This window comes from Crocodylus porosus, unplaced genomic scaffold, assembly GCF_001723895.1.
Source record: "Crocodylus porosus isolate Cpor-Errol unplaced genomic scaffold, CroPor_comp1, whole genome shotgun sequence".
Taxonomy (NCBI): Eukaryota; Metazoa; Chordata; order Crocodylia; family Crocodylidae; genus Crocodylus; species Crocodylus porosus.
The window spans coordinates 659,250-731,147 of record NW_017728920.1 but is presented as its reverse complement, the minus strand read 5'-3'; the positions used below and the strand labels follow the sequence as shown (position 1 = coordinate 731,147).

Genomic DNA, 71,898 nt, shown 5'->3' with positions numbered 1-71,898 from the left:
CAAGAAGGTTTCTCAAAAATTGTAAGGGATATTAGGCATCAGAAAAGTTTGGAATATGAAGTCTTGGCCCCACTTAAGTAAATGTGAGGTTTGTTGTTGACTTCATTGGGGCCAAGATTTCATCTCACATGTGGAATGTATTTCATACTTTAATTGAAATAAGCACATCCTTCCAATGTAATTGTTATTAGTCTGTTAATGTTTCCTTAATTTTTTTAAGCCTGTTTTAGTGTCTGGTATACACAAGAAAATGAACATCAGCTTGTGGAAGGCAGAATCAATTAGCCTAGATTTTGGAGACCAGCAGGCTGATATCCTGAACTGCAAAGACAGCATTATTTCGAATGCCAATGTCAAGGAATTCTGGGATGGTTTTGAAGAAGTTGCAAGTATGTTATTTAAGTACAATTAGTGGAATAATGCAAACATAGCAGCTACATAGCCAAAAACTGCCAACTTCATGGCTTTTGAGGTTTCAAAAATAATAAAATTTAAACAAGGCTCAGGCCAATTTATATAAGGAGACTAGTGAAGTGTTGCATTTTATGCATTTTCTGGATGCCAGATATGTAGATCTATATTAGTTTTGGTATTGTTATGTGAAATGTAAACTCAATTAAGCATTCATTTTTATATCTGCTGCCAAAGTGCATGTACATTGCATTGTATTTTCCAAAATTAGTTGTTAGCAAATGCACTCATTTTATAAAATATGGAACAGAATATCAGGTATCAAGATAAAGAAGTCAGTGTTCCCATTGTATCTTCATTTGAGTTCAGATAAAACATCTATAGCATATATAGTTTTTCATAATTTGTATATTGTTTGCAGAACGGCAGAAAATAAAAAATGGAGAAACAGTTGTACTAAAATTGAAAGACTGGCCCTCTGGTGAAGACTTCAAGGCTATGATGCCAGGAAGGTACTTATTTAAAATCTGACATTATTCACAAATGATGGGTGTGTTGGTTTCTCAGAAATGGTGCACCCCTCGTAACATTCTTTCTTTTGTTCTCCAGGTATGAAGACTTATTAAAAAGTTTGCCATTGCCAGAGTATTGTAGCCCAGAAGGAAAATTAAACCTGGCTTCCCACTTGCCGGGATTTTTTGTACGTCCAGATTTGGGACCCAGATTATGTAGTGGATATGGTAAGTACTCATCAGTACTGTAGAAGTATAGGAATTAACGTACTTGAAAAGGTCAGGGGTTTGTGTATTCCAGGATCCTGTTTCTGACTATGTGCAATAGGTAAAGCTTCAGGGGAAAGTACAGTTATTGTTTAAATGGCAGTTGTAAATAGACCAGGAGGGAAATTCTTTCTTAACCCATCAGTCAGAGGTTAGCACATATTCTGGATCATAACTTACATCACTTATGCATTTTATTTTTTTAATCCTGCCTAATGTAGCTGTGGCTATTTTCATTGGATATTAAATGTCTGGTTGGGTTTTTGTTGTTGTTTTGTTCATTTGTTTTTTTACTCTAACCAAGCTGTTAGCTTCTGTTCTAATCTGCCTTAAAAATCTGTGGGATAGTTTTACTTTTATCTATTTCAATTTTAATTTTTTTCCTTTTACTATTTCTGTCTGAATTAATTGTTTTGTGAAGCTCAAAAGGCTGTTTAGAACAAACTTTGCTTCCCACAGTCTTTTTTTTCCCCTTCTGCTCTCCCTTTTGCAAATATATTTTTGTGGTCTGTTTTACAAATACTCTTAAAAGAAGTGAATTATAGATTACTGAATTATGAATTACTGCACAGAGGTTGAAGGCTTAGAAGGATTTTGAGTCCTCTTTGTTGAAACATACATATTAAAGATAGCAATTAAAGATGTATTGGAGAAAGGACAGGTGAAACGCTAGTGACCCCATATTTAAGGTTATTAATACTTTTAAAATACTGTTTTTAGAGAGAGACTCTTTTTTTAAACCTTCTGCACTAGGAAAATGTCCCTGTCTTTTAGTTTCAGTAAGGAGGATTCAAGCCATGTTATGGGCAGGAAAGAAAGATGATCTAAGGGATATTTGCCAGGACTAAGTTGTTTTTTGTTTGGTTGGTTTTTTAATCCTTCTTTTTCCCAGTGTATAGACGATCCATTCTGAATTCATAAAACAGAATATCTTAAAAGTAAATCATAGTATCTCTATGCACAAATTAGTTTGGTCTAACCTGTAATTGAACAAATAATAGTAATAATAATTCTACTTACCTCTTACATACTGTTTTTCTTCTGTAGATCCATATGTGCATCTGAAAGACAAATTAGCATTATTGTTCGCCTGTGTAAAAATGAGAAAAGGAGAGATCATGACTTACATAAGATCTCAGTCAATAGGGCTGGGAACAAAGCCAGCATCATTTTGTTTCCACTTCTGTATCTTGTCCCGAGCTTGTCCCAGACAAGACAGTTCAATAACTCTAAATACCATCTGAAATTCTGTGTCTTGTAAAATAGGTGTTGCTGCTACTAAAGATCATGATGTAGGAACTACAAATCTCCATATTGAAGTTTCTGATGTAGTAAACATCCTTGTTTATGTTGGTATAGCAAAAGGAAATGGAGCACACTCCAAATCAGGTAAAGAAAAATGATTTGTATTGGACAAATGAGATTGCAATGCCAACTAAAACTTTTAAATGTTATGCAATGTGCAGTTTTAAAATTGACCCTTTTTGAAATGCGCAAGTGAAATGAAACAAATGTATAACTAAAGCATGACTTCAGATACATGCTAGTAGCTGAAAGTAGTGCTTTGGTTTGGATAAGTTTTTTATACAGTGACTTATTTAATGTAAAATATGTTGCAGCTCAGAAATAGTCACATACTGCTCTCACCTTTTCATCTTTTTCCTGCAATTACCTACTTAAAGTACCTAAGCAGTGCTGATGATGACAGAAGAAGTGAACAGTGGGATGAAGGATTTTCTCTTAAAGTTCTTCTAGTCCATCCTGATATAATTTCCAAACCCATTAGGATAACTTTTGAATCTACCTGATGCAATATTTTCTGTGTTAAGTTTTGTATGAAAGAAATAGATTCTAGACCAGAGAACCTGAAGTGGTGAATGCTAGTGCTGGGTATAATGTTTACTACTTATCCTGTAGTGCATAATACACTTAACAGGGTTTTTTTTCCCTGTCCATTATTCTTTCCTGCATCTCAGTTGGATCTAAGCAAACATTGATGTATTCATCATGCTTAACAGATGTAGACTGAACCTGACTATCTCTAGAGAGAGGTAGTTAGGCAGAAGGCAGGGCAGGCTGGCACCTTTACAGATAAATTTATGCCACCTGACAAAGTTGACTGTAGTCAACCCTCATGTCTCTCTGAATGAGTTAGTCCAGTGGTGCTCAACATTTTGGTCCCATGGGCCAAATGAGTGGTGTGGGACTGGTTCACAAACTAGGGCCTGTGCTGCCCTAGCTTCTGCACCCAGATTGGGCCCTTGGCCCAGCCCCATGCTTCTAGATTGGGCCCTGTGCTGCCACAGCTGTGCACACCTGATCCAGTATGCAAGTTAGGGGCTCCCCACAGGTCTGGAAATTTGGCAGCAGGGGAGCAGCAGGTAAGGGTGATATTCAGACTCTGCGGAGCCTGGCAGGCTGGACAACATAGCTCTGCAGGCTGGATCTGGGTTGGGGGTTGAGCACCTGTGAGTTGGTCTGTAAGGTGTCACCCTGCCCTGTCTTATGCATGAGTATCTTTAGTTTCCTTTTTTTTTAGTCGTAATTACTATTAATATAAATATAGCTCTAGTAATACATAGTTGGTTCTTGACTGGGTGCTGTAGAATTAATACAAAATTACTTCTTTTGGTTTCACAAAAATGTCTTCCCACTCTAAATTGCCTGATTCAGCAACATATTTATTTCTAGTCAGAGAAACACTTTCTATCAGATTTTAACAAATGTCAGACTGCTTCAAAATGTGGACATAAATTATCTTAGAATCTTATATAATTTTTACCCTTAACTTCCTAATTTTGAAAGCTGTGAGAACAAAAACTTGCATTTTTAAAGTCTTTGTGAATTAGCCACAGGAAATTTTTTAAAAAAAGAGTAATGTTTCAGTCTTTCTGCTACCTGTATTTAATATACTTGTCAATTCTTAGGCATATTAAAGAAATTTGAAGAGGAGGATTTGGATGACCTTTTAAAGAAAAGATTGAAAGATTCAAGTGAATTGCCTGGTGCTTTGTGGCACATTTATGCTGGCAAAGATGTGGACAAAATAAGGGAGTTTCTGCAAAAGGTTAGACTTATAATAAATAGATATTTTCTTTGCATAACTTAACTCCTCAAAATTGTTAGTTATATTGAAAAAAAATGTAGTTCTGAAAATTCCTACTGTGTTTGAAGTGGCTATTTCCAAGCTTCTGTTGCTGGGCTGTAGGGTATTCTTAGTGAAATAACAACTTCTTGATGTTTTCTACCAGTCAAAATGGTTAGGTTACAATATTTCCCAACCAGCTAATAGAGTCATAACCATAAGACTTTTAATTATGGCACACCTCCAAACCACAGGTTCTAGCCATATCAGTCTTTAGTTCTGGACAGTCTCCATCCCAGCCTAGTGTTTACAGAGCCTAGTCTCCAACAGCCTAGTGTTTCTGTCTGAAGTGTAAGAATAGGTTTGTTTGGAAAGGGGCTTTCAGGGAGTTTGGATGTAATAGGAAGTTTCATAAAGGAACCCACTTTGCTCACAAGATTTGGTCCCATTAGAGTAACGGAGATCCACAGCTACATGGATGCCCTTGCCTCCAAGACAACAGCTTGAAGAAAAAAAGAAGAGGCAGAGGTCAGGCGCAGTAAATCTGTCTGGACTCTAATCTCATGAGAAGGCTTATCGCAGAATACTTGAAGAGTACTTGTTCTTAGCAAGAATAGCATAAACTCTGGAGCCTAACCTATTGCTCTCCTCTTACAGAGTTCTGCAACAGCTGTCTGTCTGCATCCTTTTTGGAAAAAAATCAATTTGCAGTTCACAATGCCTAGACCCACATTTTGAGGAGAGCCATGTATTGGGTTTCTGAATTAAAGTGATTCAAAATCCATGTCATTATCTTGAGACTTTGCCCAATAGCCTACTATGGTTAGAGCACTTGCCGAGGAAGTGGAAAACCTGAGGAGATTTGAACCCACATCTTCCCACTTTCCCAGACAGAGCCCTAACCACTAGAATACAGTAGATTAGGTGCTTTTCTTGTTGTAGCTGAGGAGAACAACAAGCAAGAGGGAGTCTGCTTTTATAGCTTAGCAGTCGGGGCACTTTTGCAAAGGGAGAGAAGTCCTGGTTTCATGTCTCCCCTGCCAGCTTTATTTCTGTTTTCCAGCCAGTTTCTGTGGCACCTAAAACATAAACAATGCTGGGAGGAAGCAAGAGGGATTCCTAGCGGCTCCTTCTGGCCCCTGACCCTCAGAACTGTTTAGGTATCTTTACATCTTTGGTTGGAAAACAGAAATAATCCAGACAGTAGTGACCCTCTCTGCTTGCCTGCTTAGGAGATTAGCATCAGGAAAACTGGTGATTGTTTTGCTTAAAATCTGTTGATGTCTCAGGGAAATATTTTAAGACAATTAATTTCTTTGCTTTATATGAACTTGTGCTGTTTTTCCCGGTTTGAGATTATAATGTCACATTTGACAGTATCGACACTGGATAGTTTGGACTGTAAGTATAGGCCTTCTGCCAAGCGATGGATGGCAGTAATAAAACCTGACTTCTTCTAATTCAGAGGTTTAACACCAGCTTTTCAAAACTAGCTTCAGCCCCCATGCAGAAATCTGGGAAAACAAACTGCAGCTGGCTGTTCTAAAGTGAGCCATCTTCCCTCACGTTCAGCTGGAAAAGAGAACAAGTACACAACCTTAAATAACACCTTAACTGCTAAACATTAACTGAAACCCAAAACAGTTAACAGTCTCAATCCCTGGCAAACCAAGTACTCACTAAATTGGGAATTGAAATTAACCCAGGACAGCTTTACCTACCTGTGCCAGCCAGCAGTGGCAGATGCTGGGTAGAGAGGCCCAACCCAGAGGGTTTGCTACTCTGCTCTGTGGGTTCAACCAGCTATGCCAGCCATAGTAGCAAGTGGGAAGCACTCACCAAACAGAGTTGCTGCCACTCTGCTGCTGGGGACTGCTGCTAGGGATCAGTGCTGGGGATTGCTACCTTGGGTTGCCACTGCTACTTCTCCATGCTGCTAGAGGCCGTGATCACTGCTTCACACTACTGCTCTTCTTCTGGTGGCCTGTGCAACCCCAGGTCTTTTTAGACCCTACCCTGTTTCAACAGCAGGTTCAGGGATTTTCAGCTTTCTTAGCTATAGCGAGTATCAGGCTTCTCTCTGAACCCACTGTAGGGACTTGTACTCACAAGTATATTTTCCCTTAAGGAGTTCATGAGCCCCAAGGCTATCCAGGCAGGGACTTCTGCCTGGAGTCTCTTCTGCTCCTAACACTAACTCTGTGCTGAAACTGAGGGCTACTCTACTGCAGATCTCTGCACAGCTCCCAGTAAGTGCTGAACTTGCAGCAACCCTTACGTTAGCAGTATTTCACCCTTTTAAAACTTCACCTTTTTAACAGGGAAGGCCAATGGACACAATTACAATTGCACCACTTGACTCCAAACAGTAAAACCAAGGCCCACAAACAGTAAAAACAGGTGTGAGTAGCACCCAGACCTCCAAGTATACATACTGAGTATGGTATGCAGAGAGAGAACACAAAATTACCATTCCAGAACATACCTGTAGTCAAACATGCATAGCATAAGTAGGGTTACATAGGAAATCTGGAGGAGAGGAACTTCTATGAAATCAAGATTACTGTTTTCTTGCAAGTAAGCATCCTTCCCCTCCATCATTTTTATAAGTCAAAATTGCTTATACATGAAGTTTTACGAGATTTTTCAAAATACCTACTGTTATTTATGTGTGGCACTCCTTAGTCTCCCATCCTGTAATAACATTTGGGTGCCACATTCCCTAGAGATTTTTTTTTTTTTTTAAATCCTAACCAAAGTTCTTGTGCACCTACTGTGATAAGTTACTGTTTTTTAACATGTCCGTTTTTCCAGTTGGTTTTTTTGTTTTATTGGGTTTTTTTACATTAATCCTGTATCTCACCTGTATCACAGATTGCAAAGGAACAGGGCCTGGAAGTTTTACCAGAGCATGATCCTATACGTGACCAGAGTTGGTATGTGAACAAAAAACTTCGCCAAAGACTTCTTGAAGAATATGGAGTAAAAACCTGCACTGTTATTCAGTTCCTTGGTGATGCTATTATCTTGCCAGCAGGAGCACTTCATCAGGTAAAATCCTTCTGTTCAAAGACAGCAGTGTGTAGGAAGTATGCTTGAATTGGATTTTATTTCTTTAGCAGTGATTCTTATAAGCAGGGTTCCTGGTTTTCTTTGTTTTAAAAATAGCAAATTCTCTGATTAAAAACCCCCAAAATCCATACTTTTATGCAATTAAAATGAAACGTGTGTGTGTGTGTGTGTGTGTAGACAGAGATATAGCTAGAGATGGGGGGGGAAGTGTGTGTGTGTTTATATGTACGTGTGTATATATAGTTATCAGTTGAAAACAATGTTTTATTGATATATTTAGAATGTTAAAGTAGTTGAGGAAGCCTACCAGGGCCTTAGTCATGATAATGAAATACATTCTAAATATCTATAAATTTTGGCATTTGATTTTGGGTTCTTTATCATGGAAAATCAGAGCTCCCCCTGCCCCCTTCACTTACAAAGACATGGGTCCAGCTCCAACTGTCTTCCCTGTTGCTTAGTGGTGCTGAGCAGCCCTGATATGCTGGTTCATGCCATTGCCCCTCACTCCTGACACAGCCGCCCAGCCCTGCCAGTGGGGGGGCCCCCAGCTTCCAGGGCTGTGGGACCAGAGACCCAGGTCCATAGCCCCTTGCCCCCAGCAGCACCACGCAAGCCTTGGCTGCTGCATGTAGGAGGTGCTGGCTGCTACAGTGGAGCGGAGCATGGAGCCTGGCTTGCCCTCCCTCATGGGTGGTGCTCCCAGAGCAGAGCCCATGTGTGGGAGGGGTCAGGGGGGAGGCAGGCTGCCTGTGGCAGGCTCAGGCTCTGCAGCCCAGTGGGAAGGACCTGGTGGGGTAGGGAAGCTTGATGCTGCACCATGAGTCCCACACTGCTATAGCAAGGTTCCTCCTGCCTGCCCGGCAGCAGTGGCGGGGTGGTGCAGAGTTGTGCCCCTTGCTGGACTTGCAGCAGTAGCACTGAGCTTCCTGGCTCTGCTCTGGCCTGCCATGCTGGGTCCGACCCTCTGGGCTGCAGAGGCTCTGGGAGGGCATCGGGGCAGGGAGCCCAAGCCCTCAGCAAGCAGCCTGCCTCTGCCCCATGCATGAATCTGGGGGGCATATCTCTACCTTCCACCCCCCCGGAATGTGCACAACAGCAGGGAGCCAGTGTGCACACGCACATGGCACCACTTGCATGACCGCCCTCCTTCTGCTCCCCCTAACACCTTGCAGGATGGAACTCTGCAGCCTGCAAGGGGAAACCCGCCATTTCTCTTGTTTTTTCCTCCTAAAATGAGAGAATACAGGTTTTGCCACTTTTTTTCCATTGCAAATAGAAAACCTGGATCCCTGCTTATGAGTTAACTACCTTTGACTAGTAAATTACGGAACCCTCATGGTAGTTCCTACATTAAGTAACATTTGTACCTTCCCATTATAAACCTACTGTTCTTCCACCTTTTTAATCTTCTTCTCTGAAAGAAAAATAATTTAGACTTTTTCGTGTTCAGTCTTAGACCATGGTAGAATATTTGGGAAAGTTTTGGTTTAGTCAACGAGACATATCTGTGTGGTGACACTCTGGGAAATCCTTCCTCCATCTGAAGCAATGGGTCTCTCAAATTCGTTTTTACTTAGAAAATGCATCTCCATGCCAGAAAAACAAGTGTTAGCTGTAGATTGCACTGTCAGAAGCCTTCCTTTACATCACAAACTGTGGTGTTCTTTCCTACATATGAGCAGCTTTATTCGCAACTTTGTAAAGAAAAATATGGTAGTTGGCTCTTAAGAGAGTGCTTATTAGCAATGTGCTGGTTGCGCAGTAGACTTACTGTCATTCTAACATGGCTTTTCTTTCTTCTCAAACCACAGTAGCCCCCCTCTGATGCAGAAAAGGGAGTCCCACTTTATTCTGGGAATCCCAGAATAAACCTAAATGTTCAGCAAAAAAGTTTGGCCAGGGCTGGACTCTGAGGACTTCCAAGTATATTGACATAGAATAGGCAGCCTAGTGTGGCTGCATTACATGTCCTGTTGCATGGCCATCAAGATGATTGGTACTGATGGGTCAGAGAGCATTTTCACACTGGGTAAGAGGGATTGCAGATCATCTGTTAACTGTCCTCCTGGGCTTTTGTGCTACTTGTACTAAGAGTCTGGTCCTTTCCTAGGAAGAATAATCTGATCAAGTGTCTGCTAAAAACAACTTCCAAACATCTCTTTCCCCCTGGGTCAGACACTGTGCACTGGCAAGGTGTTTACCAGTTGGAGCATGCAAAATGGGGTGTATTTGATTCAGATTTGGCTCGAATCGGAGACAGTGATTTGATTCGTTGATTCAGATCACTGTCTTTGATTCAGTTCAGCCAAATCTGACGAGGTGATGCTCCATTCACAGAATCAGCGATTGAGCCATAAACACAGCTTTAAATGTTTTTTCTACATACTTCAAGGTACCAGTCATGGCTCGTGAATGCTGTGATGCTGGGGTGGATGGAGAGTCCCACAGGAGTTTCACGTATTACATGTTATCTGAGGCAGCTCTTCCCCTCAAGGACAGCCCTAAATGTATTTGACTTACTACCAACCTGTGTTACTGACTGGGAACCATTATTTTGCTTTCAAATAACTAGAGATGTCCAACTAAAGCCTTTCCCAGTAGACATGTCCATAAAACCTGCCTCCCACTCTAGAAGGAAATTATTTCTTGGGCTCCAGCAGTCCTATGCAGATAGTGCTCTGGCTGCTTCTCTTTCTGTTTTGGCTTCTAGAAATCCGACTTCTGCAGTGAACCATTATTCAGCTGTCCTGTCAGTCGTCTGCTTCAGGCCATTCCTCTGTGAAACAGATCTCTAGTCAAAGCCAAAAGATTGTCCTGTCCTCTTTTCGTAGTACAAAAGAAGGAAACTGACTCTTTGACCTCTAGCACTAATGTTGTTCTTTTTTGACTATGCTTCTAGCAGTAGGAACTGCAGATGTGAGTTGACACTGTAGAAGGATCTTTCTCTCTTGGTATTTCCATAGCAGGTGCCAGTAACATTGGCTTAATACAGATGTTCATTTCTGCCAGAAGAAATTTCTGGTAGAACAATAGCCTGGGAGCTGGGCTATGCAGACATTCTTGTAGCCCTATGGCTGGAGAGCTTCACAGGGTTGCTGCTCCCTGGGCCACCCCTGCCCTCAAGAGGGCTCATAACTTGACAGGCTGCCCTCTTCCCTGCCTGGGAAGGTGGCAGTCTGTTACATGGCAGATGGCACCTGCTGAAAAGCAGCAGCTGCCACAGACAGAGGGGAGGGTTCCAGCCCTGAGAGAATGTACCCTGCCCCTATCAGTCAGCTCATTTTCCTGTAGTGGGAGTTCTTTTGGGTGTCCCCTGCAGGAAAATATCCCTGCTTTTTGCACTCCTTCCAGCTAACCCAGAGGAGTGCTGGGATGGGGCAGCACTCAGCTGCCATGACAAGCCTCCATGAACCTTGTGGCAGCAGCACAGCAGACTGCCTTTACTCCATGCTGTAGGCTGAGGTGAGGTTGGGTGCATGTCACCATTGTGGCAAGGGTCATGAGCCTTGCAGGGGGGGATTATAAGATTGTCTTGGCATGCTCTGCTCTGGGCTGACCTTCTCCAGGTCATCTGGGCTGTGCAGATGGCAAGCAGAGGCTTGGAGGGCTGGGAGCCAGGCTGAGGACACTTTCTCCAGGCTGGACTCCTGGCCTCACTGGCTTTTAAACTGCTGTCTGCTACCCAAGTGAGCAGCAGGGGGAGGTGAGGGAAAGCCACTGTGGCCAAGAGTCAGGTTTGCAAATGCACCTCCTGCCTACCTGCTTCTCCTTGCCTCCCTCTGCTGCTCAACTAGATGGCAAGGACAGTGATTTAAAAGCCAGAGGGGCCAGCTTAGGAAGGCTTCCACGCACCTGCTTTCTTATGCCGCCCAGCTGATCTGGAACAGTGTGGCACAAGGCATGCTGCTGTGCTGCAGCTGCAAAGGTTGGGAGCCTTGCTACAATGGTAAAATGCCCCTTTCTCCCCTCCGCCCCCCCTGGAGCTCTGGAGTGAGAAGCAGGCAGAGAGCAGCTGGTGGTTGCTCCTCCTCTCCCCTGTTCTGTGGGATGGGGAGAGCATATGCCCCCTCTTCCCCCCCATGCCCTCTCCAGCCTTTTCCTAGGCTCTGCTACTCCTGGCCCCAGGGGGAAGTTTAAACTGGACATCCAGTCTCCTGGTACAGTTTAATCTTGATTGTTCCTGGATTAAATTTCTCCTGGAGCAGTCATTTTTGCTCTGGGATAGAAAGCTTGAAGGTCCACATGCTTTGGGTTTTGACTGGGAGAATGGCAATTCTCCCAGTAGAAACTGAATATCTCTATGTGGCCATTGGTGATATAAGCCCATGTGCTGACTGAGTCCAGTATTCTATCGATACAGGAGTCTTTAGCACTTAAATTTATGGTGCTTGGAAATTAGCTGTATCAGCCCCTTCTGAATCTGATTTATTTGCAACCTCTGTGAAACTACTGAAGATAGTACCACAGCTTGCCTGTACCAGTGCAGCTTCTTCTCCCTGATGCTCTCAGGATCCTTCAAGTTCTGATCCTTCTATTCAAATGGAATATTTTTTCTCCTCTTCTGTTTCTGATTCAAACAAAGAAGATTTTCTTCCTAATCAGTGAGAGTGCGGTTTGACCCAGATCTGTCTCTGAGATGCAGCACTGATGTTTGTCTGTTATAAGAGTTTTGTGGTGGTTACTTAGGTAAGATGAACTATCAAACTCCTAAAGCAGCCTGAAGATGAGGGGAGCCTAAATGATTTGATCTTCTTGGAAGATGGAGAACAGCTCAGAAAAGTAATCTCCACGCTCAGCTTACATTTTATGATTATGCCACACAGTACATTTTGTCAGAGTTTATTTTTTCTTTAAATAAATTGCCTCAAGACTCTTAAGGGACTCACATTTTTGTTTGCTGAAAAATCGAAGGGGCAACCAGCATAAGCCCTAAAGTTTATTTAAAGGATTCTTAGGTTGCATCAGTGTTTTAAACTGATAAATTTGGACATGTTGAAGTAAGCTTCGTAAGGGTACAGGCAGAATCAGCAGCTGCTCTTAGAAATGTCCCTGTAGTTGGCAGTTGCTTGGAGTCCAGCTGTAAGCACAGAAAACAGGAACCCTCAAGATTCCCTGGGTAGCATTGGGCAAAATAGTTTATAAGGTATAAGGCACACACTAGCCTTCCTGCAGTGCATAACATGAATGCACTGGCACCATAATGCTGTCCTAAAATGGAGATGTGTTTTCACCTTTAACCCCTTGACATCATTTCTAGCCTCTTTTGAGGTGGGATAGGTAGTCAGGAGTTAATAGCACAGTTTTGTTGAAATTCCTGATGAGTGAAATATGCTCTGTAGTGACAGGTTCCTGAAAATAGAACAAAGGGAAATGCTGAGGTCCCTGAGATATGTGGGCAATATGTCAATCTGTAAATATTTTTATAGTTGTGCCACGAATCCTTCATGTGCCACAAAACATATTTAGCAGCTGCAACAAGCAGGGGTGGCATGTTGGGATCTCACATTTTTAAGGCTTGTATTATTTTTACATGCATAATGTAATAGTCTCAGAGTTCAGCCTACAGCTGATCAAAATTATCTTTGTTTTTCTTGTTTCACTTGTTTTGTCACTAGATGCTCATCTGAACTAGAAGCAGGAACTGAAAGGGGCCTCCTGGGTCATTGGTCCCAGCCCCTTGCCCTGTAGGGAGTCATGCTATATGCTTACTGCTAGCTCTTTCAGCATTTCACTCTGATAACTAGAAATATTTTTCCAGTTTCCAGACTAAATTCATTGGAGGTGTTTGTCCATGTGCCAGTGTTTAACTTAAGTAACTCTTCCCTCCCTGGTGTTTACCCTCCCCCCTTTGCCTCCAACTATGTGTTTATAGAGAGCACTCATTTTGTCAGGCTAACTAGGCGAAGTTTTTTTTTAGTCTCCTTCTTTTGAGAGAGGCTCTCCATTTAATTGGACATTGAGTGACTAGAAATGTTCCAGATGAGGTCTCACCAGTCTGTTGTACAACAGCATTAATACTTCCATGTCTCTACTGGGAAAATACAGATGCATCCTAGGATTTCACTTCCCTTTTCAATAGGGAAAATGCCATGGCATTATTTTGGCTGGTTGAGCCATCCTGTGATCAAAAAATACCCCTAGGTCCTTCAGCTCATTTGTCAGTTACTTATGCTTATCTCATAAATTATTTTAAGTGTGAGACATTACTTCTGGTCCTATAAAAATTTTGTTCCACTTCTTTCTCCAGTTGTCAGAGTATCAAAGTAAGGTGTGGTGATACTCTGTATTAATGTGCCACCAGTAGATTTCATGCTGCTGACTGTCATAACTGCATTTTGCAAATCCCACTATTTAAGAAATGTTAGGTTCTCAGAGGCTTTCTCCTGTGTTATGGTCACTGCTTTTGCTCTTTTCTGTACTGAAATCTAAGACAAATAAAGGTATAGTAAAATTGTAGATATCAAACATTTTTAGTTTGCTAATTAAGCCTTCTGAATTTTTAAAAACCTAATTAAAGCTATCATTAAAAGATAAGAGGGAAGTACTTGAGTTACTGATTGAAGTATGTCATTTGAAACTAAATGCAGTACTTGAATTACCTGCTTGTAGCAGGACAAGTAATTATGTTGTGTGGGTTTTTTTTTTACAAGTTCATTAGATTATATTATGTTGGCTTACCAACATAATGACATAGTATAATGCAACATGCTATATAGATATTGGGCTGTCCCTGAGATGATTTGATGAATATACATGATAAAGGAATTTCTTTACATTTATGACCCAACACAGTTAAATGCTAGAGTCTGTGCTCTGGCTCCACCGGGGCTGAGAAGTGCGTTGCTGGCAAGGGTAGTGTGCTTTCTGTGACAGGAGTTGCGGAGCTGCTGGTGCAGGGAGCTCATTTTGAATAGGCCCTCTTTCACACACTACTTGTCTGGTATCTGAAGGCTTCTCCATGTTCCACGTACCTTGGGGCATTGTGTGCAGGCTGTGAAGAGGAAGACGCGTGTTCTCTGTTTACCAGGGATTTGCACTCTATTAAGGAACAATGAATCTCTTTTCTCAGTACAGAAATCTCAGGTTCGTACCAGCTTGTCCATCGGAGGACCTAGGCTTTTAGAGAAGCTCTCTCTGGATTAACATGGAGACAGGAAGCCCTAAGGTTCCAGACTCTTGGGCAAGATGGAGAATTAGGCAGCCGTGGAGCCTAGCTACTCAGTAGTGCCTTAAGGAAACTACCAAAGACCTGGGGCGTCCAGGCTCCATGGTGTTACTGGCTGCCTGATTGTTACTGTCACCAGTTTCACCACTTCTAGACAGGCCTCTTCTATGCATTACAGATACTGTACAGTTACCTGGTTAATTGTGCAATTACCTGGAGATCAGCTACATGTGCAAAGTAGCTATTGCACAATAAAAAGCTCCAACCAGCTGTAAAGTTAGACCTCGAAAATGTGTACTAACTTCATTGCTGGTTTCTGTTGAGCTTTAATTTGCACATGTAGCAGGGTCTCCCCTTTTGGCTGGGAGCCCCATCAGCTCCCACAGTCCCTAGGGATCCAGGGTGCTGGGAACCCCTGGAGCCAGAGGATTGTGTTGATTCTCTGGCCCCAGGAATTTCCTACTCCCAGGGTGGGGAGATCACCTCTGCAGCGATCCTCTGGCCCTGGGGATGCATGGGACACCCTCGCAGCTGGGGGCACCTCACCTGGGGTGCGTGGGGCTCCCTGCTGCAGGAGCCTGCTGGTGTAAGGGGACAGTCACACCTCCTGCCATGCCTGTGTGGCACAGCAGGAGGCAAGACTGTGTGAATTACACATTAGATCCTATTATGCTGTAGCCTCGTGTGTGGCAGGGAACGGACAGAAATTAGTTAATTTACTCCCTTTCAGAGTTCTAGGAACCTGTCTCTGCTTAAGACTGCCAGGCAGCTGGGGAGCCAGGAGCACATATTTAATTTCAGAAACACCACATCCGAATGTTTCTAAAACAAATACTGCAACATCTAGGTTCTGCAAAATCTAGGGTTGGGACTTTGTCCCAGTTCACAGAAACATGTTTCTGAATTGCTGGAAAAATATATGAGGTTAAAACTTGGCTCCCTGGCTTTTGACTTGTGTCCTTCAGGACATTTCAGCTTGAGAGCCTGTCAGGATTTTAAGAACTGGTACACATTAGCCTTGCAGCAACTGACTGCTCCTGCACATCTGATACAAGCCCTGTGTCACCAGGTTGCAGATATTAGGATGTTTTAAGAATATCAGCCCTAGCGTAGGGCTAAGTGTCAGAAACGAATACTAATTGGCATTATTCAGGTTACACCTCCTAAGTTAGCTCACTTAGTTCACTTCATTACTGCTCATAAAAAAAGTAGAAAAATGGTATTTGTTCCAGTAATCACATCATTTGAAAGCTCTGGAGCCTATTACTCAGTCCTCTTTTTCCAAGAAAAAACTTACCTGTTTTAATTTTCTGTCCCCCCCCCCCCGAACAGGTACAAAATTTTCACAGCTGCATTCAAGTAACTGAAGACTTTGTGTCTCCAGAACATCTTGTACAGTCTTTTCACCTAACACAGGAACTGAGGCTGTCAAAGGAAGAAATCAATTATGATGACAAACTGCAGGTAAGGGATGAATTCTCATCTAGAACCTGTTCTGAAAGCATTGCATGCTCAGATACTCATTGAAATGTGGAACACTGGGGTAACTTCCCAGTTCCCATTCACACAGAATAACAATGAACACCAGTAATGTAATTCACCTTCAGTTGAGTCGCTTTTTTTAATTTCAGTTTTAATGTCCTTTTGGACAAATATTTTTGTATCAGGTTTTTTTCTTGTTGGCTGAGTCTAAATCTGAATCTTAAACATAGTTATTGCCCATCCTTTAACAGTAAATAGTTTTATTATGTGGATCTCACTGATGTGTCTTCAATGTTTTTGCAGGTCAAAAATATCTTGTATCATGCAGTTAAAGAAATGGTAAAAGCGTTGAAAATTCATGAAGGTGAAATGGAAGATGCAGAAGAAAATTAAGTACTCTCTGCCTTTTTTTTTGTTAGAATATCAAATGGAGGTTATTTTTTCTAATATATGATGAACAGTATGCACACTAATTTAAGCTTCACAAACCATCAGTGCCAAGAAAATAATAGTCATCATATTTACTTGTTACTGACACTGCAGCTGTCTAGCTTCATATATCACAGTTACTGTGATTACATTAGAAATATTGAAATGAAAAAATTAAGCAGCATTCTGTTGTCTTGTATTATAATGTACATGACGTTTGTGAAATGTCAAAGATTTAAAATGATGTATTTATTTTTGGAAAAAAAGGCCCACAAAATTCTCTGCTATATTGTTGATCAAATGTAAATGTGACTTGTACAGTTTGCTAAAATAACTCAGATATTTTTCACTACATTGAGACAGTTACTGTGAGAGTAGGACACAAACACCAGCTATTGCCTGCATTTGGGATCTTGCTGAGTCCGCACAGCAGTCATGTCATAATCTGAAAATTACTGCCAAATAATTGTAAACTTTGTAAAATATAAAGTATATAAAGTAGATATGAAATACAGACACTTCAGTATTTTATTGAAGCTATTCAGTGTACAATTAAATGTTTTCAAAGGTGTAATTTATTTAAAAAAAGTCTCATTTTGGTAAAATTTATGTGAACTTTTAAAGCTAAATATTAAACTTAATATGCTATGTAAATATATACATATATACATTCAATGATGTATTTTTTTAAAACATTGGCTTGCTTTAATTTGTTAAAAGTGCAAGTGTTACACATGCTTTGTACATTGAAGTTGAAAGGGGTTTTACATTTTCCATTAAAATGACTTTATCAAATGTTGTCTCACTGTGTTTGTTTTTCATGTTTGTGGCACGTTTGTGACAGATGCTCTTGTCTGAGTCATTAATTCATTCACAGTGATTGCAAATGTCTCTATTGTAATGCTGCTTTCTGTAAAAGTTTGGGATGCTGTGTGTTAATTAGCATGCACCATTCTGCCCTCTCCAGGTTGAATACGGAAATCAGAACAGATGTGCTGGAGCACAGTTCAAGTGGCAGAGCCACAGAGAGCTCTCTCCTTCAGAATAGAATTCAGCTTTATGTTCTGTCTTCAATAACAAAATGTTTCCTTTGTTCTGAGGAATAAAAGTTGAACTTCTTGATTCCTTGTAATTCAAATAACCCAGTAAAATGTTTCTTTACCAAAGAAGAGTGTATTTGTCTAATTTACCTAGTAACCTGATAAAAGAAAAACCAATAAGACAAGGTCAGTTGTGAGGAACTGTCCTATTCATTATAAAATATTATTCTACATAGTGTTTTCAACTTTATTTTTCTCACTTTTAGATTTTGGTAATTGTTACCTACCTTATGATTCAGCCAACAATATTGTAACTATAAATGTCACACTGCCAACTGAAATAAAGGTAGGTAACAAAGTATGTCAGCATTTTTTTGATCTGAAGAAGGGTGGCATTTAACTTGTACTACTAAGATGGGTGAAATACAAAGGTAATTTCAGGGGGGTTTTGGTGAAAAGTAAAACTTTTATTATTAAACTGGTAAGAAAAATTGGAAGGGACTTTACTGGAATGCTTTGTTTATGCATTGTCACTTGTGCCCTACATTCCTGTCCACTTAACACTTTTACTTGAATACAACATATACCCTTTTTCCCTGAACTGGCTGCTGGAAATTGGGGTAGGGGGCAGGTCTTAAGGAGCAGAGAGATCTACCTCAAGCTACCTGGCCCCTGTTCTCTAGATGGATAGGCAAGTTATGCCTGCGTAATCAGCTGAGGGCCCACTTAACTCGAGAAGAGTTCAGTTCCAGTAGGATGATGTAGCAAGCGCTGTTGGCTGAGCTGAACTATTTGACCCCTCTTCCCTTCTTGAGTTGAGCCAGATAGGCAGGCAGTGGCACTTGCCAAGTCAGCTCAGGGCCTGATCCTGATGGAGGTGAACTGCTCAACTCCCCAAGCTATATGGGCTCTCAGCTGAGCCCACAGGCATGGCTGGCTAGGATCTTTTCTTGAAAAAGTGGACGTGGCAGATGCTGCTTTTCAGTTTAAGAAGAGGGCAGCTTGGCTCAACCAGCAGTGCCTTGCAGTTTAGTGGGTTTATAATATAGCATCCATGATATTTTGCTTCCCTCCCCCCTGCAGTTGCCTGTGTTTTCTTTGAAAAATTACTGTATTTACCAGGATTGTCAAAGAAAGATATATTTTTTTTCATTCTGCCTGCCTTTCAAAAACAAAGTGCATGTCTTTTTCAGGGGGCATGTAGTACATGACAAAATATGGTATTTCTACTTCCTTGATTCTGCACGTAGAGCATTTAAGATCTAACCTGTCAGCTGGAGAATGCAGCAAGCGGAAAATACATACAATGCATTTTCAGAAATAGAATCTGATTACAAATAAAGTATAATGGTTGTTAATATTTAGGCTTAGGATACTTGATACTAATTAATTTTTACTCTTATCCCTACAAAGATTGTTTCTTGTGGTAGTGGTTTATTTTTTGCTGAGGAACTTTGGGTAGATTTTGAAGCCTCTCAAATTTATAATGTTGCTGCCTACCTGATCTAAAGTAAATAAGAAAAATAATATTAAAAATTGTTTACCACAGTCACCTAGAAACATGATATGCATGTCATTTTCTCAAAATCCTACACAGAGCACACGGTCATTTTTACTAGTATTTAAGGCATAGAACTGCTAGTGTAGTCTCCTATCTTGTTATCTTCATTGCAATTCCAACTGATGCTGGTTCTTAGGCTCCAACACATAACATTTAAGACTTGAGTAACCAGACATGGTCTTAAGTTGTTACCTGGCCACATGTTAATGCAATTAATTGTGATAAAACAAGGAATAATCCACAAAGTTATTACATAAAATTGTGTGGTAGCTTTGTGGCTGGTTCCTATCACACCATTAACTGAATGTGTGGTTTGCATGGGATCTTGCTACTTGCTGGAACTGGGATCGTGATTTCAGACTCCCCCTGCACCAGCAATATGGTGTGATGGGATCTGAAGCTGGATCCCACAATCGCACCTCTTGCCATGCATGTATGGCATGGCAGGAAGCATGATTGTGGGGACATTGTGCTTTTGTTTGCACTTCTGCCCAGAGGCCTACAATAGAAATACTTAGATACATGTGCTGTTTCATGTCCATCTACAACAGCTTGAACTTTTCTTTTTCCTTCAGGTATTACCTGTAAGGATCCTTTTTGCCAGAGATAACAAAAGGAACCAAATGTGGTAGTGTAGAGAGAAGGCAAAATGTATGGTAAGCATGTGATGCTGTTTGAAGCCTCAGGCAGGACGGTATGAAGGGAGGTTGTCATGTGAACAGTTTTGGTGCCCAAGATTTTCTGGGTTGCTTAGGACAGTCCAAGTGACCATAAAGGACAGAAATAGTTTTAGTGGCAAGTCTTTCCACGTTAAACAGATTCTAAGGCCATTTTGAGACTACTGTGTATTTACATAGTCTGCCAGGAAACATATCTGCATTTGGATGAAGATTTCTGTAAACATCTGCCCCAAGATTTTTAAGATGCACTGTAGTTGAAGACATTCCAGAAGTAGACCCCTATTCATTTTAAGCTGCCTCAGTATTTGTATTATTGGTATGTACTGCTGCACATAGACTGCAGTACTGGAGAACTGCAGTATATACAATGAGCGACGTGGCAGTGTTTAAAAAATTCCTTTCACAAATGAAAATCCTATATTGTATGTAGGCAGCCTATGTCTCTCATCCTGTAATGTTTTCAGTGACACCTTCCTGAGTGATATGAACGATATCTGCTTGAAGCTGATCTTCCACATAGAAGATAAAGAAATTGGTTGTTTGATTTTGCAGTTGAGAACTCTAATACTCTTTTAAATTTCTAGTCCGTTTTGTTTGTCTATAATTCATTGCATCTTGGCAGGTTGAAGCTGTAATATAACTTATTTTCCTTTTCATGATTTCTGTGAGAAGCCCTTGCTTTTCTGCTATGGCATTATATTACTGTGCGGATTGAAGAATGATCCATTGCCCAGGCTATGCAGCAAAAAGAGCTGACTGTCCTCTCAGATGGTAACTAAAATTGGGGTGATAAAAATTGTCTTAAAAAGCCACCAGAGTTGATTCAGTTCACCTTCTATTTCATCTGTGACATTCAGAAAACTTCTACTCCATCTGGCCTTGTCTACATACCTCCCAGGATCAGGCATTGAAATTCCTGGATGAAATCCAATGGTGATGCAATTTGTTTGTGTTGGCTCTGTGCTCCTTTGTACTCATGATTGCTGCAAGATGAACTTACAATCATGATGCCATGTGATCTGATGATTATGAAATTAAACCGTCTTAGAAGCTCTTTTACAAAAAGTGTCTCTGATTACTTAAGAACTGCTCCATATTCCATCCAGAGTTGGTAATTAGGATGACTGTGTCATTACCTCCAGAGTCTAAAAGCTTGTCTATTTGGGATAATTATCCAGAATAGCTGTTCCACAACAGTTCCTTGTGTGGATGCAATCATTCTAGAATAAGAATGCCTTTCTATTTTTACTTTAATCTGAAAGTGGCTGAAGCCAGAGCTGGTAAAAACTTTGTGTGAGAACCTGCTGTAGATTAAGTTTTATGCTTTGAATTTACTCTGCATTTAATACAGAGTAACTTTCAGTTCTACAACAGCTGTTGTTTTCTTGTTTGAGCAGCTTGGCTCATGCTACCTGCTACCTTCCTAGGGGAAATGAATCAGTTTCCTATTAACCCCTTTGATGTAGAATGTTCAAACATGAATGCTTTTTCCTCTTGCATCAAGAGAAAAACTGACTGTGAAATGATTTAGTAGGAAAGATGCCCTCATATTTACCTTCCTCATCTACAGTATAAGCATGTGGTTGCAAGGTCACTTTTATTAATAGTTGCATTTTGTTATTTGTACCAGCTAGCCCATGAGACAACATATTCTGGAAAGTTATCAACTATATCTACCCTCAAGGTTATCTTTGTCAAATCATTTCAGCATGTTGAGAAAGGTCTTGGAATATGCTGCTGCTTTGAGAGAGAATTTGTAAACAGTGCCCTAGAAGTAATTACGAACTGAACTGTTAGGAGCAAACTGAGGCATTATGGGGCAGCAGTTTAAATAGAAGCCACTCCCATTCTAATTTGATATATGAACATCTGACAAACAGCTGTACCTAATAGATCATTTACAGATACAATGTAAGGGAAGGCTAAAGAGAGTAGATGTCTTGGAGCATTATCAATAAAATACAGGTTGGAGCTTTTTGCCCTGACCACTTGTTTTAGCATCAATTAAAAGTTACTGCCATCTGGCAGCTGGTCAAGTATGAAAAAAGTTGACTTCTGCAATCTCAGGAGCTTAATTTTAAATAGGCAGGAGCCAAGAGACTCCTTCCCAGCCTTTTAAAAATGGTTCCTCTCAGTCCAGCCTAAGACAGAGCAGCAGGAATGAACATACTTGTATGCTGCATGTTTTCTGGGGGTGGAGAGCTTTAGTTTCCAGTGCTGTAAGTCTAGCAGTTTTTAGGGGGCACTAAATTTACTTTTAAACAATGTGGACTGTGTTAGTAGGACACAGGACTGCCAACTGATCCAAGTTCCCTTTCTTTCTGGCTCAGGATTCCTTAGCTGAAATCACTTATTCCTTTATAATTAGCCAACAAGGAGTGTCACTCTTAGCTAGACCCTTAAGCCAATTAATTTCCTGACAGATGTTTAGGTGCCTACTTCTCATTGAAATCAGTACAGGTAAGGTACTTTTGATTGTAAAGTGCCTAAGTACCTCTGAATATCTGAGCCTTAGTTTGCTCCTTTTCTGGCCCATTTACTCAGAATTGTGACTACCAGAACTTTGTTTCACAGGGCAGCTGTATTGGGCCATAGTCCTAGTGTACGTGTCTGCTGGACATAAAAAAATTAAGCCTTTTACCTCAGTGCCTGGTGACGGAATCCTTCAAGTTAACTTTTTATTTCCAGAGATCAGCACTAAACTTTTTTGTTTCTTGTTTCTCTTTCATCATGTTCCACAATTCTCTGCTGTGGAACTGTGACAAAAATACAGACCTGAGTGGTATTGAGGGAGTATTAGAGCTAGCATGTCAAAGGAAAAGGCTGAGATACTGATAATCTTTCAGGAAAACAACTCCCTTCTGCGAACGCAAAATGGAGAGGATGGAAAAATATGTTGAGTAAGTGTTGGAGTAAGTACTTTTTCTATGCTGTCTCAGTACAATGTCAAACTGGTTAGATAAAACAATCAGCTCAGAAATATGGCAAATGGGTATATGGATGACTATATGGTATGTAATAGTGAATTTCACTGAATAGAAAATTGACTTGGTATGTTCAATATGTATACAGTATGCTGTGTTTATACAATAGTTGCAATGAGTATAAAGCTCTTAAAAATATTTGTGTTAAATGGTTTATAACATCTGGTTAAAAAAATACTGCGTTTTACATGCTATTATGAACATTGTCTTTAAATTGCACTTGTGAATGTCACTCCACACTCTGCCTGGAACAGTAACATTTCTTCCCCTTTTAGTTACTAATGTACTACAGATGGGGGAGAATGACTAAAAGGCCAAAAACAAATTAAAGGGGTAAAGTGGCACAAAAGGTATATGATAAGACAGAGCTATGAATCTTTTATTGCCATAAACTTGACTGCATTACTCACAAATGGAGCATCGAGTGCATGTTTTCCTTGACAAGGAAGTTATTAAAGTGAATGTTGCTAGTAGACAGCCAATTATAAAGATAGAAACATAAAGGCCAAAATTCCTGCTCTGTGCAATACCAAAACATCATACCAGGCTTGCTTTATTGGTTCTCTGAAATCACTGCCTTGCACCTTTTCATGCTTACTGAACCCACTGATCATAATAGTAAAGGACGGGAGTTGAGATTACCGGTATGCCGACTACAACGTAGGTAACACTTGCATGAGTTCAATTGCCCCTCGCCACCAACTCTCTTGAAAGGCACCAGCTAATCTACACCTAAAGCATCTTGAATTTTGCTCATGTCTTCATCTGAGATGACTTGTATCATCCCAGCTCAATGGGGCCAAAACAGTCTTTACTACCAACACCTCTCCTGTCCTAGTTCTCTGTAAGTGGCAATGCTACTTCCTGCCCTGCAGGCCTATGGCTGGGAGGTACTTTTCAGTATTCTCTCCACCATCACTACGTGTCTCCCAGTTAGGATCAGATCTAGCATGTCTGTGATCAGTAAGGGGCATTTCAAAACCCCCGGTTTCCCCATCATGGAACATCTTGCCTCAACCCCTACTAAATAGGTGTGCCCTCCCTGCCAGTCAGGACACTGGGAATAAACCTTTCCCCCTTGTTTGGTCCCGGAAGTTCTGTCTTTGGTGAAACAAGTTCAGCAGTTCTGTTTTCAGTCCTTTTATTTACTTTTTTGGTGTGGTTGCAAGCTGTTTTTTTAACTCTCTATCCTCCCCTCTTTCTGTCTCAGCAGGGCAGCCTTGGAAACTGTCCAAAGCCAGATGATGCTCAGCTTGTGAGGTAACTTAAACACAAAAGAAAATTAATCTGCCAGCAAGAAAAGTTGTCTCCTCTCAGAGCAAATCAGAAACAGATGCTTTACCCAACATGGCTTATGTGAACAGCTGCATTTTTAAATCTTTTCAGGATTAAGTGTCAGGCAAGTTTTCATTGTAATATTCTGAAGTGAGCATCACTGGGATATTCTAACCACATAAATACAGTTAGTGTCCTCCCTTTTCCTGTCATCCCCTGCATGATCTGCTCATCTTGCAAGTGCTGCTTCTCCCAGTTCAGGAACTGACTGCTACTCCACCTAGCATTTATCATAATTTTGTGTAAGACTATTTCCCTAGCAGATCTGACAGCTATACTTTAGTAGATCTGAGGTATGAAATTCTGTATTTTTGCAGCCCCAAGGATAGGTCAGCATTATGGCGTTAGAACAAACTCCTACCTGAAGTAGGGTAGACAGCCAGCGTTCTGAGGTTAAGAAAGTAAATCCATCACCTTGTCTCCAGGAAAAACTCTTCCTGCCTCTTCCAATCCACGGGAAGTGGAAGCCCAAAGTCACATTATTTGGTGGCCATCCAGGCTTATTAGTTCATTGGTCAACATCAAAAAAATTCTCATCACTTTTGAACAGTAAATTCCAGAGAGATTCATCAGCCAGGTCCTGGGCTGTCTCCCAGAGCTCAATTTTTTTCTAATTCCCACAAAGGGAAGGGTTACTTCTTACCTGAGTAGCAAGAGAGCATAAAAACCACAATGAAAAATTGGTTCTCTTAAATGTCTCCAAGTTAGGGGAGAAGATTCTTTGGGAAAATCCAGTATCTTTTATTAGACCAACCTGAGTCCACTTCAGTGAGAAATTTCACCTGCGAACTAGCATGGAGCTCTGCTGGCCTGTTTAATACTTTTAACCAGCCTTCACTGCTTCAAATAAATAGGTTTGTCTCCTTCATTTCACCAGCCCTACTGTGCCCTTTTAGAATGGGAGGGTAAGCATGAAAAAGTCATGAGTGTAAACATGGATAGGACTTGAATGCCCAGCTGACCTCAGAGACACCATTTTTGGTACTTTTGAAAAATATTACTGTTCCTTCTATATGGTACAGAATCTGTTAAAATAAATCCAGCATTTCACAGCAGAGGAGATTTCATATAAAAACTAAAAAGTTCATTAAAAAGAGAGAGCATCTCACTGGCCATGAAACAAGTTTGAAACAGATGCGATGTTCCTGGTAGTGTTGGAGTGATGTTGCAGCTACAATGGTATGGAAAATATGTCAATCAAGGATTGTTGGGGGTGATGTTTTATCTGACCAACTGCATGGTTGAGAGAGGCTTTGATTCCATGTCACTTCCCAGCTGATTTCTATTTATTTTTCTCTCTGTGGGGATGTATTTGTAGACTGTATTTAGAATTTCTTTTCACAAAGCATATGCTGGCTATATTCATCAAGGATAACGTATCTAGTTTCCAAAGAAAACAGTGGTTTCTGTGGTGAAGTAAGCTCTAGGAATAGAAGTCAATGTCTGGACTCATGTTTAAATTTGGTTCTTGGTGAGACGCTCTGAAATTATGGACCATGGAGTTTTACAGATATGCTGAGTACAATGCCTTTTTGGATCTGATTTCAAACCCCATCAGTTTCTACATTAGGCTTTGGATCAGGCCCAACTAACAGGTCTGTCTGATCATGTTGAAACTATAGCAGCAAAAATCACAGATTCTACTGATATCAACTGCTTATACAGCATGTAATGTTTCTCTCTCTAACAGAACAATATTGATGACTAAGAGTGGACATTTTAAAAGAAAATGATATGCTATTTAAGAAAATTAAAACAAATAGCCCTTATGACGCACAATATTTTGCGTGTCCACCAGATGGCAGTGTCTGTCAATGAAAAGGAAGCAAGGTTTGACCTGGGTGTCACTAGCTCAGTTCAAATGGAATGAAGGCATTGGTAACGGTCAAAAAGCAAATAGTGTTATATGAAAATAGAGAACTGAAAGAATTATCATTCTACAAATCAGCAGTGCGCCTCACCTGCCCTGCTGGGTTCAGTTCTGAAACATCCTTTTCACAAAGGAGGTGGTAAAAACAAAAAAATCTAGAGACAGCATGGAAAGAAAAACCAGGCCACAGCGAGGAAGAAAAATGTGGGACTTCTTAAAGGATGGATATGACAACAGTAATCTGGAGTTAGCTGTAGCAGAGGAAGTAATGTGGGCACACCACTACTTGCTCTCTCTTAATACAGAAACAGGGAAACAAACCAACAGGTAGTGCATCCAAAATTGCTAACAGCAAAACCCTCTCACTTTTAGCCTGTATAATTCACTGAAGATATGGGCTTAGCCAAGTTCGCAAAAGGATGAGATGTTTGTGGAGAAAGTGTATCCACAAACATTACGGCAGGGGTCAGCAACCTACAAGCCAAAGGGCTTCTGCTGTGTTTTGGTGGCAGCAGCACTGTGCGAGTGCTGGAGGAAGGGGGGAGTGACTCAGGCTTCAAATGAAGCAGTGAGGGCATGGGCTAGGTTGCAAGTGCAACAGGTGACAAAATGTTGCAAAATATTGTCAACCCTATATTAGTGTAAGCTAACCACCAACCCTATATTAGTGTAAGCTAACCACAGACGGGCCTTAAGAAAGGATTCAGTAGAAACACTTAGCTACAGGGTTATCCACTGAGAAATCTGGCACCCTGCATAACAATTAGTGTGTGGCAGCTTTTTAATGGGCCACATGCTTTTTTCAAGCTGAATACAGATTTTAGCTGGAAAACAGCAGGAGTTCTCGTATAAGTAATAAATTAGCCTGGAAATGTTCATATTCAGCGCTTTGCTTTTCCTTCAGGATTTCCAAGTACTGTGTGTGTTAATGTTGTTGCTGTTACAGAGGTGAGAAGAGGTTCACATAAGTAATCTACTTCCCCAACATGCAGGATGAGTGGGACCAATATGGAGCCAGCTCTGCATTCTCACTTTGTGCCACGCTGCCTTCAGTGCAGAGTTCATCGAGGTATAAACAGACTCGGACCATCATATTAAGCCAATGAAGCTTCCAGGTGTTCTGGTTAATTGCTGTAGAGGTTTGTGGAGAGAAAAAGTAGAAATGTGTGTTTTGGACTACTTACTGTGGGCACACTACAGAGCTTGACATGTGCTGAAGGACTTCCTTGGAGGTGAGGAAGTTTCCTCCAAGGGCCAGGGAGATACTTGTTTGAATATTCATCTTTATTATGAACAGAATGGATAAAGCTGAAGGCTTGCTACTGCCTTCTTCCTTTCTCCTGCTTCTTCAGTGGTCCTCAAACTGTGGTGAATAGGCAACATGCTGAAAGAAATTCTTCTAGATACAGTTTTCAGGTTAACAGGGAGAGCAAGGTTACAATGCCTGCAGCGCACAAGCTCTTCAGCAGTCTTGCTCCTGAGTCAGTGACGTATTGTTGCAGAGCTTCAAGAGAATGCCTTGCAACAGCTCTGGATGGTACAGGAGCACAGACAGCCATGCTACTTGCCCTCAGGCAGTTCAAATTACTTAAGCAGCTACCTGTGGAGCATACTTTGGTGGGGGGGGGGGGGTTTCCCATTCATTTTATAAGCTAACATAATTACTGTTTTGTTCAAAAGGCTTTCAAATCTCCCTTTTCTATCTCCCAAGAAGTCTGTTCAGGAAGTAGAAAATGTGTCTTGTTTGCTTATGACTGCAGCACAACTGAATCAAGAATGGGTTTCCTTAGGCAAGTCCTGGCTGTTTTTCTATGGTTTTTCCTTAGCGCTCCTTCAGCAGCAGAAAGTACAAGCAGGCAACAGAGTAAGAAACTTTGCACAGATGAGATAAATGTAGAAGCATGGTGGTATTCACCCTTTTTCAGCAAAAGGCTGCTACTCAAGCTATAGGAGCCTGCAATTCTGGAAAGAAGAGGTGTTTAAAAGAAAAAAACAAATATGTTTAGCTAGTCACTAAACCAAGACATGTTAGCTTGGAACAGTTTATGTAATACAGCAGTCAGCAGCCTTTTTCCCATGACTGGCTGGAATGACTTGGCCCAGCACAGACAAAATTCCCTCCCTCTAGGCTATAGTGTCATGCAGGCAAAGTCCCCACGGTCCACAGACTGCTGACCGCTGTTGTAGTATGAACAGTATTCAGTTGAAAACATTATAGTAGCACCATTAAAAACTTAAATCCTGCACATTCCTAAGCTCCTGTAGAGAGACAGTCTGCTCAGTTCAAGACAAATTTGGGGTGAAGTACATCCTGCAGTCTCTGCTCCTTTGCTAGGCACCTGATCTACGTCATAAGAACCAGACTGAGTTGAGTCATTTCACATACTACCAAGAATTCCTCACCTTACACTAACACTGCTTTACTCATTGACAGTGGAGGGAGAGGCTACAGAAGTTCAGTCACTGTTTCTCTATGTATGTAAGTGGCAGCATGAAGCTTTGTTTCTTTGATGACTCTGCAACAGTTGAAAAGACTATTATCGTTATCGCAGTGTTTAGCGTAGCATAGAACATCTTAGTCTCATCCTCCTCCTAGCTAATGTAGATGTAAACAAACCATTTTATTTTTTTCAATCAATTACTGTCAGCTAAGTATTACTTCCATTCATGCACCTCAGAAAACAAGATTTCCTTGAGTATATATTTTCTTAGACAATGTAATTTTTTTTTTTTACAGAAATCAAAGTAGATTTGATGCACCCTGATTAGTTATGTAAACAGAGAATTAAAAAAAATCCTCACAGAACTAAAAACTTGGTTCCTTCATAAAGTGGAAAATTAACTCTCTCCTGACTGATCTGAGGTTAACAGTACCAGGAACACAGAGCATGTGGCACGTAGATCCATCTGGAGGTGTCTGAGTTGCACCAGCACTAAATTAGCAAACTTGTGCATAAGTGTGTATATGAAAATACATATACACGAGAGAGAGAGAGAGCCATTTTCAATATGAAGTGGCAACAGTTCTGTTCATGGCATTCTAGATATAGCTATTACATATAGTGTACTTAAAAACCTGAAGGATTGTGCTGTTTGAAGTGTTCTCCAATGCCACTCATTTGGTTTGAAATGTCAGGAGGACTGAAGAACTTGCTTTTTCCCCCTCCTTTTTAAGCCAGTTACAGTACCCTTCAGCTCTGTGAAACAGATTATCTAGAACCTGTCTTTCACAGTGGAAAAGTTGCTACCGTGCCTTTTCTCCCATCATAGGGCTATTGCTACCCTTGGATCACCACTGTCCCAGGGTTCTTCCCTTTTCTCATCTTCCTTAACTGCACTAACCATTTCTCACGGCCTTTAACTATCCATGAGTCCTTTTAGTATATCCTCTGAGAGCTCCAACAGAGGGAGCTCGGGCGACGGAATGTCCAAAGGAGGGAGATTAGGTATTGGAATGTCTTTAGCCTTCCCAGCATTGGCTGCAAACTTCTGCCAAGTTGAGGCTGATGTAGCAGTAGTTTCTGAATGCTGCTGAAGACCCCATAACTCAGATTTCTCCACAAAGTCAGCATCTACATCCAGCTCTTTCTCCACTGGAGATTTGATGAGTCTTGCCCGTTCTGCTTTCAGCTGCTTGTTCTCTCTCCTCAATTGTTCATTTTCAGCTACAAGGAATTCCACGTGCCGTTTCAAATCTGCAATTTTGGTTGCCTGCTCTTCTATTATTGTTTTGTCATCTTTTGGAGCTTTGCTTCCAGTACACATTTCTAATGGCTCCTTTTTTTTCTGAAGGAGAAACAAGAGTGTATCTGGGTCCCTGTCAAAGACTCCCTGAATTTCCTGTAGATGCTTCTCTGAGGAAGGGCTGTATTTCTGAGTAGTAGTAACCAATACATTTTGGTCATCAGACTCTTGAGATGATGGCTTATAGGAAGTCTGAAGATGGGCAGCTATATCCTTGTCTACATTCTGTTGGACTTTTAGCCTTTCTTCCCTCTTTGCTCTTTTCCACCTCTCCTGGATGAGCAGTATCTGTTTCATGTGACTATCCCTTTGTAATTCCAGTGATAGTTGAGCCTGTGCAAGAACAAGATTGGCTGAATTAACAGTTAAGCTCATATAACTTTATCTGCTTGAATATTTTAGCAGACCTGCCTGAAGGGAAACTTTGGGCATTCACTGGTGTATTACCTATATAACATGCAATGTTCCCAAGCACAGTAGAATTAGATGACATACCACTGAATTCTACAGAGCTACAGTTTATTAGTGGAATGGTATCATTAAGTGTGACCAAAAGAAGTCCAAAAACTGAATCAGTCTAAGAACACATAAGAGGAACAACTATGAATCTAATTATCTACTACTTATCTAAAAATAGAAAAGTGTTAGCTGAAATGTGTTTATTAATTCAGTGGACAAGTAATTGAAAAATGTGAAGTTTTTTTAGAATAAGAATCCTATTGTTGTAGTGCATGGCTCAGGTGCTAGGTTAGGTGGTGGCAGTTAATGCTAGGGTAACCAACTAACCAGTCTGACCACAAATTGGTCAGAACTTCCTAAGCCACTGAACCGCTGGTCCAGATTAGATCTCTGCCTGAAGACACTTGCCACTCAATCCCAAGGACAAGAGGATGAGGGGGAAGTTGCCTTCTCCCTTATCATGATAATGTAACTTTGTACCTTGCAGTGAAAATGGCCATTTGCTATAGAAATGGTCCTTGCTGAAGGGGGAAAAAAAAAAAAAAAAAATCAAGATGTCCAGTGACATTTGTTCTGATATTGCATTCAACTTTTTCCCTGGCCTAGCTCCAACAGATGTTGACCACAGTTGTTGCTTCTTTAGAAGTAAAAGATGACAGCCAGGAAGACCGCTTACCCAACTACCTTTTAGGCAATTCAGCTTCTATATTGCCTCTGTTCTATCGAACCCAACTGTTTTCAAGGAAGGGGAGGAATTACATTGTTCCTGTCCCTGGCTACTCTACCAGTTCTTTGGGCCTTGGAAATCTAAGTCGAAGTTAGGATCCACTGTACAGTAATTGAGGGGTCTGATGACACTGGAACACGGGATTGCACATGTCCATGGGACGGAGTTATGGGTGCACAGTTGTGCCCTGGCCATCTCCCAGCAGCCGTAGTTAGAATTGAAGCTAAATGGAATCTCACCTGCTCTGACTGTGTCAGCTTCATGGCTTCGGTAAGGTATGCTGCACAAAAAACAGACAAGTTGGGAAAGACTTTAGGCAGAGTTGTGAAAGCTAGAATGCTCTCTAAAGCTAAAAGGTAAAGCTTTTCTTAGCACATGATGATCCGCTGGCTGAAGCACGCAAGCGTAGTGCTAAGAAGGTGCTTGGTGATTTTCTCATGCGTCTACACAGAGCTCAAAGTCTTACAGGTGATGGTGTGTAAGGAATGACCTATAAGTGACATCCCTGCTTGTGCAGATCTGCTACTTGTCTGCATTCTTCTCCAACTTCTATTTTTCCCCAACTGCTCAGCTTGTCAGAGAAAGCTCAGCAACAAAACAGCCAGACTCCAATAGGACTTAACCCCTCAAGCACAAAAACAATGTTGTCTGTGTGACATTTCTCCACAGGGATGGTGGGGAAGAGGGAGTTAACTGGCACTACTAGCAGGTTGCAGAGTGGTCAGGTCACTGCCTAGGACACTTGCAGGGTGGAAAGAGTAGAAGAGTGGTTAAGTAATGGCCCAGGTAAATATTTTGTTTGTTTCACTAATCTCACTTTCACAGATTTTGTTAACCCCCTCCCTCACCCCATATAGTGACGATTCTTAGGGACTGGCCTCTAAGGCTTTGTGAAGTTTCGGTCCAGATTCAATTCTGTGGAGATTCGACCCGATTTGGTGGCCAAATGGAATCAGAAGACCCTTTAATCTCTCTGAAGTGGATTGGAACTCTCCGAATCGATTCAGAGAGATCCGAAGATTCAGCCATAGACACAGCTTTAAACTTTTTTCTATTTACCTCAAGCAGGTGGCTCATGATGCTAGGGTAGATGGAGTGTCCCACAGGAGCATGGGGGGCTCCTCAGCATACTTGGCAGCAGGCCCAGAAGTGGAACAGAAGTACTTTTGGATCGGCCAGGGAGCACACGGGGGGGGGGCCCACACTCCTGTGGGATGCTCCATCTACCCCAGCATCACAGCATGCATGAGCTGCCTGCTACTTTGAGCTATATAGAAAAAACATTTAAAGCTGTGTCTTTGATTCTTTCTTAAAGCTGATTCTTTGAACGAGCATCGAATCGTCTGATTCAGCCGACTAGAATTGGGAACAGTGATCCAAATCAAATCACTGTCCCCAGTTTGGGCCGAGTTGAACACAGCCCATTTCATACACTCCTTCTGGCCACTGTCATACTTAGCAGAATCTGCTAAAAGTGCTCCATTTTCCAGCCTGCACCACTTGAAATAGATCTTGTATAGAGGCAGCAGATAAGTGACTAACTGCTACCTGCAACCTGCTAGTAGTGCCAGTTAAGTCCTTCTTCCTCTCTCCCATCCCTCTAGATCAGATGCCTCCAACTACTAGACACCAATTGCACCTTACTGCCAGCTGCATATTCATGGACTATTAAATATGAACATCTAAACGTGTGCTTAGGGTAGAAGCTAAATAAACTAGGTTCCAGTGCAGAAGGAAAGACTGTCCATCCATCATAAGGATGGATCTACAGAGTTTCCTGACATTTGATATATATAACCTGTAGAAGCTAGACTTGTTACCCCTTAGAAGAAGAGCTTTTCTGGTGCCAGCAACACATCCCTTAAGTAGATTAATATAACCAAGTACTGGTCAGCCACAAACTTTTGGTAAACAAGTTACACACTTCCCACACTGCACAGACAAAGCCTGTAATTCCAAGTAAGAAAGTTATTAAAGAGTCAAACAAAAGTACCAACAATTAAAAATAAACACATTCTAGCAGAAGCCCCAAACTTTAGTTTTTCCAGGTACATAAAGCAGTATGTCTAGTTACTAGGGCTGACCAACTTCAGATGAGGCATTTGGAAATTGGGGTATGAGCATCAAAGGTGCCTACTCACCAGCTGCCTTTTGGTGACAAGAAATTGCTTCTTCATATTTTCCTGCTGCCAGCAACCGGTCAGCTTTTCTGCTCTGCTGATGAGCCTTGAAAATAAGAGTAGTGTTACTATAATTAGAGTTGAAGCTAAAACTGTTGTTAAAGTAAGTAGCACATACAGCTGTTTGGATACTCAAGAGGGTCTCAGCTCTCACACTCCAGCCTCAGACTTAAATATTTCCCCTGTATTTGCATCTCCTGCAAGACTTACTATGTAAGGATGTGCGGACAAGCATTCTGGGCAGATCTGACAACGCAAAGGACCCTGCCCATGGTGACCATGTGCAGTTTTTTATAAACACTGTATATGAGCACATAATAGTGACAGCCACACAGGTACATACTTACATCAGTAAACAATATGTGTTAATGTTTGATAAATGTCAAAAAACTGGTTTAGCACAGCTGTTCTGAGGAACTACCTTCCATTAGAATTATGACTTTATATTCTACATTAGCCTTCAACAATTAAAACTGACTTAGAATATTTCTAAGCTTCTTGCTGTGTTTCAAACCAATAAACAGGAGACTCATCAGTACTAACCCACTTTCCTGAAATCCTCAGACACGTATGGGAGATTTGCCTATTACTGCATGAGATTTGGCCTGCTTAAAATTGACCTAGGCCTGTAATAGGATAGAGTAATTCATGCAACTTATTACCCTTCGGTTATGACTGTTCCAAGCACACGTTTGGAATATGCATCACCTTGTGTGCGTCCTTCACCAAAGAGCAGCTTGCTGGTAGATAAAACATCATGTGTGGGGCTAGCTGGTCATGAGATTTCCCCCATCCTCCATAGCATACCTTTCTGGGGACTGATTCTTTAAATTTAGTTGAGCTGTGGGACTACCGGTCATTTTGCAGCTAGTTCCTGTATCCCCTTCTTTCAGCTTCTGGCCACGTCCAGATGAGCATGGAGATTGGTCCCCCAGGGAATGCTCATGCTACCTGCCCTCTGGTGCATGGCAGGTTACCCTGGGTGGGGTAGGGGAGACAGAGGCCAACACAGTTGCTAACCCAAGCAGCCTTACCTGGGGTCCTGGGGGCCAGGAAAGCTGCAGCTGCATTGCTCCTGCAGCTTGAAGGCTAGCTCCAGCCAGCCAAGCTTCAGTTTGGGTGATGTACACTGTCCCCACATGTGCTGCCTTACCTTTTTTCTGCGCAGATTTCTTTGACCCCCGGATCTTGGGGGGGGGGGTCAAAAAAACCCCAACCCTGTGCTGCAAGGCAGCAGTACAGGAAACACCTGAATAGGCAGTATGTGGTACCATAGACAAGTCTGCAGTACAACATACTGCACCGTCACACTCGTCTAGATCCAGCCAGTGTTTCACCTCGTGAGCTATCAGGAAATAATCTGTAACAACTGCCTTGTCTTTCAGCCACAGGTGGTGCATAGGTGACAGCCAAACCTGAGGGAGTGGGGTGGGAGCAACAGATAGGTGCCTGTCCCCTGATTTCACTTGGTCTGGACATCTCTCTAGGTGATGAAAACCTAAATGGTATCTCAGGCTGTGATGGTCAAGACTGTCCACTAGTCTGTCTGATGGAAGAAAACCAGGAAGGGGTGATGAGAGGGTGGGCTGCTTTACTCATTTTGTTTTTCAAAGAAGTCTATTTTTCTGGTGTACCAAGTCGTCACATTGATTCTTAGCCCCCTATTTCTCTTGCTTAAAAGTCCCAAGGACTCTGAGATCCTATCAGCTGGTCTGTCTGCATGCAGTAATTCAGATTTTATCTTTATGTATCAAGAAGAGTTAGACTCATTACCTTACAAATTTAAAGTACAGATTTGTAGGCTGCATCTACCTTAGCAGTTTAGGAACATCCATTTAAAAATCCATGGCTTACATAGGCAAAATGTTGTAGCCTTCTACCATCTCTGCAGATGTCAATGATAAATGCATCACTTGTAACTGGTATGCTTAACAAAATATCAGAAAGACTCAGTTGTGATTATCAGTTGCACTGTTAATACCAGCCACTTTATCATTTACTTCACAGAGTGCCAATCCAATCTGTCCACTATAAGGGGGAAGAGACCATATTAGACAAAGCCCAGGAACTATGCCAAGGCGCATAAATGCAATGTCCTGTTGTTTGGTGCTACTTTGTTCTTAAGCGCCTGGTTGAGAAACAGCTGGACAGTTTTGAACCATTAGAGGAAAACTGCATGAGAAGCTAGTTGGGTGCCAAATGGGAGGTTTAAAAGTTTGTATTACTTTATTTGAAGTCCATCCCTTCCCATCAGTGAAAATTAAAAGAGGAAAACAATAAATATTCAGTTACGTAATAGTTGAGGGAATATCTACAAACACATACTTTTGTGGGCCACTGAATATTGTTGATTGGTGGTATCAGAAAGGATCACCCAAACCAAAAGCCAGACTAAAATAAACACTTTTTTCAAACTTGATTAAGCAATATTTTGAACCCTGCTCAAAATGGCTGTGTTCTACTGATGACATGATGATGAAGAAATGAAATAACTAATGCAGTAATTAGCCTTCAGGTGTGACCAGATAGTTGCACTGCTGGTCATGCAACATTGTTACTACGATAAACAAGAATTTGCAGTGTCTGTCTATTACAGGCTATGCTATTTTTGAAGGCTCCTACTGCAAAACAACCTGCAACAGGAAATGCTACAAACATCAACAAGAAACTGTCACTCTCCTATCCACATTAAGATTGCATCCAGAGCAAATATAGAATAATTTTGTAGTGTAGGAAAACATGATATATATTATTCATTTTTCAGGAGGCCAGTCATCAATTTAGTTTATATATTAGTCTCCTCAAGGCTGTTTTCAATCTTCCAGTATTGACTGAGTAGTTTAAAAAATTGATCTCAGACTAGGTTCTTAAGGTATTGACAAGAATTCACTAGCTTATTTCTCTCTCTCTCACACACACATCCACCCCTGCATTTGTTTGGTTACCGAGGAAGGAGGTTTTTGGCTAGCATTCCAATATAAAGATTTTGGTCCCCATGCCTGAGCTCCTACAAACAATCTTGTGCCAAGGAAATGAGCACACATTACTAGGGAAGAAGCAGATGAGTAACTTGCATGTAATGTTGACCCATCTAGAAATGCTTGTTTCAGATACAGCCACTTCTTGTGCCATTTGTCTTTGGCAAGGGAGGTTGGTAACACTATCTACCAAGAAAAATAGTACCAAAACAAGAAGGTATATACAAAAATCAAGACTCGTCCATCAAAAAGATCTGCAGTGGGCCATCACCAGGCATTCTGAGTTTGGTGTTTTACATCACAATAACTACTGTAGAAGTCTCAGTATACTCAAGCCAAAACTGCCCAGTGTAACATTTCTCTGCGACTTGGAACCAACAGCCCTCGTACTAGGTAGGGGGACCAGACCCACATAGTCCAGGTACACTAGGAGAAGGAAACTTTCTAAAATCCTGAGAGATGAAAAAAATCTAATTGTGCACAAGAAGTCAGCAACCAGAGCCTCAATTCCACTTATGAATGCCTGAAATCATTTTCTTCAGTGTAGAGAATTAAGTTTCACAAGTTCTTAAATTAATCTTTGTCATTTAACCATCTGACTATGGTTTTAATTAAGATAGTTAAGTATAGGTAAAAAACCTCCTGAAAGTTATTAAGTATTATCCATCAGAGAGAGACTGGTTAAACAACTAAGCAAGCCCAATAAAGTTAAAACCTTCGCTTAGCAATTAAGAAGGCATTAACTGAAGTATGTTGATAAAAATCAGATTGTTATCCAGAACACAGAGATAGAAATACGATGACAAAACTCTTTGGCCAATATCAGGTTTAGATATACTGATGCCAGGACAGCCATTCATTTTACTGTAGGGAAAATTCCAAGCATCACTGGAACTAATTTCCGTTGTGGAAACTCCTATTGGGGAGCAGCAGGTTTTGCATAGCTCTATTTGTGAAAACAAGGTGTTCTTCACTAGGGGGAAATTTCTCATCTGTTCCTACTACTGCTTGGTTTGTCAGGGAAATGTTTACTCGTTTATTCCACTTTGCAGGTGTTTTTCCAACCAGTCAATTTTGTGAAGACCTTACAATATTCAGCATAACCAATCTGTCGATCCAAAGAAAAGGATGGTGTTGCCTCCTTAACAGAAAGTGATACACCTCTAACAAAAGTACTTGGATGTTTAGAATGGCATCTCTTAATGACAAGTACCACCTCTCATCTAGCCTATGACTACCTATTGTGCAGTCTCAGTGCCAAATCCCTCTATGCACAATCCTGATTGGTAAGATATCATAGAAAGTTAGAGCTAAGGAACCTCCAGAGGTCACTTAGTTCCACCCTCTGCTTACAGCTCCCTGGCTAAACAAGAATGACTGAACACTTGGGACATCAATACCAGAAAGACAGACAAGACTGGGACAGAACACTTTAACCTCCCTGAACATTTGCTGACCTCAGAGTGCCCGGTCTTAGAAAACAACACTTTAAAAATGAATTTGAATGGGAAATGACAGAACAAGATGTTAACCACAGACAGGCCTATGTTAAGCAGGGTCTAAACACGGACTACAGGTTCTTATTTCATTACCTCAGTGGAATAATGTAATTTTCCATTTCCAGCCTGTGGTCTGCAGACCCCCAAGGGGTCCATAGACTACATCTAAGGGGTCTGTGAAAGATGACTATGATCAAAACTATGTGAATACACACACTTACAATTCAAAGGGGTCTGCACCTCCATTCAAAAAAAAAAAAAAAATTTAGAGGACTGAAAATAATAGAAGATTGAAAACCACTGCATTACCTGGATTCGTTTTATAAACCATACGTCTCTTCAATGGGTTAATTGCTTCGTTTCTCTCTCCTACCCACCTAGCCTCCCTCAGCAGTGTCCCCTCCTTTCTCTGCCCTTCATATTCTCTTCCACTGCTTTCTACTCAGCAGCTCTGCTTCCTACAGTCCCTTCACAGCATTTACTGAAATAAGCCCTCTGCTTAGGAAAGACTGTACATCTCTGATTTAATTCTAATATAAAAGTCTTTGTTTGCCTGTCTCTAACGCTTCATTTGTGCTCCAACTGGCTGTCTCAGCAGCCAATCAGTGTAATCTACACAGAGAGAGACAGCAGAGCACTGCCATGACAAGGTGGACTGAGGGGCTCCTTGGAGGCAGAGGGGGATGATGGTGGGGACCAAAGTGCCACCATAACCGAAGGAACAGAGCAGGAGCTGACCTCCCCCGACCCATCTGCTTCTTTGAGCCAGTGGGCCCCACCCCCAACAATAGCCACCAGGGAGGGGTGGTTAGGCCTGAATGGGGGGGAGGGAGGGGGGCAGGGACAGATGCTGGGTTCTGGCCCAGCTGGGCCCCCCTGGGACAGGGAGCAGCCCCAGCCCTGAAGCGGTAGGGGTAAGGGAGTGAACCTGGCTCCGGGCCTCCGTCCCCACCCACCCCTGCCCCCACCTCCGGATGGAGAGGGTGGCTCCATCCCCACTGCTCCCTGCAGGCTACAAAAACACAGCGAACAGAGGTGTTGGGGGGCAAGACCAGCCTTGCAAGCGGCAGGAACAGAGCAGATGGGGGTGGGGGGATAGGGAGCCCTGAAGGTGCAGGGGGCGGGCCAAACACAGGCCTCTATCCCTGGCCACTCCCCCCCCACCCATCATTCTTGACAGGCAATTGGCTAGTTAGTCTATAAAGGTGCAAATCTATCCTGCCTTCTGCCTGACTTCAGACTAACATGGCTAACTCTCTCCCCCTAAACAATCCCAGCCAAGTGTTTGTCTAACTTGCTCTTAAAAGCTTCCAAAAATGGAGATTCCACCCCTCTGCTTGGTAATCTGTTGTAATCTTTAAGCACCTTCACACAGAGAGGTTTCCTAATGCCAACCTAAGTTTCCCTAGCTGCAATTTAAGACCATTACTTCTCATCTCATCCCCTGCAGCCACAGAGAATAATCAATCACCATCCTCTTTATAAAAATCTTTCATGAATTTAAAGCCTATTATCAAATCCTCCAAACTTCTCTTCTCCAGGTCTTTCAACCTTTTCTCATAAGTCATGTTTCCTAGATCTCTAACCATACATACGTCTGACCGCCCACTTGTTAGCCAACAGATTTTGAAGTCAGAAAGACCTATATTGTGTCATGTATGTGGCAGAGGACCTTATGCAAGAAGGTAATGAGTGTGATACAGCACCCAGATTCACCCCCTGGCTGGTGCAGAATGAAGGAGAGGTTGTTTCATTAATTTCAGGGCTGCTAAAGACCAGGCATAAGAATGTCCTGACTATGCCCCAATCTAAACCTAGACCCTGGGAATGCTGGGACGCTAGAGAGTATAGCCTACGAGATGCTGGGAGCAGAGCCAGCTTCATCAGCTCCCACAGGCCTTATGCACCAGCAGTAGTCTGATATGGGCTATAGCACAGAAATAGACTCTATGTATCAGCATAGAGCATATGTATCAGAACTTACAAAATATGGCTGACTTCTCTCCCCACAACAGTCCTTGTCTTGGTGAAACAACATCCTAAACATTTCTTGCTTTCAAAAAAGCCACTGTAAAAAAAGTTAAGGACCTGTGAAAATGGCAAACTGGGGATTCGTTCAAAAATGCTTGGTCTTGTGTTCAGTTCTGGGCAGCATGTGCCACACTGTTCTGTGATCTGTCATCTGAGTGGTTGGAAAGGGCTAGGGCAAAAGGTGACTAAACCCAGGTTGCAAGCTGTGGTGCAAAGCAGTGTCTAGCTCTGTCATCGGCGATGAGACAAACAGGTAAGCTGAAAATCTTGTATTTCTCAAGTGGAAACAGGCATGAATGGGATACGGGTAAGGTAAACAGCTCCTGCAATTACTCTGACAATAGCTGCGCCAGATATAGTCACCCTAACACCTGAGCTCTTGAAATGTTCAGCAATGAATCGATGCTTTGCCAGACCCAGACACAAAGGAAATTAAAGAAACAAACAAGTTTCCAGTGTGCTTATAATGAAGCGGTGACAGGGCACCTCTGCCTGCAGCTAAGTTACCTCACAGGTGGTATAAAAAGCAACTTGGAGGAAATACAATACTGAAATTCTGTGTACTTAGAAATAATTTGGTAAGGACTATGAGGAGTCAAGATTTCTTTCAAGTCAGATGAAGGGAAAACAGCCAGATTTGCAACACCCTTTAGGGTATGGAAAGATAGAAACGGGTTTTTTTGTTTTTTCTGTGGAAATGAACAACTACAGCTTTAAGAATTAAGTGCTCACGTGGCCCTAACCTGGGTAGAGAAAAAGCAGCCTCTCCAAGCCTTTCCATTTGAGTGCTAGCTGCTGAGGAGAGAATAAGCATTGGTCTAGTCAAAATTTTCTGACTCTTCAGAACAACGTGACAGAATTTTTTCTTCCTTCAGTTATACTTTGTTTTTCTGGAACACAGTGGAAAAGTTCTTCACTAGAACAGAACTTTTTAAAGCCCAGAGAGAGAGCCATTTTGTCTGTTAGGCTTGCACTCCAAAGGGCACTGTTTGGAAACCAGCACATGCTTTAAGGCAACAAATTAGATACATATTACAATGTGCTATTTGCTAAGATGGTTGCAAATGAAATCAGGAAAACAAAGCTGCCAAGATAAAGTGGAGGTTCCCAAGGAGAACTGTCTGTTGGGTAGGATTGCTTTGCGCAACTGTAAAAAACAGTTTAAAGAAGTACTGAGAGCAATTTACGTTCTCTTGTTAACACTCCTTACTCAGTAGGGACTTCAGACTTTTTACCTTTCCCAAAAAATAATCCTATTAAGCAACGAGGCAGATTCAGCATTCGATTCCTGAAGACATACTTACTGTCTAAATGTTTGAGCAAAGATCAGAAAACAGCATGTCCTCCAGTCTCGGGAATTATATGAAAAGAGTAGTAGGTGTCCTCCTACTATAAATAATAGGGATTATTACAACAGGATAGGAATAAGAGAAGTCACTTGATTGTAATTTTTGTCAGTAAGTATCAAAGTTTGTGTCCCTAATAGGGGGCATTCCAAAGATGTTTAAAAACTGTTTCTAAAGCATTTCTAAACACAGTTGACCAGAATCATTTGAAAAGAATCTCCACCCATTTGCTAATAAAAAAACGGTAAGATGAGACTCAAATTTCTGAAGAAAGTACAGATAAAAATATGCTGACTGCGCAGTTCTATCACTGCTGTCAAGTGAGGATCAAATCCGATATTTCAGGACTTGAACTTCCCTTCTCTTCCTGCCCCCTGCACCTTTGTTCAGAAAGGTCCTGTTTATCTAAACACAGCTGTGTCGGCAGCACTTGCTTACTGAAAGGAAGCAGTCACTGCCTTAATCTAATAGCCATATGAATTAGAATAGTGGTTCTCAACGGGGATGAGACAGCCATGAGAACCTGCCAGGGATGCCATGATGTCACTGCTGCAGAGTGAAACTGCCCTATGCACCTTGGTTTTTAGGAGGCACATGGAGCCCCACTGAGAAAGAGCTGCCATAAAGGCAGCCTGTACAACTGCATTACATTATACAGGTAGGTGTGCCGCTTCTGCTTTACTTCTTCCAGGCTTGGCTTGTGCCAAAAAATGGTGCGTCTCCCTGCATTATGTTATGCAGGCAGATGCACCGATTTTGCTTTAGCTGCTTCTCATACACAGGGTGGCTAAGCAAGCTGGTTACTCACCCCATGGTTATTCAGAGCGTAGCCCTTTGGCATGCTTCTGCAGCTTCTCCTTCACTGGAAGAATAGGAACCTGTCACTTATGGAGAAGCTCTCCAAACTGCTCTGGAAGCAAAGTGCTCAGTGCACACAGCTTTTATTAGCATAGCATGACTCCTGGAGTTCTCCCATAGCCTTTTGATTCCCCATTCCACCCATGTCATTATATGGTAAAAGCAGGAATGCCATATTATTTCCATAGCTTCTTTTTCTATATGGGTTTTTAACACCTCCTCTTAAATCTAAGCATTCTCTAAATCCTAACTTTTAAAGAACTTGGTAACTATAGTGACCTACACACAGTGATTCATCTTTAATGTCCTGCTTGTCTAGTTTAGATGAAAAGCTCTTCAAGTCCTCAATAATGTTCTTTGCAGGTTAAGAAACACAGCAAAAAAAATTATGACCAAGAAGCATTTAAGTATTTCTTGTTTATAAAGTATACACTGACATACAGGAGGTAAACAGAAGAGACTTAGTAGTATTATACTAAAGATTACATAGGAAATGAGACTGAGTGGAATCAAAGCAGTAGAATCGATCTGGATACCAATTGTAAGATATAACCCAATTCCCGAATATGTAGGGTTATCTTCATGGTATCCTTAAGAAGATTAAGATCAGGGCTAGAGAAATATACTAACTCAAGCTTTAAAGAAACTCTGGAGCCAGGAAAATTTTGGTGTTCTCTGGAAAAGGTAGAAAAGCCAAAAGCATGACTGTTCTCTTTACAACCTGTGAGTGAACCACACAATAATGTTAAGTTTTCTGTGAAAGAAAGGAGAAGCCATTCTCAACACATCTGTAAGTAATACAGGATTTTGCGAAGTAGCCAGTCAAAACCCTAAAGTAAGAAAACTAAAAACTCTTTAAGATTAAAACACACAAACAGATGCAGAAGGCATTCCCAATTAAAGACAGAAATGGTACAATTAAAGTATTAAGATCCAGATTTGCAGAGATGTTCAGATGCCTAAATCCCATTTAAATCACTGCAGCAGATTTTAACTAATCTCACCTCAAACCCCACTACTGAGATGACACAGATCAATACAAAGGCCAGTACTTATAAATGTGATCACACTACCAGATGAAATGTATAGTAGTTTAATATTGAAGAGCAAACTGAAGACCACTAAAAGTACCTAAGTAATAAATGAATGGGTGCCTTAAGTGGGGCACTACTGACCCACGCAAGAATGTATATTTGGAAGCATTACCTTTGTACTAGGGGTGCACTAATAAAAAATATTTTGACTGATACCAACAATCAATTACTGGCCAGCCATATCAGCTGATGCCAATCTGATTGCCAATATATAGCCCCACAGTTTGGAAAGGAGCATCTGGGTGGTAAGTCTGTGGTGGGAAAGGGGCATGGAAGAGGCAGACTGAGGTCCCCATGGTGAGGAAGGGAGTGTGGCTGGGGCAGGTCCAGGCTCTGCCCAGCCAGGGCAGTATGCGAGACAGAGCTGCAGACAGCTCATCTGAGGAGTGCAGGGATGAGGGGGGCAGCTCCCCACTGCTGCATGCACCCCTGGGGGAGGCATGTGCCCCCCATATTTGTGCGTAGGGCAAAGGCAGCTTGCCTGCTGCCGGCTCAGGGCTGTGCTGACCTCTTCCTGGTGGGGTGGGGTGGGTGGCCACAGTGCTGGGAGAGGGAGCTGGCCAACCCAAAATTTGCTGTAGTACCACCCTTCCAGTGCCACCACTGCCTGCCCTGAACGCAACCCCAGCTTAGCCCCTCTGCCAGGAAGAAGCCAGCGCAACACCAGCAGGCAGCCCACCCTCACCCTGTACACAAATGCAGGGGACACATACCCGCAACGCATGGGTGACTGGTGCCTCTGAAATCTGGTGGTCGTCCCCCAGCAGCCGATTGCAGGCTGGGGGGAGGGTCCTCCAGCGGCCAATCGCCAAGCCAGCAGCAAAACCGAAAGTGCACTTCCTACATCTCGCTAATGCCCCCATGCCTTTCTGGGGTTTTGCACAGTAGCCAGGAGCTGCCCCTGCCTTCCCACCCCCTTGTATCTGCCACCTGAGCTGCTTGAAGCTCTGTCCTGCACCCCAACCCAGCCCAGCCGAGCAGTGCCTGTCTCTGCCCCAGCCCCACCCCCTCCATCATTGAGGGGGCCTCAATCTGTCCCTTTTTATTGTCTCCCCCACACCCTTTCCTCCCCACAAACTTACTGGCAGGAGGCTGTTGTCCAAGCTGCCAGGCTGCACTCCTGGCTGCGTGCATGCTGCACTGCACCCATGCATGTGGTATTTATCGGTGACATTGTTGGCTACACCAGCCAAGAAAAGCCAATTGCTGATAATGTCAATTTTCCTTTTATCAGTGCTGATATGATATGGACCAATATAGCAATGCACCTCCACTTTGTACAGCTCAGGTACTTTGCCAAGTTAATTGTAACAGGTACCTGTAAATTGTAATATGTTAATTGCAAAGGCCTTTGCCAGAGTATAGGACTAGTTAAGAAACCTATGTGTTGATATTTAAAAACTGGAACTGAAAATATAGTGCCTTTATATAACTCACAAGCACCATTTCAGCTTGAACATTTTGATTCAACTCCAACTGCCCCAGTTCCTTATCTCAGAAGGTGCTCCAGGAACAAAGACTTAATTTCATTTCTCTCTTTACATACTTTAGTCAGTGTCAGATGTGAGCATAGCTCCTTAATTCTGAGATCAAGAGAGGCTATTTTAGCCCTGCCATAAATTACATCGGTCCTTATGCTCTTTTGAAGTATGCCAACATGGCCATTGTTTCAAGAGGCAGCTGCATGATTCGGAGATCGCTGAAGCATAGTGTGGTACAGCCATGTTACCTCCTTCCACTGGCAAACTTTTCTCATTCAACTTGCAGCACAAGAACTAACACAAGGATCCTCTTGTGGGAAAGCTGGCAGGTCTCCTTAACTCCTTTAAGTCACTAGACACCGTCTCAGAATTAAACCCTGAACCGCTTAGAGAGGAGAATATAACTGGTATTAATATCTGAGTAGATTAATATCTGAGTTGCATGCTAACAGCCTGCAGACAAGAAACAGTGCAAAAATGTATGAATATTGGTTTTAACTGGAGTGTGATATCTGCTGTGGTTGGTGCCACAGGAGAGGCCAAGTGCTCAGTAAGATTAAATAAAAAATCAGGGGATGCTTCCCTGGCCAGGAAGGCCAGTAGCTGCAGGACAGGAGGTAAATGATGCTGGACAGTTGGAGGGCGTAGTGCCCCTGAGCACGGGTTGGGAAATGCTTACCCGGGCTCCGGGCCTCCCTGAAGGCTTCTGCCCCATCCCATGATGCCGGGGCGGGCGCTCCCAGACCGTGGAGCCCCCTGCCCACCCGAAAGACGTGGCGCCGCCCAAGGAGCCAGGCGCTGTTTGTGGAATGGCACCGCCGGCAGGGAGGGGCGCTGCTCCTGCTCCCGCGGCACAGCCTGAGGGCTGCGGCTGGGCCCCGCAAAGGAGACGCTCCCCGGGATCGCTTGCCCGCAGCTGCCGCCACCGGCTCTCGACGTGACCCCGGTGTAACGGCCCCAACACCCCGCCAGCCGGCTCCACTCCCCCCCCGGGCCGGACACGTCCCCCCGCCAGGGCTCGGCCAGAGCGGGCCCAGCGAGTTGACGGAGCGGCCGCCCCGCCGCGCTCACCAGGTTGAGGGGCCCGTCCATCACCTCCATGGACGGCGGCTGCGGGCACATGGGCGCTGGCCCGGCCCCGCGGCACCCCCCGCCCGGCCCGCGCTGTAAACACGGGCACGCTTCCGCCTGGCGCTCACCGCAGTGTCGTCACCAAGCGCAAGAGCCACGAAGAAGTCTCGCGAGAGACTCCTCCTAACAGGATAAATCCCGCTAGCCCAGTTACCTTGGCTGGTGGCAACTCCAGGGCTGTCATTGGTTCAGCACTTCCACATGATCGACCGGAGTCCCGCCCCCTCAGGGTCCGCTTCTCACCCGGCGGCGACAGCTAGGGGCAGCGTGCGCCTGTGACACAGTCGGCACAAGGGGAGGGATGCGATCCTGCCCCCGGGCAGTGCGCAGGCGCAGCGGGACACGCCTACGGAGGCTTCGGTGCGTTCCCCGGCGCTGCCGCTCGGGGCCGCCTTCGCCTGGGGGGAAGCGGTGCCCTTGCAAGAGGCTCCTGCTCCCTTAGCGACGCCAAGGAAGCCGCCGCGGCCGGGGAGGGATAGTTTGTAGATGCCCGTCCTGCTCTGCCGGGAGAAGTACCCGTGACGCCGGGCTGGCGGAGAGCTCCCGCGCCCCGACCCTACCCCGCTCACTCTCGCTAGGCGCGGAGTGATCGTAGCCAGTGTCGCCTCCTGACGTCACCTCTGACGTCAGCGTTAGGCAAGCGCGCGGCGGGAGCTCGAGTCCAGGCGCAGCTGTGGCCCCCCGGGGCCCTGGGTTGAACGGCTGCCCGAGCGCCCCCGTCTGTGTCTTGCAAGGGGGACCTGCTCCAAGCCTCTCCCCTGCACCTGGCTCAACTTGCTGTGTCCCGGTCCTGCTGCCTGGAACCTGGGCAAGCTGCAACCCAGCTGCACAGGCAGTCCCTGAGCAGCTCTTGCTACCTCCATCATTTCTGGCCTGTCAGCTCTGATGCTACCCAAGCTGTCTAGGGCAGTGGCAGGGCACACCTGCCAAGGTGGAGGATCTGCAGGCCTAAACTGCTGCTGCACTCAGGCCAACCCAGCAGGACCTTCAGCCCCAACTTACCTACAGTGTCAGGCCTTTCTGTCTCCCTGTCATTAGCACAGGGATGTGCTGGTGGTAGGGCCAGAGGGCCCAGGGTCCACTTGGTGAGTGTTGCCTCCTGATGTTACACCAGCGGCGGCTGTATTCAGAAGCGGCCCAGCCCTTTCTCACAATAGGACATGGATACCCCCAGGTACCCTCTGGACTATCCTGTTTCCTCCAAGCCACTTTTCTAACCCTTGCCTCAAACTACCCCATACTCTTCACTGGAGCTGTGTGAAAGGAATGAGAGGCAAGCATTTCTCTGAATGATGTCTTTTATTGGACCAACGGTGTAGTTGGGATTACGTTAAACAAGCTTTTGACTGTAAGAGTATAGGAAGCCAAAGTTGGCTTCTTGCATTCAGAGACCTGAGGAAGGAAGGAAGCATAGCACGGTCTTAGAGGACTCGTTCCCTTCACAGTAGTGGAATAATGATGTTGTAGCCATGATGGTGCAGCAATTATGCAAGAAATAAGGATTTCTTAGGGTGATATCTTTTATTGGACCAACTGCGTAGCTGGGATAAAATCAGACAAGCTTTCGAATGCAAGACACTCTTCCTCAGGTCCCTGAATATAGGAAGCCATTGGCTTCTTATATTTTCTTCCTATTCCATCATATGTTCAGAGACCCGAGGAATTATGTCTTGCATTCAAAAGCTTGTCTAACTTTATCCCCGCTACATAGTTGGTCCAATAAAAGGTATCACCCTAAGAAATCCTTGCCTCACGCATCATTTCTGATCCATCATGGCTACAATATCACTGTTAAATTACTGTGAAAAGAATGAATTGTAAGATCCCATGATACTTTTTCAGTGAGACACCTTGCAGAGTCTAGTGCTGAACCCTTTAGTTGGTGAAGTATTAAGATGTGTTTTCCAAATGTGGCATGTTTTACTGACCCAGTATATTTTACTGATTCTGCTACACGTTTTGGTACCTGAGATCCCACATAATCTATTGATGATCTTTTTCCAAGATGTACTACTCCAGCTGCAGACTTGGATCTAAATTAGGTATTATGTAGGATGAGTTTATGGTTATGTCGCCCTGTGGGGTCAGGCCAACTCTCAGGATCTCAATACTGTGATGTTAGAAGGGTGTGACACAATTGCACATATACAAACACACAAATCAATTAGGTGCATACACACACACACACACACACACACACACTACCAGCTCAGGCACATACACATCCAAATCAGCCTAGGCACATGTATGCCTATCACCAATACAAGCATATACACACTACACGCTAAAAATTAGACAATCAATTGTCAATACCTGCACATTCAGTACACATACACAGATCACTAATTCGTATATCATGCACACAATGATATATATATATACACACACTCACCAGTTCATACACACATACAACCCACCTACGCCTAGGTAAATTCCTAACTTGGATGGTACAGTATGTATGTGTGTTTTTGGGGTACCTGGGATACTTGGGGGAAGGTTAAGGTGAGAGAGAGAGTTAAAGGATAGGGAGTGAAAGTTGCTAGAACCAGGATTAGAACCAGTGGGCTAGAGAGAAGCTGACTGAGGAACTGAGGCTCGGGTTTACTTGATATCAAGTGGCCCCAGGGTTACTTGAGGTCACTGGTGCATGAGAGGGGCGGGGGAAAAGAAGCCTGGTGGCAAGGAGGAGACAGCCAGAAAAAAGAGAGAGACAGAAACCTGGGAGCTTGGGGCTGGAAATGGAGGCAGACAGCTGGGGATGGGGAGGGCAGATAAGTGGTGGCAAGGAGGAGACAGCCAGGAAAGAAATTGAGGCAGAAACCTGGTTGCTCAGGGGAAAAGGAAAAGGCAGTGGGGATAAGACAGTGGCAAAGAAACATGGGGTTTGGAGGCAGAGAGGAGCTCAGGACAGGTGTTGGAGGTGGCAGTGAGCCAGAAGCAGGAAAGGGAGACATGAGACAGAAGTTAGAGGGGTGAGGAGCAGAGATTGGAGAAGGGCTGAACCATAGTAAAGCAAAACCCAACTCGGGGTCCAAGTAACAGGTTTATTAGACAACACACTACACCGCCCCATGAAGTTATTAGTTCACACGAGTGCGCACGCACACACACAAGTACTCACAATGGCAGCAGGAGAAAGAGACTGAGTGGAAGGGTTGGAGTCCAGAAAGGGAAGAGAAGCAGAGTCCAAGTCCTTGGCTGAAGAGAGGGCTGGGGGGTGATAGCTACCTATCCAGGCAGGAAAGGGATCTTTGTCCAGTAGGTGTTGTCCAGAAGGGGGTTGCTGGCAGGGCCTCTGGGTAGTGTGGCATAGTGCTGGTCCAGATGGAGAGGGCGTCCCAAGGAGTCAGTCTTCACTACCCCTTTAATGGGGCAGATTATCTCTGATCTCCTATGGGGAGGGCCTGTTCAGGCAAGGTCAGTTCTGTTCCAGAGGGTTCCAGGTGTTCTTACTGAGTATGTGCAGCCTTGGCACAATGGTGGGTTGCCTCATCTTTTGTTTCTTGAATGCTGAGGGTGGTTCCGAGGGCTGGGTCGTTGGTCCACGTATTGGTGTCGACGGTTTGGTCATTCAGAGGTAGCTATTTTTAGACCTACTGCCATTGTCTCTCAAGCACCCTCATTCATCCCCATTCATTCTGTAACCAAGTTACATAGGAGGGATAGGTGTGAATCATGGGTTACACAACCAGGCCTGGACACAGGATGGAAACCATGACAAACAAAATGGAAACTTGACATGACTTATGCTAAGTTACATATGTAGGCCTAAATCATATAGTACCAGTAAAACAGTAATATAGAACAGTAAACATCAATATAAACATAATAATTATACAGGATAAAATAAAGTAGAAAAAACAAAACAAATACATCTTGTTACCAAAATAAAATGCTGAAACTTATCCTATGTCTGAGCTCACTTATTCTTATCTATAGGGAACAGAGGGAGAGACAAAGTCAGAAATGGTTGGAGAAGGGGCGGAATGCATTTTAGAAAAAGAAAAAGAAAAACTGGGGGTTTTGCTACAGTTACACTGACAGTGAAACTATATACTATCAAGTTGCTTACATTTTTGTCCACTTTATTAACTGCTGTTCTCTTTGCTAAGTTTCAGACCTGGAAAAAAAATTTCATATGTAAACTTACCTCGTTACATGTTTTTTCAATACATTATGCGAAAAGTTTGATTTATGACTGGAGATAGAATAACTATTGCCTCCTATGTGCTTACCAACTCTCAATAATTAACACAATTCTTCTAAAAATAGACTGTTATGCTGAGCAATTTCCTAGAAATAAAATCATTAGTTTTGAGGAATGTTTTCTATAAGCAAGTGTCAAGAAAGAGTAATTAATTTAATTTTAATTTCATTTTGTAAGAGACGCAGGAGAAGTTAAGATAAATACCAATTCATAAGATGTTATCTTTAATAAAAACAGATAAATTAGTGCCCTAATTCCTTGGAGACTCCCTGAAGAAGGGTGCTTGTTGTCAAAAGCTTGAAAGAACTTTTTTCCAGCTATTTGGTTAGTCTAATAAAAAATATCACATCTACCCAAAGAAACTTGCCTGCCTATGTCCTTAGACCAACCAAACTACAGCCAAAAACTAAAATTCAGCAATTGTGGGAGAAATGTTTTGGGAAAGGAAAGTTGCATCAGCTGAGTAAAATGTCATAAAATTTCACTGCCATAAGATAACATTGCTTAGGTGTCCATGTAGTCTGCAGTGTTCCGTACTACAGTTCCAACAAACTATCAATAGCAATATGCATCCATGGGATTGGCCATGCCCCCATTCAACCATATGAGCAGGTGTCTTCTAACTGTGAACCATAAAGAGTGTTTCTTGATCTGCTGCAGTATAGGTAAGTTATGTAGAGAAGGAGGTTTCTCTTCCTTAAGCCTTTTTCCTGGTGTGATATTTTATTCTGTAGTGATTTGCACAGCAAAACTTGTCCTAATACCTATATATGTAAACAATCCAAAGGAGCCCTTTTCCTCTGTTTTCAGTACAATTTAGTGTTTTAGAATTTTCTTTGAGACTTTTGGAAGAAAAATGTTATAATTCAATTAACACCTTATACTTATTGGTTTCTTGATTGTTTTTCTGAAAAAGCAAGCTGTGGGGTGTAGGGGGCGTGGTCAGAATTACATAAGTTCTCCCACATTTTAAAGCCCTGTGTTTGGAGGTTTTTTCTGTGCCATCTTTGCAGGTCAGCTCTTGATAACACATGGTAGGCCAGGTTGGAGACATTAATAAGTAAGTGGTTATGTTACCACTCAGGGCACTAATAGAAGTGACATTTGTCATGCAATCGGCTCCTTGAAAGTGCTCTGCAGCCATGCCCTGACAAGTGTATGGCTGCAGAGCACTTTAAAAGTGCCCTATCATGTGACAAATTAATCTGCATTTAATGGGGTTCAGCTGAAGGTGTTCTAAAGCAGAGCACCTTCATCAACATCTCTTTGTCCCTGCACATTTCCCTGCCTCGGGGGTCTCCAATCCACCTGCCCCTGCAAACTTCCCTCACCCTCCCTCCCATCTTGCAGACAGCATCAGATCTGGGAGTGGGGAGTGGTATGGCTAAGGAAGAGGCTGCAGACATATAGCCTCTCTCTGCTGGATCAGTTTCAAAATGGATCTCTATTTCCACCCTCCCCCCCGGTCCCCAAACAGCAAATGTCTGTTGGTGGGGGTCACTGTAACTCATGGTGTTTTCTGTGAAGTGCCATGAGTTACAGCAGGGAGCTGCACATCTGTCAGCGCCCTCAGAGAAATGAGGCTGAAGGGGAGAGACTGCAAGGAGTTAAGTACAGACAGAGAGAAGATCACAAGCTTATTGACACGGGTTTCTGTGCTCCAGCTCTTATAATTATATCATGGATATGGCAATAGCTTGTGTTTTTCTTAAATCAGCTTATGATGTGAGACTTTCAGCTTACATTTAAAAATAAATACATTTCTAGCGTTTGTGGTTTTAAAGAAAAATGTGAGAATATGAAGCCTAACAGCTCAAAAACCTTAAGTCAAATAAAAAGAGCACCAATCTTATTTTTAAAAATCTCATGATGTTTAAATCAATCTCATGATGTTGGCATTTGACTCATGGTTTTTTAAAGCTGGGGGCTAGCAAGACTGGTCCTTGTTTAATCTTTATTTTGTTAATACTACTGCTTGCTAAATCCCACTTTCTAGCTCTGTTGAAACTAAAATTCCTTTAGGTTCTTATCCTGAAGGAACTTCATGGGGTTAGTTTCGTGAGCTGTTGCGGACTATAAATAGTCAAGGAGGCACAGGCAATCTCTTTCATAATGCCAGTTGCAACATCAGAACCTAAGTTTGGGCCAAATCATCAGTGCAGGATTTCATTCTGAGGGACATCTTGGGACATCTACTGGCTTAACCAATTCTTTAGTGCCACACCACCTCAGAATCTCCTTTGCTAATTTGCACAAAAAAGGCTGCCTATAAAGAGTAGAATCCTAGGAGACTGAAAGTTGCAGTACAAAACTCCCAGAAATACAACATATATAATTTAATGATTTTGTGGAACGGAAGATATAGTGTGATAACTTTTTTTAAAACTTTGTCAGCCTAATCCTGTGTGGCAAATATATATAGGTGTGTGTGTGTATACATGTTTTAGATTTCTTAGTCATAAGAATGGTATCAGAAAATATCACATTGATTATGTAATTATCAGTTAAATGCTTTTTTGGTACAAGAGTATATTCAAATGTAATTCTAATCAGGATGTGCCTATCAGCAGGAAGCTTCCTGAAATACTCAGTGTTTTAAGTGTGGAATTTTAGAGTAGGAGGGTTGGGTAGAATTGCCATTTACCTGTCTAATGCTGCCTTTGACACACATGATGAGCCAGCTTCATTTGACTGTCACATCCTTAGGAGGCAGAATTCTTCAGCCCACACTTTTCTTAGCATTGACTACTTCTTTATTTACTCTTTGTGCCTTTGTATTTTGCCTGGACTGTGCATTTTCAGTTAAGCACCAGTTAAAGACAGGCTCCTCAGTTGTGGCATTGTAGAAAAGCCCACATAGCCTCCCACACAGTGCCTTCCTCAAAGAGAGATGGGGATGCCTATGCCTTTGAAGAAGTACTTCTTAAACAAAAGGAATTCCCCAATGTACTGATGTGCCTGACAATTTATTTCTCACTACACTTGTACAGATATCATACTGATGGGTCTGGTTTTATTTTTTCGGTCTTCAAAGTAACCAGATTTCAGTGCTGTGCCCAAAGAGGATATGTATCTTCAAATTGGTTTGGTAGCAGAAATGTGGGCAAGACAGTGCATGTTGGGAATGTTTTGACAATTTGGAATGAAGAAACATTTAAAATTATGATAAGATTTAGAAGGATTTGGCAGGTATGGAGGATATGTTTTTGGTAAGATATTACCAAGTTTATTAGATAATGACATATCTTCAGCTATCACATTTTCCTTCTTTAGAGTGTATTTGGATCATGGCTTCTCAACCCACTGTCATGTAGTCTATCTTACTATCACATAAGGTCAGTGGTTAGGACAGCCAAAAGACAGAGAGTATTTAACATGAGGACAACAGTAGCGACTTGAATACCTTGTAGTTCTATTTTTTATTTTCAAAGGAGTTCCATTATGGCCTTACCATCCGGTTCCACAATTTTGTACCTGTACTCAGATGCAGAGATATCATGGATTTAAATATTTAACCTACTTGATTTTCTGGACACAATTAGTGAGGTTTAAAAAATGGGATCCTCTGAAGATAATTTTCTAACAATCAGTACAAGACATTCTGTTGTAAAAAATTAGATGCATATTTTTGTAATATAGTTTATGCACTGAGGATTGAACAAAAAGCATGGTATATGTAGCCCTGGGTGACTGGTGCCTCTTGAGTCAGCGACTGGGGGGGCATCCCTGGTGGCTGATCACGCTGACGAGGGGGGGAGGGGAGGTGTCAGTCCCACACGGTAGATCTCGATGCCTGGGGGAAGTTTGCTGCAGCCATTTCCGGGAGCAGCTGCAGCAACCAGCCGCAATACTTCCGGGGGGGGGCGCCGGTGCTCCCGCCTGGCCCCCCCACCCATCACCTAAGCAGCAAGCATGGCCAACCAAGGGGTACACCGGCACTCTCAGGGGGTGCACATGCACCCCAGTGCACCCTCTACACATCACCACTCTATGTAGCCACACTGCATGTCTTCGTGTGTTCACTAAAAAGAGGGAACCAAATCACTTCTGATCTTATCATTAGTCATCCTTCATGCAAAAAAAGGAAATATTATATACTAGTGTGATGTTCTAAGATTAATAGGGCTACTTATTTGGGTTTCAGATGCAAGAAGAGAATTTTCTTATTGCTTAAAAAACTGAATGTCTACATACTATGCAGAGACTTGAGCAGAATTTTGTGATGCAGCAGTAAAGGTAATAGTTCCATTACAACTAATTATGTGAAGAGTCTTTTTCCTGGCTTCATTGGACTTGGATCGGATTTTAAATGAAAAATGATATAGCATATCATTTTTATGTACAATTAATTTAGGAAGGGAAGTTGATGGGGAGAAAGAAAGGGATCTGTGAATGAACATATGCCGGGTATGCCTTAACTTAGGACAGGGCTGTCCAACCTCCAAGCAGCTGGGGCCTCATCAAAAGGTCCATACTAGTGCGGCTGCATACTCTGTAGGCTGCACCAGGGTGAGCCATGGCCCCTCCAGGCCACATCACTACAGACACCCCCCCAACTGCTTTACCTTGTGCCCATGACACCTTCCCATATGCCCAGCACCCCACAGTACACTAAGTGCCCATAACCCTCCCCCCACCGCTGCACTGTGCATCTGAGACCTCTCCCAAAACAGCTACACTGTGCACTCATGACCCTCCCTGCTACTCCATGCACTCATATACTTACCCCACCATTGCACCCCATATCTGCAACCCAGTCTCCACATTGCATCCCATATCTGTAACCCCCTGTTGTACTGTGCACCCCAGGCTCACCCCCCAGATCCCCATGCTGCTGCTTTGCCCTTTCCTCCTGGAATAGGAGCAGGAAGCAGGAGCTGGAGGAGGGAGTGGGATTGCAGAGACTCCAGCTGTTGTTGCAGCCAGGTTGATGGGGGGAGCAGCAGCTGGGCAGGTGTCCAGGAGTCACAATATAACCCCTCAGGGGCCATCAATTGTCTTGACTTAGGCATGTCGAGGAACAGCCTTGACTTAGGCTTGTGTGAGATACCAGTTGAATATCCATGCTCTAGTGATTATTGTATTCTCTTTATATTCCTTCTGTTTGAGACTAAGCAGAAACATTCCTGCTTTCAATCCAGTCTCAGGACAAGATGACAAATTAACATTCGGCAAGCTTGTCTAAATGTCTCCCAAGCATGTAGTTGGTCCAATAAGAAGATACCACCCACAAAAATCCCTGCCTCCAACATTTCCTGGACCATCATGGCTACAGCAGTCCAACATTGTAATACCAATGCTATTGTTTAAGATATATGTTTACAATCTCTTTTTAACTAGTACTGCTTTACATATTTGATATCTGACCTTTACTGCTTGGTGTGTAACAGGTCACCTAACTCATGGCACTGAGTTTGTTCCTGAAGTGAACAATGCAGTTATAAATCTTGTAGGAACAGTATCCAAAGAAACCATTAATATGTTGAATCTCTCATGGAGTAAAGGTAGAACAGAATGTATGGGGAAAGAAGCAGGAGCAAAGCAGACCTGGGATTATTTAAATGATTTCTGATCAGATTTTACCAACAACAACAAAAAAGAAATGTATGTAGACAATTATAACTCTGTTTGTATTTCAAAATACAAACACAATAACATCACCACTTTCCCACAAACCAAAACATAATATGAAAGTTATTACTAATGTACACAGACTTAAAATAGGTGGTTTTCTTCCCAACTTACTGAAAAACAAAAGCTGCAAGCCAAGTAGCTGTCTACAGTAGTTAGAACCAGATTCTCTGGTATTTCAAGCCAAAGCCTTAGGCCTGTGCAAATACGGAAGTATTCGATTCGGATTCAGCCAATTTGGAGGACAGTGATTCGATTCAGAGATTTGGATCATTGTCCTGAATTGATTTGGCCAAATTGGCTTTGGAAGATTCGGCACTGATTCAGAGAGATTCGGTGATTTGGATCGGCCAGGTAGAAGCAGGCACAGTTGGGTAGCTGCAGGTTTTCCCATGGCTCCTCTGGCTGTGCCTGCCTCTCCCCGGGTGGGAGGAGCCACGGGAGAAGCCCCCATGGCTGCCCTGCCCAACCCCACCCCGCTGACCCCAGCCTAGTCCTGACACTTTGAAAAAAAAAAAGCATCATGCTCACCAGCTGCAGCAGCAGCGATTGGGGCCTGCACACACTGGCAACAACTGGGGCCTCTGGGTGCTTGTGGCAGACCCCCACACTGTGCAGCCTGGGGCAGTGGGAGGCAGCAGGGATTGCCCCTCCCCCTGCCTGGCACCTACGCAGCAACTGCCCCATGGAGCAGGTACAGCTGGGGCCACTGGGGTTGAGTGGTGATGGGCTCTGGCTGACACGTGGAGCTGCCCCAGCTCCCAAACAGTGCTCGGCACCCTGCCAAGCTGCACTGCATCTGTGGCATGGAGCAGCTGCCTTGCAGGTGCCAGGCGGGGGAGCAATTCTTGATGCCCCCCACTGCCCTGCGCTGTGTGGGGGGGCTCTGCCATGAGCCCTCAGAGGCCCTGATTGCCGCTGCCAGAGCCAGTGAGTGCATGGCTTGTTTTTGTTTTTTTTAAGTTTCAGGAGGGGGCTGGGGCTAGGGCTGGGGCTGGGGCTGCGGCCGGGCAGGGCAGCCTTGGAGGCTATTCCCACAGCTCCTCTGGCTGTGCTTGCCTCTGCTCCTGCCCCAGCAATGCTCTGCTCCTGCCCAGATGATGCTTTGAATCAATTAAGAGATTTTAATTGGTCTCCTGATTTGATGTGGACTTGGCAATTCCCTGAATCGGGCAAAATCTCCTTCAAATCAAATCAGCTACCAAAGCTTCACACAGGTCTACAAATCCTTACTAATCTTATGGAAGATTTACTCTGCATGAAATCATCTTCAATATTAGAGTGATTTTGGCATCCCTTACATTTGTCTTCTGTTCTGGGGTGAGGTCATCTGTGTGGAAAAGTTGTATGTAATAAGGGAAGCCCTATGTTCCTAGAGATCCCTCTCACATAACCTAGTCTTGTGATGACCTCTAGTAAATTTCCCCAGAACAGAAGACCCACAGAAGAACCACACCATTACACTGGATCTTGTATGGAAGCAAGATTTGCAAGAGCAAGATGATTTCAAACTGAAGAAAATGCACACACCAGTTACTGACACTGGAATAGTTTTAACGGATCTAGCATCCAGCCTTTGGCTGCAAGGCAATTTAAAAAGAACACAACTAGTTGAAGTTGAGATACTTCTCTTTCCTCAAAAGATTCACTTCTCATGCTTAATCTGTAACTCTCTGTAGTGAGTTTTTCTAACCATCAATATGACAGTACAGCAATATTGCCTCATCAGTCATGATTTACTTAATGTTTTCTGAATTTAGTAATATTTGATTAAAATTTAATGTGAACATATCATATCATGCCACATATATTATTGCATCCATTAATCAGGTAACCATAATAATGAAATGTTGGAAGATTGGATGAAAAAGGAGCTGAAGTCTTGATATATGTTTGGCATGGTTCTGTGAGTGATTAACGAAAAAATATCAAGTCAGTTGTGCAAAGCTTCATTAATATACATTTACAATCTTCTGTGTACTGTATCATCAGATATTTTTAACCTTAGTTAAACTTGATTTTTTAATTTACTGAAAGACACTAAATATTAATAATCCTGAAAAATATATAATCTTCTGTTAACTCATATGATGCCAGAATGATTCATAACATGTCTTGATGCTTTTGTAACAAAATATGTACTAAAAATACTGTCACAGTTAATGGATCATTTTTGTTATAGGTGGAATAATAAATGCTTCGTGCTTGGCTCTATAAACCTCAAATTAAACAATTATATTAAAATAAATGTAAGGCAATATTTTCTCGACACTTTTTAAATCTAGAATAAAAAGACCTCATCCACCAAAGTGCTTAGGTCTGCCCCTCCTTAAAAGAGTACTCACATGTATGCTTAGATCCCCTGAAGACAGTGGGTCTTAAGCTTATGTTCAAGTGTTTTGCTCAAAGTACATGGTCTGCCAAACTGGGACCTTAGGTTAACAGACTACATGTTAACATGTGCCTTAGTTCTTTACTGACTTGTGGCCCTAGGAGCCTGATCCTATAGCTGGATCCATGCAGAAAATCCCCTTTTCAGGGACCATTGAAGTCAATGGGGTTACATTACACATAACCAGTTTAAGAATCTGGCCTTAGTTGTGTTCAGCAAGTAGGTGGAGTACAAATACATTATGCTTTAACTCACCACAGATAGACCCTGATGTTAGTTCTTTTGGTGATTTTGTAGGGCTGTTTCTTCAGTAGACTAAAGTTGGTAGCTTGCTATAAACCAGGGGTGGGCAACCTACATCTCATTGGCCAGATCCAGCCTATGGAACTGGGGCTTTGGCAGCATTTGACCAGGGGTCTCTGCTCACACAACGCTGTGTGACAGTCAGGCACCTGGGGCTTTGGAAGCGGAGAGGGCCTCTCCCTACTCCATGCTGTAGCCAGCCAGCAGGAAAAAGCAGTGGAGGTAACTAGTTCTTAGTGTGTACTTGTCACAAATGTGAGCTAGATCATTTCAAACAACTGCCAGAAAACATTGCTAGCCCCTGCTTATATTCAGCAGAGTGGTAGATAAGGATAAACTTTGCCTCCCCACCCCTTTTTTAGCAGTTGATTGAGGCTGCATCTAGACATTTGGGAAGGTTAGGGGGAAGTTAGGTCCTGTTAAAAATGGCCACCCGATCTAACTTAATTTGCTACGGTACGGTCCTTAGACTAAGTGGATCTAAGTGTGTATTGTGCAGAAGTTCAGGACAGTTAAATCAATCTACGAATGGCTGACCCGTTCTAAGTTAACTCTACTCCAAAGTACACCTAACTTAGATGAGATTTGTCATTTTTAGATCAATCTAACTGCCCTAAATTTCCATAGTTTCCAGTACAGCCCCAGGGCTGGGAAAGTCTAGCCACTGGCCCCAGCCACAGGGCTGCGCTTTTCCTACCCCATCCATGGCACTGGGCTATTTTTAGCTCCCCAGTTCTTCCTCTTCAGATGAACTCAGGATTCCCCCCCAGCCCATCAAACCCCTGCATCCCACAAGCCTCTCCCAGTGCTGGTTTTCCCAGTATTTGCCAGTGCCAGGAGCCAAGCAAGTAAGTTGGGGTGAGGGTGGGGGTAGAGAGGAAGGTACAATGGGGACATTATTTGTTTGGCAGCTGTGAGGCTAAAAACAGCCCCTAGTCTTGGGGAATAGGGAAGAGAGCCCCCTCCCCAATTCCCCAAGCCCCGCCCCCCACAGACCCTGTGAGCCCCCTTGATCCCGTCAAGCCCTCCCAGACCCCACCAACCTTCCTGTGGACCCTGCCTGCCCCCCTGATTTCTCCCCCCATGGACCCTGTTTGCCCCCAGTCTCCCCTGTGGACACTGCCTGCCTCCCCATCCTCTCAACCCCCTCCCATTAATCTCCCCCATCCTGACTTACCTTAGATCAGGTGGCCATTTTTTACTCGATCTAACCTCCCCGTAACTTTGGCAAATGTCTGTACACAGTTTAAGAAAACTGAGAAACAGCCTGATCAGAATTTAGGAGAATGCTGAAGCAGAATCAGCTGAGGTACAACTCTGCCGAGATCACTTCACTTGATGCCTTTTCTCTTAAGATGGTAAAAAAACACATGACTGGGGTAACAGGTATGTGGCTTGCATTTATTTAGAAGCCATTCTGTTTACATAGTCTATCATCTCCTTTCCTTTTCAATCTACCTTTATTTTAAATTATATTAGCATACACACAGGAGCTTTGTGAAAGAGTTTACCTGCCCCTGTTGTTTATTTTCCCCACACAGGTCTGCATACTACTTTAGGTAGTCCCAAAGGAAGTAAAATGTGCTTAGATCTCCAAACCTGCAGTGAAGGAGAGCAGCAATATTACTATATGTATGTGAGAGAGGGGCTTGTGCTTAGAAAGAAGCTGGGTTGCAGTCATACCTCATCCTGCTGTGGCTCTAAGCATATTGCATTGTTGCAAAATAATACCTGTGGGAGGATAGAAGTAGTTAATTTTTCTGCAGTTACAGGCAAGAGTAGCTTTACTTAAGCAATTACTTTAAGAGAAGCTAAAGCAGGTGAACAGCTTTTGCAGTTGTCTTAGAAGGCACCACAAAAGCGTAACATTTTCTTCATTTGTGTCTCCATTTTTAATTATATCTCAGAAGCTCAAAACACTTTGCAAATACCAATTAATTAAATCTTGGAACATCTATGAGGGAGATATTTATCCCATGTTACAGATGCAGGATTTGAAATGCAGCGTGCAGCTACCTTTACAGGGGTCACATGGCATGATTGCAATGAACAGTAAGAGGATCTTGATTTCTTGCTTCAAAGATCTGTGCTTTAATCATCCCATTCAGAGTTTTCTGTAAAACCGTCATTTTGTCCTCAGCATATAAGCAAGTTGGATGTAAAAAATCTTCTCAGATCTTGTGTTCAAAGCAGTGTTGCGTTGTCCTTGACAATCTGAATGAAAAAGGAATATGGAAAGTCACACACAAGTCAACAGAAGGACTGAATTTGGATTATTTTTATGTGGAAGGGGTGAAACACATGGCAATTATAGCAGTATTCATTTCAGCTGAGGTGTGTTCATTTCTCAGACGTGAAAAATGCAAGTTATACCATGAAGCTACAGCCATTTAAAGTATATAAGTGAGGTTGAGGGGAATAAATACATTGTAGAAGGACTTATTGATTACTCATCTAATGACTGCGATTTTAGATGGTAGAAAAGTTGGTCAGATTTGGTTTGAGAAATCCAAGAACTGACCTTAGCCCTGGTTGTCTGTTTTGATGGTTTGGGAAATGTTTGTGTTTTTCATTGGGAATGAAAAGTTTCCTCTTACCCCAGTCTTGGAAGGGATGCTACTCTTGTCTACAGAAGTTTGCTTCTTGGCAGCACCACTAGTATTGGCAAGAGAAAATTGTTGGAAACATTGCTTTCTGTGATTTTTTTCCCCCCCTAGAGTTCAGGACTAATGTTGCTTTATTTCTATGTAGCTGCATTACACAAATGTAGCAGAATCTTCATGTGTGTAGGTTTGATGCTGGCATAATTAAATTTGGGGAAAAAGAAGATGTGAATTTGCCAGTATTAATGCTATTGTCTAGCAGTCTGAACATGATGGATACACTTCATGTATAATTACAGTGGACCATTAAAATGAATCCACATGGAAAAAAAGTTTATGGCAGGAAGAGAAGGCCCTGTCAGCTAAGAAATATTTGCTTATATTCATACTTTACATTTGGACCTAAAATATTTTTATGTGTCAGAATATAAATGTCCACTGAATGCGAGTTACAAGAGAAACTTGTTGGAAACAAGAGGATATTTGTGAAGGTCTTTAGTTCCTGTGGGAGTTTGTGCCATGGTCTGAAACTGGCAACTGAGAAGATCCATATCTTCTATACAGATGAGCTTTACTCATAGGGTAGAAACTTGCCTCCACTGAGGCAAGTTACAGTACCTGAAATTTCAAATGACAAAGGAAATCATACTGTCAGACTCTTTTTGCTAAGCGGCTGATACAAAGGGTTGTGGGAGGCAAGCAGGAACACCAAAGCCTCTTCAATTGTTATCAGATAGCTGTTCACAAAAAGGTCTTCCCAGAGTTTGCTGTATAGAAAGCTCAACCCACACATCATCATTATTCATTCTTTCAGTGTAAGAGGCTTGTTTTTCACAGATGTGCTCTTCCTGTTTGGCATTTGTAACTGGGGACTGTTGTTTAGTTGAAGAAAATGCGTCATCTAACTACGAAATGAGATTTTTCAGCTGATTCATGAACACCTTTTTGTTAATTAAAGTATGAAAATAAATATAGTCAAGGGTGATGTATAGGTTAAGATGGGTTCCTATTTCAATATGACATTATTCTATGAAGGGTAGAAAAAATATATTAATTTGTAAGTGTGCAGAAAGTTTTCCTTTAAAGTTTTCTTTTCATCCTTAACTTAAAGAGTAGAGCAATGAAAGTGCAGAAGTAGTGACCACATGTGCTGCATCCGGTATACTGGATTTTTACATGATTAGCCAGATATTGGTACATATGGCAAAGTAGGTAATCTCCATTCTACAGTAAGTTCACCTGAGTCAGTTTGAAAGACTTGTTTTAAGAAATGGAAAAAATCTGAAGAAGAGAAGGAACTGACTTAGTAATGTGAGTGAATCAGTCAATCAGTGTATGGGATCCACTAGTACAGGGGCAGGCAATGTTTTTTGGCCGGAATACTGAAAAACACCACAGTACCTACCTTGGAAGGTACCAGAGTGCTCACATGCCAGAAAAACAAAATGAGGGCAGGGGGTACATGGCAGGATGTCCTGCTTGTGTCCCTTGCCCCCACCTAAAGCTCCTGCCCCCCAGCCCTGCTACCCCTTGCCTCCCACCCAAAGTCCCTGCCCCCAGCCTTGCTGCTCTGTGCCCCCTACCCAAAGCCCCTGCTCCCCAGGCCAGGCTCTGTGGGTGTCTGCAGCTACCCTGGCTCTGGGTAGCTGCTGGAGCCTGGGCTGCTCCTAGCAGGGCTTGCAGCATCACAGCTGCCTGCTGGGAGCAGCCCGGGCTCCCAACTGACGCGCATCTCAGAGCGGACAGCGGGGCAGTGCAGCCCACCCCAAGGTGTATGCACAGTCGCCACCAGCATGGAGCTGATGCTGGAGCTATGGAGCCTGTCGCAGGTATTTGCAGCCTGCCCGCTGCTTGCTACAGCTGCCCAGAACCCAGGCTGGCTACAAACAGCTGCGCCAGGCTCCGGAGTCCAGTCACCAGCTCTGTGCCAGGAGCAGGGGAGAGACTGGGGCTGCATTGCCTCAGGCCCCTCCCCCACTGCCTGCTCTGATGCACAGGTGCACGTGCTGATACAGAGCTGATGCTGGGGCTCTGGAGCCCGGTGCAGCTGTTTGGAGCCTCCTGGCTCCAGCCGGCCCCAGCTCCTGGTAGCTGCTGCCAGCTGGGAGCCCAGTCTGCTCCCAGCAGGCAGCTAGGACACTGCAAGCCCTGCTGGGAGCAGCCTGGGCTCTGTCGCTGGCAGCAGCTACCAGAGCTGTGGCTGGCCGTGGTGTCCCAAGCAAAATGGCCTTGCGTGCCATACTTGACACCTGTGCTGGGGGTTGCCAACCCCTACACTAGTAGAACATCCATTAATGCTAAAATCTTGAAAATGATTGCATGTAAGTAAAACTTGGCCTCTAATTAGCTTGATTGTGAGTGAACATTATTCAGCAACGTACTATTATTTTAGTGCTTGCTGCATATTTCCACGTGGATGAACCTAAACCTTAAATATGTCGTCTTGGTACAGCATTAGGAGCAAAGTACCTTACCACCAGATATGATTTTGCCAACATGTTACAGTGACCATCATTTCTCTATAATAAAGGCATTCTCTGAGGTAGCCATCTCATTTTAAAAATCAGCCTTTATTTCTGCAGGATGATTAAATGCACTAACACAAGCTATCAATGAAATGTCTGTACCTGAATGTACCCTCTGGAATTCACTCCCTCCAAAAAGATTTAATATAAATGCGGCTACTTTCAGGAAAAGCTTTAAGGTGCATTTCTTTGCCTAGGCATACCTATTCTTATTTGGCAGGCATTTAGCCATCAGAATTATTTGTGGAGTTTTTGTTTTATATCTTATTTTAATATGCTACCTGCTTTTTTGTAAGATATTTTTCCTTCTTATTGTAAGCCATCCTGAACTTTTGTTGGGAAGGGCAGTATATAAATCTAATAAATAAATAAATCTGATCAGGCTGATGTTTTAGGAAACTGCTGAAGCTGAAAGTGAGCATGGTGTTTGGTTTCTCAGTGAAACATTGGGGGTCTCCATGTAATCTATGCAAGATGCCCAGATACCATAGTGATAAGCACAGAAGAATGTTGCTGCTGTTAATAATAATAATAGTAACAACAACAATACTGTAATAATAGAAACAGTAAATCAAAATGACAGTGTGTGCACATGCAGTTTAACTTGATATGCAAATCAAACCATCAAAAATAGAGGCCAAGATGAGGCCTTTAAAAAACAGTTCAGTAAAATAAGTGTAATTATTAATTATTGTAATCTGTTTTTTTGTAGTAAGAATGTGTGTAAACATAGTTTAAGTAAATATTAAAGTGTTTTCACTCCCCAGGTAAAACATTAAACATTACAGAAAAACTGTTCAAGTGGTAATATATTCCATCTCTCTGTAAATAACTGTTGCATAAATTAATAATCACTGCTGTGTTAGTGAGATTTTATTCCTAGAAATCCAGGCACAATTCCCGGTGTTGGTTTTGACCTATAAAACCCAGAATTGACCGGACCCTACGTCCCTAAGTGACCACCTTCCCCTTTATGGTACATCACAATCCCTAGGGTCAGCCCAGAACCACCTCCTGAAAACATACCATCAATGTACCAAGTCTGTATGGTGAGTTTGTTGCAAGCAGTCACACCTTAGTTCTGGACCAGTTCTCTGGTTCATCAGAGCCTGAACTTGGTACTTCCAGAAGCATTATAAGGGGTGTACTTGGTAGCTGTGTTGGTCAGAGACAAAAAGACATACAAAAAACTAAAACTCTTGGTTTCAAAATGATACCTTTTATTAGGCCAACTGGCAAATGGCAAGAAAATTGTCTTTTTCTGCAAGCTATCGGGATCAAAGTCCCTTCGTCAGGCTCTGGGAAAAGTGTAGATGGTATAAGGTAGTAAAAAGTCCCCATAGGTAGGAAATAAAATTCATTTTTGCACAGAGGGAGCTGAAGATGGAAAGCTGTCCCTCTGGGTCTACAAGAGTGTCTTTGTGAGCACTTTGTGAGTGTCTTTGTGAGACAAAGAGCACTTTGTGAGCACTTTGTGAGACACTTTGTGAGTGTCTTTGTGAGCAACTCAAAGATACTCTCATGGGCCCAGAGGGACAGCCTTCCATCTTCAGCTTCCTCTGTGCAAAAATGAATTTTATTTCCTACCTATGGGGACTTTTTACTACCTTATACCATCTACACTTTTCCCAGATCCTGACGAAGGGACTTTGATCCCGAAAGCTTGCAGAAAAAGACAATTTTCTTGCCGTTTTCCAGTTGGCCTAATAAAAGGTATCATTTTGGAACCAAGAGTTTTAGTTTTTTGTATGTCTTAGAAGCATTATAAGGCATTTTCATTTGGGCAGGCTTTCAGCAGGTGGTTTGAGTTTGGAGGCATTTTTTGCGGAGTTTGTTCTATTGGATATTATTTTATTTTAATACTTTTATCTGTCTGTATAATTTATCTAGTGTTTATTATAAGTTGTCCTGAGCCTCTTTTGGAGATGGTGACATATAAATCTAATAAATCAATAAATCCTGCTCCTTTAGTGGACTAACATTCAGGAAAATCATGCCAGCAGTGATATAGCAAGAGCTATGTGCTGTTGCAAGGGTATTTGCTGGACAGTGAATATAGTCACTTCAGATGATCTTGATGCTTTCTGCTGCTATACATTATAAATAGGGGTCTACCCAACTCAAGGAGGTGCGCAGCTGATTTTGTGGGCAGATTGTGGGGCCAGCCACCATTTTCATAGGCTTATTATGGTGGGCCTCCCCATGCATCTGATTGGCTAAAGGGCCCTGGTGCTGATTAGTAGAAAGGGGCAGGGCTGCACAGGCATCCCTGTCAGCTAATCAATGGTGAGGAGTGGGGAGGCAGCCATTTTGCCTGCTTGCCTTTGTGCTGGCAGCCCCTTTTGTGCCAGGCTGCCTGACTGGGAGGACTGCTGGCTCCCACTGGGGAGCTAGCATTTTATTTTTAGAACGGGTTTTTTTTCCCCCCATGGGTTTTACAGAGATCGCCTGATTTCACAATTTGTACAAAAATCTAAGCGATTGCAATTTGAGTAGGTCCCTAGTTATAAATCTCCTTTCTGGTACTTCCACGTATTGGTACATATGTGTTTTCAATCTTGCTTTTCAGGATTTTTAATTGGTGCAACCTGTGTGGCCTCAGAAACTACCTCTTCTTACCAAGTCATCACAACTGAGCTCCTTAGAAACTCTGAAAATAGCTTCACTTTGAAACTTGAAGGTGTGTAGACTGGGGTCTTCTTGGCACTTGACTGGCAGTTATGGAATGTCCCTCCAAAAGTTATTAGAATGACCATGTATCTCACCACCTTCAGAACAAAATATAAGATCTTTTTCTCTGCATTACCTTTTCACAATTCCTTTCTTAAAAACGGCAAATAAAAGAGAGAACAAAATAAACCCTTCCCCTCACATGCTCAAGTAACATGGATTATTTTTCTTTTTAATTGTGACTGTCCTCTGGTTCTCTGATGATAAGCACAGTAAAATATTGTGCTAGATACAGCTGAGAGTCAAAATACCAATATTTGTCACAAATACCTCAGTAGCTGGTTTCTAGTGCAGCACATGATGTGTGTATGGTTAATCATATTATTTAATCCTTGGAAACTTCTGGCTGTAACTAAAGACTCAGTAGCCTAGCAACTAAAAAATTGGCTCAGATGTTAAAGGAAGGGAGTTCCAATCCTCTTGAGGGTGCTGTTTATTAAAATTTCCATTGTGTCTATTGCAGAATAATGCTTTCCCGTTTTTGAAACAAAAAACTCCAAATGTTTTGTATAAAAAGACATATTAAATGCTAAGCAAGAAAAAGTGCAAGGTAGCCGTGGAAAATATGAAATCTGTAAATGCAGCCATGTTTGAAAGAGGATTTAGATAATCAAGTAAAGTGAGACAAGATTAGGACTATTTTGGTTTGCCCTTCAATAGATCATGAACTTTGCATTGGAGTGGGAGAGTACCTCCAAATGAATTCTGTCTTGTTTAGTTTGGTCATTTCAAATTGCCTTTCTTTAACACAGTTGTTTGTACATTTTTCTTTTTCAAGAGGAGGTGTATGTTCTACAATTTGTTTTACATGTGAAATATTTTGATCAACTCTCCAGACAATCTATGTACTAATTCAGGAAAACATTTAATGATGTGCTTAAATTTAAGCATGTGAGTAATCCTGTTGACTTCCAAAATACTACAGACTTCAATGGGAACTTCTCAAATTCTTGAAGGTAAATTTAAATTTCCTTGTCAGACCAGGTCTCTCTTGGCCTACTATCTGGTACTATGTAAACCAGTACAGCCTGTTCCATGGTGAGGTTGTTGGCAACTAAACTGGCGTCCCTGCCTGGGCTAGCCAGGGTGAGGAGAGGTGTGGACACCTGGGCTAGCCAGGGTGAGGAGAGGTGTGGACACCCAGCAGGACTAAAAACAAGACCTGTCAAAGGGTGGATGAGTTCTCTGTGAGCCGACAGCCATCCATACTTGGAAAGGAGATGGGCGCCACCAGGTCACTCTGCCCAGAGAATCACCAATGATACAAAACAACTCAACTAACCACGGAGGGTTGTTACAGCATCTAAAGTGCCACCCCCATGGTCGCAGTGACCTCGGTACTGACTTGACTTCAAATTTAAGTTTAAGTGTTTGGTATATAGTGATAGTATCTGATTATTTTCATTATATATGTAATAGTTTCAAAGCTGGATATGGTTAACAGTCCACATGGCTTCCAAACTGTGGAACCTTATAAAAAGTCCCCAACATATTTTTATGTATCTCTAATTCAGCCTTAACTGACACTAGCACTGGAATGTCTGAACCAGTGAAAAGACAAATCATTCTTTTCTACTCCTTTTCTTTGCCATGTACTTTATTTCACTTTTGCCTCTTTCATTTTTAGATCTCAGTGTTTGCATTCTCTATCTCTACAATTATCTATTGCTAGTCTACTCACCATTTTATAGCAGCTGGGCTATCTCTGATTTCATCATGTTGTGAGGTAACAGTGTGTCCAGAGACTGATTTAAAGGGAGAGAGAAATAAAAGAAGGGAAATGCAAGTATACAGTGAACAACAGGAATTTAAAAGCTTAGAATGCCTGTAGATGTGCTGCAAGGCTGCTTCAATGCACTGTAATTACAGCGTGTCAGAGAAGACTCAATTAATCAAGTCTGCTGGAGCATTGTAATTACTGAACTCCAGCCAGCCTCCGTGTCCCATGTTTCAGTGTCCCTGAACTTCAAAAGAGCAACTGGGGCACTTCAACTAAAACTAGTTGAATGAGCTATAGTTCAAGTGCCTCCACCATCATTTTGAAACATGGGGACACTGATACATGAGTCACTGCAGCATTCCGAGAGCTGATTTAATTAAAGTGCCCCACCCTCAGAGTATGTGTAAAAGTGCCCTTAGGGTCTATGTTCCTATCAACCCCTCTATATTAATAAAATCTGCAACCAATATGTTAGGGATTTGGCAAGGATTTATTTGCTAGAATTGCCCTCATACTCTGTTAATGGATAAATTACTGACAACTAAATTGCTCTGTCTCATGAAGAGATTGTAACTGTACTGTTCTGAGTACAATATCAAGAATACTCATGTTTTCTAACTATATACAAATATACAAGGCCAGTCTACATGTACATTTTGTTTCTCTTTGGTATCTGGTGATTTATGCAATACAATATAAAACAGAGGCCCACTAGAGGGCTCCCAAACTATTTAAAGCACTGATTCTCAACCAGGGTAATAGATCCTTTTAAGGGTGGTATAAGGTGACATTCAATATTAGCACTGTAGGATGTGGAATTAGATACACCTGATTCACAGGATAAACTCAGAGATTTCAAATACTGTCAAAAACAGTTTGAACTTTTATGGTCTGTCTGACTTCTTTGCAAGAATTGCTCTCTTATTTTTCCATAAGTCAAGAAAAAAGTGAAAGCTGAGAGCTGGGATTTTCTGAGTGGTATCTTGAGTCTAACAAGGTTGAGAACCACTTATGTAAGTCCCATATACTAAAGTCAAGCTTAGTTATAGAGAGTTACACTAACAGTACCATTATATTAACAGTTACTGTTATTATATTTCTATTGTATATTTTTTATATACCTTGATAGCGTAAAATATGAGCATGTTGGCCCAGCTCCAGCTAAACAATGAACTTCATGTTTAAATTAAAGTATGCAAGTAATTCTATTGGTGCCAACTGGAACATTCATATGCTAAAAAACTAAACAATTGCTTACATATTTTGCTGGTTCAGGATCAGAATACTAAGTACCTGGTTGGATAAAGTACTTGTGAAGGTGTACTCTGTAATTCTGGAGACCCTGTCAAATCATTCAATTCCAGGTATATTTTTAAAAGGGGGAGGAGGGGATTACAAACATCATGACAAATCTTTTGATTTAAAAAAAAAAGAAAATTACAGTAACAAATGTAATTGCTTGCAACATTAGCAAGCCTAAACCAGCATATTGTTTAGTGATTAGGGTCAGAGAACGAAATGTGAGTCCTGTGGTCAGATTTCACAATGGCTCAAGGGGGCTTGTGGAAGAAGTAGGACAGAGTATAAGGCACAAGGGGTGGTTGCTACCACCAACTGCAACTGTAACTTACACCAAGTCCTGCTGATTTAGTGGCCTTTATAGCCAGCTGTTGTGTGAAGGCACAGGAGAAAGAGACCTCATTTTGCTATTCACTTGCTTACCTGCTCATCAGCCACCAATTACTGTCTTGCCCTGGCCTAAATAATAATAGCCTAAATAATTACCTAAATGATAAAGTACAAACAAGATTTAAAAAATTCTTTCAATTTTAATAATTAAAAGTGCTGCTAGGAATGGAAGGAATTTTTATTGAACTTGACTTTTAAAAGGATATTGTAGAACACCAAGGGACTTTTGTGCGAAATCGAGAAGTATATAGTATTTGACCCAACAGAAAACTTACTGTGCATCAGTACAGTATTACAAAACTGGACCAATGGGAAACAGTTAGCCATCAGTTTTGTTATGAGATAAGTCAACTGTAAAAGGAAGACAATGGGATATAATTGTGACAGAAAATCATGTACCTACCACCTCAAAATAGTGTATTATGCTGTTTAACTTATACTGCAACGTTACTAAACAAAATGAATTGCATTGCTGGCATATATGCTCACTGTGTATTTCTATAATAATGAAAGTCAGCATAGATGCATCATATAAATACTAAATAAAGATTTTTAAATCAATGCAAAAGAAACATTTCATCAAAAAAGTTTCACATAAAAACAGACACACAATAAAAACCCCCTCCCCTTGAACAGATTGTGAACAACTGAAAACTTTGTAAATTCTTGTGTTTAATATATGACTTTTTAATATCCTTGCATTAAAAATGAATGATTACTTTTTAATATTACTAGTATCCACCTATCCCCTACTGTATAGATACATTTCTTGTATGATTTTATTATATGCTTAATAATAGTACCTATAAGCTCAGATTTCTGTTGAATAAAAATGATTGGAAACAATATCTACCCTAAAGCATCTTTAATGTCATTATAGAAGGGTAGGAGTAAATTAAGCGGTATTTAGCCACCAAAGTCTTTAATTTCATTGCATTTGAGTAGGAGTTAGACATTATGAGGTCCAATTAAAAAAGTCACTAATGTTTTTACATCTGAGTAGGAGTAAATTAAACAAAATCACTCCTGAGCTGCTAATATCATTTTAATTGAATGTCATTCAGTTTCTAACTGCTGTTACAACACTGTAGATAATGAGTCAATTTCAACAAATCATTTGAGCTCCAGGTACCATGGCTACTAGAAATGAAGCAGCAGTTTGGGGATGGAGAGGGCAAGTATTGGAAGCTAGGAATGAGGGCAGAACTGACATCCTGTTTGTTGATAAGACCTGCGTTCATCTAAAAATATCACCCTAACAAGATCTAATCTAGCAGTGCTGCAAGCCAGGTCATTATTTCTAGTGTTCAAACATAAAAAAAGCATTTATCCAGTAGATGCGATTTACAGACTGAGTGCTAGAATGGCTAATCCCATTTATTCATACCTCATGAATAATTCATAGTTTGATTTAATGTTAATCTTGATGAGACAATGGTGAAATGATATTAGACAATATATAGGCTGAAATGTGTGGAAAAAAATCATATGATGGCTTTATTATTTTTTGATCTACACCAGACAATACTGGAAATTTCTTTTATGGAGAGAGATATAAACACACACACACACACACACACACACACACACACACACACACACACACACACACACACACACACACTATTATCTCAATTTTCCCACACTGAAGCTCTTTTGACTCTGTAAATAGAAGGTGTAGGCTATGCTATGCCACTTTACGTAGAGAGTGCAAAAGAGACTTGAACAAAACTACCTTTCGTTGATGTTAACGTTATTTTAAAACAATAGGTAGTTTTCCTTAACGTCAGTCCACTTCATAACAAAATGCTGGCCTTCCATTTGGGAGAGCTTCACAGTTGTAAAGAGAATGTGATACTAATTTTTTAAGAAGCTATGCTTTGGTACTACCCTGTGTGTGCATGGATGATTTTTAAATACAAAATCGTACTTGAAAATAGTCGTACATGTCTGATTTAAGTTGACAAAAACAGGGAATTCTGAATTAAGCATGCTTGGGTTTTGGTTGTAGCCATGTTGGTCTAAGGACACAGGCAAGTAAGGTTCTTTGAGTAGACATGATATATTTTATTAGACCAGCTGAGTAGTTGGAAAAAAGCTCTTAGCAAGCTTTTGGGTGCAATCACCCTTCTTTAGGCATAGGGAGTCTCTACTGTTCTGAGACTCCAAGGAATGAGAGAAGCTAAAAGTGTGACAGGATGTCAGTGAGAATGTATTTCTACCTATTTACATTCTCACTGACATCTCGTCACACTTTTAGATTTTCTCATTCCTTGGAGTCTCAGAACAGCAGAGACTCCTTATACCTGAAGAAGAGTGATTGCTTCCACAAGCTTGCTAAGACATTTTTTCCAACTGCTCAGTTGGTCTGATAAAAGATATCACGTCTACTCAAAGAACTTTGCCTGAATTTGAGTATGCTGCTTTGTTCTAAACTTCAGCCTAGTGGAAGTGGATGAAGTTCCATTGGTTTGTAGCACATATCTGGGACCTTGTTCAATTCAGTGTTACTTGTTGGTAATTTTCAATATATAAATGAAGAAACTGACAAAAGTTTCCTGCCATCTTCCAGGAAAACATGACAGCACAAATGTCATGTCAGTTTTATATTGTGCATGCATGTGTGTAGATCTGCACCTTATTTAAATCTGAGCATTATAATTTTAAAATAAAT

General features: G+C 42.3%; 2 protein-coding genes across 5 annotated transcripts in view; one reads left to right on the top strand and one right to left on the bottom strand.

Annotated features, from left to right (window-relative positions):
* JMJD1C (jumonji domain containing 1C) overlaps positions 1-17,221 on the top strand; it is a 253,332-nt gene extending 236,111 nt beyond the window's left edge. For both annotated transcript variants that reach the window (XM_019538464.1, XM_019538465.1), the window contains 8 exons: positions 221-389; positions 833-923; positions 1,021-1,151; positions 2,457-2,579; positions 4,118-4,257; positions 7,150-7,326; positions 15,848-15,979; positions 16,301-17,221. In XM_019538464.1, coding sequence (XP_019394009.1) covers positions 221-389; positions 833-923; positions 1,021-1,151; positions 2,457-2,579; positions 4,118-4,257; positions 7,150-7,326; positions 15,848-15,979; positions 16,301-16,390 — 1,053 coding nt within the window. In that variant the 3' untranslated portion in view covers positions 16,391-17,221. The remainder of the gene's footprint in view (positions 1-220; positions 390-832; positions 924-1,020; positions 1,152-2,456; positions 2,580-4,117; positions 4,258-7,149; positions 7,327-15,847; positions 15,980-16,300) is intronic.
* Positions 17,222-27,521: 10,300 nt separating this feature from the next.
* On the bottom strand, positions 27,522-45,486 carry NRBF2 (nuclear receptor binding factor 2). 3 transcript variants are annotated; one of them, XM_019538461.1, is made up of 5 exons: positions 45,365-45,486; positions 41,669-41,722; positions 32,968-33,052; positions 31,066-31,106; positions 27,522-29,973 (listed from the first exon to the last, which is right to left on the bottom strand). In XM_019538461.1, exons 2-5 carry the CDS (start codon positions 41,699-41,701, stop codon positions 29,254-29,256), a joined length of 879 nt encoding a protein of 292 aa, XP_019394006.1. In that variant the 5' UTR covers positions 41,702-41,722; positions 45,365-45,486; the 3' UTR covers positions 27,522-29,253. The 3 variants fall into 3 exon arrangements, with proteins under 3 accessions (XP_019394006.1, XP_019394005.1, XP_019394007.1); XM_019538460.1 differs by lacking the exon at positions 41,669-41,722; XM_019538462.1 differs by lacking the exons at positions 31,066-31,106; positions 41,669-41,722.
* Positions 45,487-71,898: the final 26,412 nt, after the last annotated feature.

Coding starts and splice junctions, on each gene's coding strand:
- NRBF2 (XM_019538460.1), bottom strand. CDS start 45,415: ATGTGCCCGCAGCCGCCGTCCATGGAGGTGATGGACGGGCCCCTCAAC. Junction 31,107..32,967: donor TTGTCACCAAAAGGCAGCTG/GTGAGTAGGCAC, acceptor TTTTTTGTGCAG/CATACCTTACCGAAGCCATG. Junction 29,974..31,065: donor AGCTGACACAGTCAGAGCAG/GTGAGATTCCAT, acceptor GTTCTTGCACAG/GCTCAACTATCACTGGAATT.